The 71821-nt window shown below is 38.4% G+C and overlaps 3 protein-coding genes across 4 annotated transcripts; 1 reads left to right on the plus strand and 2 right to left on the minus strand.

The window, feature by feature from the left end:
- The first annotated feature begins 26333 nt into the window (after nt 1–26333).
- LOC107822467 (DNA polymerase alpha catalytic subunit-like) lies at nt 26334–38086 on the plus strand. The gene is made up of 31 exons (XM_075234509.1): nt 26334–27586; nt 27807–27977; nt 28072–28155; nt 28277–28351; nt 28537–28601; nt 28978–29068; nt 29160–29348; nt 30095–30258; nt 30351–30465; nt 30745–30924; nt 31016–31129; nt 31664–31783; nt 31871–32194; nt 32440–32532; nt 32960–33078; nt 33194–33266; nt 33354–33410; nt 33499–33591; nt 34249–34371; nt 34464–34561; nt 34660–34705; nt 35142–35255; nt 35403–35486; nt 35579–35692; nt 35805–35894; nt 35977–36053; nt 36485–36701; nt 37210–37263; nt 37349–37468; nt 37569–37643; nt 37751–38086. The coding sequence occupies exons 1-31, from the start codon at nt 26474–26476 to the stop codon at nt 37895–37897; spliced, it is 4599 nt and encodes a 1532-aa protein (XP_075090610.1). The 5' UTR covers nt 26334–26473; the 3' UTR covers nt 37898–38086.
- A 62-nt stretch (nt 38087–38148) lies between these two features.
- LOC107822466 (nicotinate phosphoribosyltransferase 2) lies at nt 38149–47347 on the minus strand. The gene is made up of 15 exons (XM_075234510.1): nt 46591–47347; nt 46246–46393; nt 46004–46123; nt 45741–45875; nt 45595–45656; nt 44222–44297; nt 42746–42847; nt 41608–41724; nt 41248–41306; nt 40157–40331; nt 39475–39609; nt 39304–39402; nt 39062–39170; nt 38595–38707; nt 38149–38478 (listed from the first exon to the last, which is right to left on the minus strand). Exons 1-15 carry the CDS (start codon nt 46743–46745, stop codon nt 38401–38403), a joined length of 1683 nt encoding a protein of 560 aa, XP_075090611.1. The 5' UTR covers nt 46746–47347; the 3' UTR covers nt 38149–38400.
- A 675-nt stretch (nt 47348–48022) lies between these two features.
- LOC107807290 (uncharacterized) lies at nt 48023–51778 on the minus strand. 2 transcript variants are annotated; one of them, XM_016631649.2, is made up of 8 exons: nt 51199–51778; nt 50996–51103; nt 50757–50822; nt 50576–50641; nt 49267–49584; nt 49114–49183; nt 48880–49024; nt 48023–48145 (listed from the first exon to the last, which is right to left on the minus strand). In XM_016631649.2, exons 1-8 carry the CDS (start codon nt 51523–51525, stop codon nt 48112–48114), a joined length of 1134 nt encoding a protein of 377 aa, XP_016487135.1. In that variant the 5' UTR covers nt 51526–51778; the 3' UTR covers nt 48023–48111. The 2 variants fall into 2 exon arrangements, with proteins under 2 accessions (XP_016487135.1, XP_075090612.1); XM_075234511.1 differs by lacking the exon at nt 48023–48145 and adding an exon at nt 48547–48749.
- Nucleotides 51779–71821: the final 20043 nt, after the last annotated feature.

Here is a 71821-nt window from a genome sequence, read left to right on the forward strand (position 1 = left end):
ATGCAGATTTTAATAACATGACATGCTTGCGGACTTCATGCTCATATCCTAAAACGTCGTCAGACCTCGAAATAATGAATCAAGAAGCAGAATGTGTTGAAGATAAGGCTTGTGAGAAAATAAGCAAAGAAGTAGAACAGTAGGCCTAAGCCAAGATCCAAATGAAATCGGAAGAAGTTGAAATTCCCTCTCTTTGGATCATTGTCGAAGCGGAGATTGAGGATAAAGATTGGGTTAAGAATCGGTTTGGAACAATTGACTATGATTGATGAAAAACGTATGGCCTCAGTTTGCGACGGACAGTTATACCAACAAAGAATGGCCCGTGCCTACAACAAGAAAGTGCGGCCTATAAAGTTCGAAGGAAATGTCTCCGAGACAAATGTCTATACATATTGGAAAGATCCATACATTGTAGCAAGATTACTGCCAAAAGGGGCATTGTATTTGGGAGATATAGAAGGAAATGTCTCTAAGACAACTGTCTATACAGACACGGTCAAAAGGTATTATGTTTGACCCTTTTACGCATATTTAATGTTCTCTGATTGGGATGACAAAGGCTTTCATTCTTGCTACCCAAACATTATCAACCCTTTGCAAACCCTTTTGAGCCGGTTACTTTTCTTTGATTACCCTATTTGGATCATGGAAGTTTTATGAAGAAAAAAAAGAGAAAAGAAAATGAAAAATAAATGAAAAAAAGAAAAATAAATCAAAACAAAGTGAATCAAACTACGTTTGACTTGATTCCGAAAGGATACGTAGGCAGCCTCTCTCTGGGATTCAGTCATACCAAAATAAAAATCTACATTCCCCCAAAATTTGAAACTGGGCAGGTGTTACAATGGTTCGGCGATGGTTTCGCCTAAGAGGTTCCAAATTTGTAATTCAATCCAAATCTTTTTTACCCAAATCCTTTTCAAGTCCTTCCGATCAATCAACGAGAATGTTCAAGAATTGGAGGATACAGTCAATAAAATGAGAGAAATAAAATGAGAGAGTCTTATTGGTGAAAACCCTCACGGCCACCATAGGGTGATAACGAGCAAAGAAAATGAAAATGAGAGAGTATTGTTAGTGAAAACCTGCAAAGGGCACTATAAGGCGATGGTGAGAAGAGAAATGAGAGAGATTAGCTAGTGAAAACCCACAAAGGGCACTACTGATCAAAAAGAGGATCTTTACAGCCATTGGTATTGACAGTCCTAGGCAAGGTTTCTAGGTTTTGAGGCAAAAGTTCTGATGCATTTCTAAAGAGTCGAACGGTTTACACAGATCAGGCATCAAGTCCAAAAGGCATGTCATTTTCGATAAGGGGATCCAACACACAGATCCGGGTAGAAGTACTCTTCGCTCAGGTTGTTTTTCGTAGCTTAACCCAGGTAGAACCTTTTTTCCTAGGGGGATCCAGCTCATAGGTCCGGGTAGAAGTACTCTTCGCTCAGGATGTTTTACGTAGCTTAACCCAGGTAGAACCTTTTCGCCTAGGGGGATCTAGCTCATAGTTCCGGGTAGAAGTACTCTTCGCTCAGGATATTTTACGTAGCTTAACCCAGGTAGAACCTTTTCACCTAGAGGGATCCAGCTCATATTTCCAGGTAGAAGTACTCTTCGCCCAGGCTTGCTTTTCATAGCTTAACCCAGGTAGAACCTTTTCGCCTAGGGGGATTCGGCTCATAGTTCCGGGTAGAAGTACTCTTCGCTCAAATGTTTTATAGTAGCTTAACTCAGGTAGAACCATTTCGCCTAGGGGGTCCAGTTCATATTTTCGGGTAGAAGTAATTTTTGCTTAGGCTGTTATACGTAGCTTAACCCAGGTAGAACATTTTCACTTAGGGGGTTCCAGCTCATGTTTCCGGGTAGAAGTACTTTTCGCCCAGGTTTGCTTTTCGTAGTTTTACCTAGGTAGAACTTTTTTGCCCAAGGGATTCAACATCATTTCAGTAATAAAGGGTGCCAGCCCCCGGTTACACTCATTTCTGTAATATAGGGTACCAACCCCTATTTACGCTCCTTTCAGTAATACAGGGTGCCAGCCCCTGGTTACACTCCTTTCAGTAATATAGGGTACCAACCCCTGGTTACACACCTTTCAGTAATACAGGGTGTCAACCCCTGGTTACACTCATTTATGTAATACAGGGTACCAACCCCTGGTTACACTCATTTCGGTAATACAGGGTACCAACCCGTGGTTACATTCCTTCTCAGTAATACAGAGTGCCAACCCCTGGTTACACTTCTTTCAGTAATACAGAGTACCAACCCCGGGTTACATTCCTTCTCAGTAATACAGGGTGTCAATCCCTGATTACACTTCTTTCAGTAATACAGGGTGCCAGCCCATGGTTACACTCCTTTCAGTAATATAGGGTGCCAACCCCTGGTTACACTCAGTTCTGTAATACAGGGTACCAACCCCTTGTTACACTCCTTTCGGTAATACACGGTACCAACCTCTGGTTACACTCATTTCGGTAATATAGGGTACCAACCCCTGGTTATATTTCCTTTCGGTAATACAGGGTACCAACCCCTGGTTACACACCTTTCAGTAATACAGGGTGCCAACCCCTGGCTACACTCCTTTATGTAATACAGGGTACCAATCCCTGGTTACACTCCTTTCGGTAATACAGGGTACCAACCTCTGGTTACATTCCTTCTCAGTAATACAGGGTGCCAACCCGCAGTTACATTTCTTTCAGTAATACAGGGTACCAACCCCTGGTTACATCCCTTCTCAGTAATATAGGATGTCAATCCCTGGTTACATTTCTTTCAGTAATACAGGGTGCCAGCCCCTGGTTACACTCCTTTCAGTAATACAGGGTACCAACCCTTCGTTACGCTTCTTTCAGTAATACAGGTTTCCAGCCTCTGTTACACTCTTTTCGGTAACACAGGGTACCAACCCCTAGTTACACTCATTTCGGTAATATAGGGTACCAACCCCTGGTTGTATTTCCTTTCGGTAATACAGGGTACCAACCCCCGGTTACATTCCCTTTCAGTAATACAGGGTACCAACCCCTGGTTACATTCCTTTTCAGTAATATAAGGTGCCAACCCCTCGTTATACTTTTTTTAGTAATACGGGGTACCAACCCCTGGTTACATAACTTCTCAGTAATACAGGGTGTCAACCCCTCGTTACACTTCTTTCAGTAGTACAGGTTTCCAGCCTCGGTTACACTCCTTTAAGTAATAAGGGTACCAACCCCTGGTTACACTCCTTTCAGTAATACAGGGTGCCAACCCCTAGTTACACTCTTTTATATAATACAAGGTACCAACCCATGGTTACACTCCTTTCGGTAATACAGGGTACCAATCCCTGGTTACATTCCTTCTCAGTAATACAGGGTGCCAACCCCTGGTTACACTTCTTTTAGTAATACAGGGTGCCAACCCCTAGTTACACTCATTTCAGTAATACATGGTGCCAACCCCTGGTTACACTCCTTTCTGTAATACAGGGTACCAACCCCTGATTACACTCCTTTCGGTAATATAGGGTACCAACCCCTCGTTATATTTCCTTTCGGTAATACAGGGTACTAACCCCCGGTTACATTCCCTTTCAGTAATACAGGTTACCAACCCCTAGTTACATTCCTTCTCAGTAATACAAGGTACCAACCCCTGGTTATACGTTTATTAGTAATACGGGGTACCAACCCCTGGTTACATAACTTCTCGGTAATACATGGTACCAACCCCTGGTTACACACCTTTCAGTAATACATACGTAGCTTAACCCAGGTAAAACTATTTCTCCTAGGGGGTTCCAGCTCATGTTTCTGGGTAGAAGTACTCTTCGCCCAAGTTTGCTTTTCGTAGTTTAAACTAGGTAGAACCTTTTCTCCCGGAGGATTCATCATCTTTCTATAATACATGGTACCAATCCCTGGCTACACTCCTTTCTGTAATACATGGTGCCAGCCCCTGGTTACGCTCCTTTCAATAATACAGGGAACCAACCCCTGGTTACACTCTTTTAATTAATACAGGGTGTCAACCCCTAGTTACACTCCTTTCTATAATACAGGGTACCAACCCCTGGTTACACTCCTTTCGGTAATACAGGGTACCAACCCCTGGTTACATTCCTTTCAGTAATACAGGGTACCAACCCCTGGTTACACTCATTTCGATAATATAGGGTACCACCCCTGGTTACATTTCCTTTAGGTAATACAGGGTACCAACTCCCGGTTACATTCCCTTTTAGTAATACATGGTACCATCCTCTAATTTCATTTCCTTTGGTAACATAAGTTACTTCCCCTCGTGGTTGCATATCCTCACATAGTTAGTTTATACTACTCCCGTTGTCTTCATTTCAACAAATTAGATACTTTAGCTTTCTCTAACTCACAAAAATTTCCTAGTGCCAAACTGGGGCATAAAAAATTTGTTCATTTTATTCGTCTTTGATGGCTTTGCAGGCCCCACCGCATAGCAAAAGTGACGATTAAAGCTTGCAGTTTCAGCTTTCTCATCAGAATAAAGAAGTTTTTTGGTCACAAGATAGTTAGAGTTAGCATGGATAATGTGTCAGCAGCGCAACTTCTCGAGTTTCATTTTCTTGAATTCTGATCCGGAAAGCAAGCAATCGAGAATGAGCCGTGATATTTTCCTCAAAAAGCATCAAGATCCAATCTAAGGTCAACACAAGCGAGCAGGTCAAGAATCAAGATATGACTCCACAGGACATCAAGATTTATATTGTTTTAACACCTCCTAAAGTCATTAGTGTTTTATTGCTTTAATTATTTTTCCCTATTTTTGTGTCTCTGATTGCATATTTCCTATCACAAAAATACTAAAAAATAATTCTTTCTTTATTTGTGTATTTTAGGAATTAACTAACTATTCAATTGGTGAATTAATCTAGTTAATTAATCATTTGAATAAGTTACTTAATTAATTTATTTATTTGTGTAAAATTAGTTTAATAAGTAGGATTAAGAAAGAAATTGGGCCAAATTTGAAAGAGAAAGTGGCCAGAAGTGCAAGATAAGGGGCTGCCCTTGAAAGGGTCTGAAACGACGTAGTTTTGCCTCAAAACTACGTCGTTTCATTAAGTGACCCAAGATCAAATCTCACCCATTGATCACCCCTTGATCTAATGGTCCATATTTGATCTCTCAAGAGGTATTTAAAGCCTCAAAAATCTGAAAAATTCCCTCATTTCCCCCATAACTCTTTCTCTCCTCTCTCTCTCTCCTCTCTTTTCTCTCTTCTCTCTCTTTTCTCTCTTCTCTCCGCCGCCGCCGCCGCCGAAAATCACCCACCGGCGGCGGACCACCTCCAAACACCTCCAAATTAACACTATGTAATCTCCACAACCTCGTCTTCCCACATCTCCAAACCCATTCCTTCAAAAAAAAAACCTCAAACTCCTTGAATTTTAGATCTAGGAAACTTTAGCCGTCACTTTTTGGTCCAAATTCTTGAAGCTCCGGCCAACACCACCCTACAACACATACATGAATGGATAGAGCTCCATGAGACCTATCGTTTACTACCTATTTCACCCCTAAAATACCCGTCGCCATCGGCCCGCTCCTCACTGCCGCCGCGGCTCTACTGCCTCACCATCGCCAAAATGCTCTAAACCCCCATCTTAGCTATTTTTCGACTCAAAGACACTTGTTTCTTTTGGCGAGATGCTGAAACTCATTTCGTTCTAGCATCTACCCGAAAGAAACGTGCGTTTTAGAGTCAGGCAGTCGCCTTTTAGCATCTCCGGCGTCTTCTCGTGGCTCGAACAGTTACAAGCATACTTGTTAGGTATAATCGTCATCTCTTTAATAAATTTCTGGCTTTTTATATTAGTAGATTAGTTTCTGATTTTTTATTTTTCTATTTTGGTTGTTTGTTGTTAATAAGAGTTTCCAGTTAGGTTTATTTAATTAGTTATCTCCATTTAGTTTAGTGGTTTGTTAGATTTGTTATTGATTTAAACATGATCTTTAGTGTATTAGTTAAATCGTTCACGTAGTTAATCGATTATTTTGTTGTTGTTAGTCGTTGTTCGATTGTTAACGATGCTCGTTCTGTTTTGAGCATTAGTTTGTGAATTTAGTTGTTTGTTTAGTAATTAGTTTACACAAATCGAATTCATTCCAATCAAGTTGGTTTGAATAGTTAGTTCAATTACGTTTTTAGTTTCGTTTATGCTTTGTCAGTTCATAGTTGTTGAAGTTTGATTTGTGTTGAACAAGTAGTTTGTTGTTGATGGTTAAAATCTGAAGTTTAGTTTATTTTATCACAAAATAGGGTAATAGTAGCCTACTTTTACTAGTAGAGTGGCTGAAATGATATTTTTTCTCCTTGCTTCTAACACAGTAGATTTTCAGGCTGTCCTTTCATTTTTGGGACGGATCTTGAACAGTGTTTAGCACACAAAGTCAGTCTTTTGGACAGATTTTTTGGTAAACCAAAATCAGTCCCAGAAAGGAAATTTATTTGCCTATTTAAGGGGCTGCTATTTCCTCACTTGAGACGGGGATCACACATTTGTTAGGCAGTCTTTACACCCTTAAAATAGAACTTGGATAGTAAAAAATCAGCAACTAAAGCACCCTTTAGTAAGCTGAAATGGTGAGCTTTGTGAGTAAATTTTAGAGTGTAAACTTTTAGAAAAGTATAAGTCTTCTTTAGAGCTGGTTTTGGGTTTATTTTAAGGTTTTCGGGCTGTTTAAAAACTAAACTATTGTTGTTTTCTGCTTGTGTTTGCTGCTATTTTTTTTTTCTGCTGAGCTCTATTTCTTCACTGCTGTATTTATTTTCTCCAATTCAGGTATTTTCTTAAATTTGCAATGCATATTTTTATATTCAATGGATGAGGATATGACTCTTTTTCAGCTCTATGGATACGCTTGATGTGCTTTACTGGAATAAATGAATGTTTAGCATGTTATTTATATAGTCATATTTCAGCATGTACATCTGTAATATTTGGTTGATCTTTTATTTTTTTTTACATGTGTAGCTCAAATAACATTATGTTAAGTGTATCTAGTTAAGGAAATGAAATATCTTTTAGAATTATTATGTAGAGTTTAGTTTCCTTTTGCCTTGGTTTTATGTATTTGTGGTTTTGTTATTTTAATTTTTCTCTTAGTGCTAAAAATAACTGATAGTAATACTTCTCTTCTTGGTTAAGTTGAAATGAAGTTGGGGAATAGTATGTGATGAGTGTGCGGGAGAGAGGAGAGAACCAGTGAAAGAATTTTCTTAAATGTGTTATTGTTATTTTGAACTTATGTTTGGTTGAGCTTGATGCATATATTTGTTTCTCAGTTATATGTCTAGAAGTCCATGTTCAGTAATGCATTATTTTTAGCTACATGTCCTAGTTGGGTTTACATTAATTTTAAGAATATTTTAGGCCACTATCACCTTTGGTTTAAATTTGCTGGTCATTTCTTTTAACATCAAGGCTACTGGAAAATTTGAATTTGTCAAGTTTAAAGTAGTAAACAAGTTTTGACTCAGTCTTTTAAACACTAGGTTTCTTTATTAAATAAATAATTTTAACAAATAAATTAATTTAAATGCTAGGCAATTAGTAGGCGTGTTTTTAACTTCACGGAATCGCTTGCGTAGCGTGAAGTTTAACATTCAATAAATTAGTTCAATAACCTCACACCATAACCATTAGTTTTAGTTAATTCTTTGCTAAAATCACTAATTCGCTTGCGTAGCGCGATAGTTAACTTTTAATAATCTTTTTAAAAAAAAACTCAAATGTAATAATTTTCCCAAAAGTCATAGTGTGTTAATAATCCTTGTCATGACTACGCATTCGCTTGCGTAGTGTGGTTGCGATATCTTGTTATTATTTATCAATTCTAATAAAGCAAGTATTAAAAGCGGATAGGTAAAACATAAAAATCATATAAATCACAGTTTGTCCAAAATTAATTCAAGCCAAGTTTTAAGTCAATTAAGCGACCGTGCTAGAACCACGGGACTCGGGGAATGCCTTACAACTTCTTTCCGGTCAACTGAATTCCTTACCTGAAATTTATTTTTGCAGACCAATAATAATAGAGTCGCACCTTCCTTTAACTGGGGATTCAAATAAAAGGTAACTTGGAACACCCAAAAAAAAATTAATTCCAAGTGGCGACTCTGAACAATAAAATAATCTCTACTCAAGTTTGTCACTTTAATTGAAAAAACTCTTTAACCCACAATCAACACATATTATCTTTTTGGGGTAGAAAAGGGGTGTGACAGCCTGTTTTATCAAACTTGGATTTTCGATATTATGTTATATTTGTTGATGATTTTTCTCGATTTACATTGCTTTATCCTATGATGAGAAAATCATAAGTTTTTTAACACTTTTGTGCATTTCAAAAACTCGTGGAGAACACTTTTAACACTAAAATTAAAACTTTTCAAATTGATGGAGGTGGTGCATTAGATAACAAGGCTATGCTTCAATACTTTTCTAATTCGGATATTTCTTTTCGTAAATCATGCCCAGATACTCCTCAACAAAATGGGGTGGCTGAACGAAAACATCGCCGCATAATTGAAATTGTGTGTTCCATCCTTACGGATACTCATTTGCTGTCTCAATTTTGGGCTGATGTTGCTTTTTACGCTGTTTATACTATTAATAGATTGCCTACTCCCATTTTGAAAGGACTTTCTCCATTTGAAAATGTTTTTCATACACCTCCTGACTACAATTTTCTTCGAATTTTTTGTTGTGAATGTTTTCCAAATATATCTGCTCAAGTTTCTCATAAGCTTCAACCACGTTCTGTCTAACGTATTTTCCTAGGTTATGCTTCTAATTATAAAGGATATTGTTGCCTAGATCCTACATCTGGTCGTGCTTATGTCAGTCGATATGCTATCTTTCATGAATTAGTTTTTCCATATCCTAAATTGTCCCGTCCCTCCACTGTTCCTTCATCCAATGGCTCTTCTGAGATTCTTCTAGTTACTGCTCCTTTATCCCTTTGCAGCCCGATACCCAATCTAAGTCAAGTATGTCTCCTTCCAAGTCGTCTTCTCCACCTTCCTCAAGAGTTTCTTCCCTGTGCTCTACATCCAACTCTACGGATCACGTGTCCATCACTGGTTCTTCTACTGAGTGTTGCTCTAATGTTCTCTCTTCTTCTGCACCTATCGTTCTTTCTTCGTTTGCACCTACCTCACTGCCAACTAGCACTGTTTCTCCTCCTACTTCCATGCCTCTTGCTCATTCAATACACACTCGCTCAAAGTCTGGTATTTCGAAACCAAAACAAATATTTTCTTTGAACACTATTATTCAAGAAATTGAACCCTCATATTTTTCTCAGGCAGTAAAAAGTCCGAAGTGGCAGCAGGCCATGGCATATTCGTTTAATGCACTTTTACTTGGGTTCTTGTTCCTTTTAACCTCACATGAACTTAGTTGGTTGTAAATGGGTTTATCATATTAAATATAATTCGGATGGGTCAGTTGAGCGATACAAGGCACGATTTGTAGCCCAAGGATTTCATCAGCAGCCTGGCATTGATTATCATGAAACTTTTAGTCATGTTGTTCGTGCTACCACTATTCATATTCCTATATCTTGTTGTTTCTTTTTCTTGGCCTCTTCATCAACTTAATGTTAAAAATGCTTTTCTGCATGGTATTCTTAATGAGGAAGTCTTTATGAAATAACCTCCAGGTTTTACTCATCCTGATTATCCTCGTCATGTTTTGTACGCTGACCAAAGCGCTATATGGTTTGAAGCAGGCACCACGTGCTTGGTTTCATTGCTTTAGTTCATTTCTCCTTGCGCATGATTTTATTTGCAGCAAATCAGATATGTCTATGTTTATTCATCGTTCATCATCTGGTATTCTTATTTTATTACTTTATATTGATGACATTATTCTTACCGGTAGTCATTCTTCTCTTCTTGATCACTTCATTAGTCGTTTCTCTAGACAATTTGTCATGAAAGACTTAGGTGATCTTCATTACTTTCTTGGTGTTCAGGCAGTTCGTTCTTTTAATGGTCTTCATATTCCACAACAAAAGTATATTTCTGATTTGCTTCTTAAATTTCACATGCATATATGCAAACCGGTTCGCACCCTTATTACTTCTTTCACTTCTCTTTCTATTATGGATGGTAAGTTACTTTCAGATCCTAATGAATATAAGAGTATGGTTGGCACTCTTAAATACTTAACTATGACTCGTCAAGATATTGCCTATGCTATTAATATTTTTTCACTATTTATGTATGCTCCACATACTACTCATCTGCATTGTGTGAAGCGAATTTTCAAGTATTTACACGGTACCATCACATATGGATTATTCTTACGTGCCTCCTCATCCACCTCTTTTATTTTAGCCTATTCGGATGTTGATTGGGCTGGTTGTCTTGATAGTCGACGCTCTACCATGGGGTTTGCGATATTTTTGAGCTCTAATCTTATCTCATGGCGTGCAAAGAAGCAACCAACAATCTCTAAATCTTCTGGAGAGGTTGAGTACAGAGCTATCGCCTATACTGTGGCTGAGACATCTTGGATCCGTAATATTCTTCGTGACATCGCGCCCTATCTTCGTAACCCGGTTCATGTTCTTTGTGATAATGTGAGCTCTACATATATGTATCGTAACCCTGTGTTTCATGTCCGCTCCAAACACATTAATGTTGATTTTCATTATGTTCGTGAAAAAGTTGCTCAAGGGGATCTTGTTGTTCGATATGTGCCAACTCGGTTACAATTTGCTAATATTTTCACAAAGGGTTTACCATCATCTCAGTTCAGCTTCTTACGTGACAATCCGTCTGTCATGTCTGCCAGTCCAGATTGAGGGGGCGTATTAGGACTCTAATATTTTATCCAATATTTGTAATTATCCCATGTATGTGATGGACTCTTAATACTTACTCCCTCTGTTTACTTTTACTTGACACGTTTTGACTTTTCACGCTCCTTAAGAAATAATAAATGAAGTATATAATTTACCATGATACCCATATTAATTGATGTATATTTTATTGGATTTGAGAAAATGATTTGAAATGAGTAATAAATATTATGGGTATAACAGGAAAAAAATTATCTTCTCTTGATACGCGTAAAGTGACAAGTAAAAATGAATTTTTTTTAGTATACATGCTAAGTAAAAGTGAACGGAGGGAGTATCTTCGTAGGTGATATACTTATTGTTTACCCAAAAAATAGATGGAGTTGAATTTGTACGTGGTTCTAAGGATATATGGTATAGCTTAATATAAATCGTAAGGATGAATAGAAAAATCAAGTATGGATCAATAAGAATGCAAAGTAGGAAAAGTTGCAAGGAAGATGATCGCTAGGACTAAATAAGTTAAATCAATTTATGAAGCTTGAAAGAACATTTCTTCACTGTAGGGGAATATGGTGCTTGAATTACAATATAAGCAAAAGACTTGGTCTCTACAGAAATGATAATCATCCATTTTATAGTAGGGGGTCTTACTTTAGATATAACTAAAAATTACATAGTGGGAGACCCATGATAAATCAGTTTTTTCACAATTCCTGCCAAGATTCTCTCCTCTAGTGGGATTGCAACGACTCTTGTCTATGAGCTCGATATTAACTCGAGTTTTCGGTCTTGACTCGAGCTCTCGATCTTGATTTGAACTTGATTATGACTTGGACCCCTGAATTGATTCGGGGTCGATGTGGGTCGGTCTCTGAATCACAAGTTCGATAACTTTTCTTTGCATCATAATTCGATTTGGATTCGAACTTGATAATGATATCGAGCTCGACGTTGATCGGTCCCTCGGGCTCGAAGCTTGTTTGTTTCATCTTCGGAACCCATCACGGAGCCTTACTTTGATCCATTATGTTTTGACTTTGATTCATTATATGAAGGTCGAAATCTATTTCGACCGCATACAGATAGTCCCCTCGTTTCTCGGGAAGGATATGGTGAGAAACAATATGATTTTTTAACGGCTTGATCGGATTATAAGCTGACATTTACATTGGGCTCGACCATGATGCACGTGATGGTTATCCCGTCGATTTAGTCTTTCAAGACATTTAATACATGTTAGATGGTGGTCTGTCACCGCTGATACTGAACCGACATTGCTTTAACCTATAAATAACCCTTCCTTTTATCATTTACCACTTTTACATCTTCGGTCTTCCAAATTTCCCAAGTTCTTTTTCGTATTCTCTAAGCTCATTCGCGAATGTATTCTTCTTTGCAAAATTCTTCTCCTAAATTACCAAATCTTTGTCACCTTCTTTAAAATCAAAATGGTGAAGATATTAAAAACCGCCCCCCTAAAAAAAAAGCTTTTTCTTCCCAATCTGCCGCCGATAAAACACTGGTGGATCCACGTCCTCAGGAGTGTGTTCCGGCGGCATGTGTTCTTACCTCTGATTTCAAACTCGATAAAGGTTCGTCGGTTCCTGGCCGATGTGAGCCCGTATCGAGATATATTTGTTCGATAACCCGGGAGCACATCGAGCGGATAAAAAAGATTGTAATTAGGAGAACAAAGAAGTGGTAGTGCCGACTCCCGAAGAGGACATTACTACTCATGTGAGAGGGTTCTTAAGCGTGTATACTTTCCCTTTCACGTTAGGTGCCCTCGACCCTGTTATCATAGACTTTTGTCGTAAATACATAATAACGCTAAGCCACATACATCCTTCCTTTTGGCGGATCATTATTTTGATCCGATATTTTGTGAGTAAAATCGAGGGGATGCCTTTCACCCTCGATCATCTTATTCGATTATACCGTCCTCACATTTTTCGAGGAGGGTTAATAAAACTCCAACGTCGAGCTACCAAGGCTCCATTCTCGAGTATAGATAAAGATAAGGATTGAGGCTGGATGGGCAGGTTTGTTCGAGTAAGGACTTCAGACCTGATTCCGACCGAGAAGATGTCTTTTCCCGAGGAGTGGAACATGAAGCGTAAGTGTAATTCTGTTGTTATCTCCTATTATTTTGTTCTTTCATTTCTTTTCTCATCAATAATCCCCTTTTATGGTGCAGCGGTTCCATGGATGCCCGACGCAATGCCTGATCTCAAGAACTGGGTACGTGATTTGGTTTCGACCTCCTCATACGCCGAGCGCTCATGGTGCGACTTGTCAAAGGGCCAATGGGAGGTAAAAAATCACGGTGAGCGCCTTTCTCGTATCTTTTGGTAATCCGAATACCTTTCACACACTTCAATGAAATTTTTCGTATGCAGGTATGGGCAAAAATGCGGTTTTGAGGCCCTCATCTGTCGAGGCTTCGGCCTCTGTCCCAAAGCCAGTGAAAAATAATAAGAGGAAAAGAGCCCCCGTCCTCTATGATAAAAAACCGAAGAAGAAAATGGCTCATAAACCGAACAAGAATATCATTCCTTTGACCATGGAATCAGTTCTGTGTATGAGGGATGAACAAGAGGAAGAAGAAGAGAACGATGGGTCTGCACTGGCAGCCCGAACAAAGAAAACCACCGATGTTCCATAGGCGGATGGATCGATGGTGGTTCATAAGGCTCCGCCTCGAACTGAGGATATATCGGAGAGAGATTCGGGCAGAGTCCTCGAGTTGCTGGAAATTGAAGATGCTTCCCATCGAGGCCGGCGGATGGGGGATAAGCCTGAAGGGGCTCTTCCTGAATCTTTTCGAACCGAAGAGAATGCCCCAGGTGATTCATTTGGGGCAGTAACAATCGAAGACTCGCCCACCTTCCCTACTTTTTCCGCAGGGGCAATTCGGGGAGCGCAAGCTTTGGGGGGCCTCAAATTAGACAGGCCTCATGATGGAGAGGATCCTTTTCGTGACCTATTTATCAGTGTCGAAGACACTACCAGTACAAGTAATGCATCAGACCTTTTTCACAGAGTGCAACAGGCTTTGAATCAGGTAAGCCTTAAATTATATGGCGTTACCTTTAAGTTTGCTTTTCTTTCCTGACTTTGTTCCTTCTTTCTTTGAAGGCCGCGACAGTTCATCGAGAATCATGTTCTCGGTCATGAACCGAGATGCATCACTATGAGGCCGAGATTCAACGGGTTACGGATGAGAGGAACTCCCTAAAACTACTCTTAGGCCAAATATGGGAAGAAATAAAAGACCTTCGAGCTGAGTTGGCCAAGGCTCACCAAGATAAGATCGATATGTCCAAGCAGGTAATAATACTTTTAAAATCCTATGGGCTTGATACCGGAACGATGGCTAATTTTTCGGTCTCACAGCTGCAGCAAAAAATTGAGATGATCGGAAAACTGCGTGAATAAGTCGATATGATAAAGGCAAAATCTTTGGAGTGGAAAGAAGGAATGGACCGCTTTGCTGCAGAGAAAGAAGCTGCTCGAGCCCAATTGTCATCGGCCGAAAACCAACTTCAAAAAATAAATGAGAAAAGCTTGGTCCAAATGAGAAGAATAGAGGAGCTTGAGGCTTGGTTGGCCTCTGAACTTGCAAAGGCAGAATCTGATGCCGAAAAGGCAAAAGCCGATGCGGATGCACTCGTGGCCGTCTATCGGGCCGATGCTGAAGCTGCTCAGGTCCAAGCAAGAGAAGCAGCCGAGATCGCCGATACTCGAGCACATTGGGTCGCTGAACTTGCTAAGTGCCAATCTCAGAGAGATACCCTTGAGGAGATCCATGCTCGAGGTTTCGACCTCGCTGAAGAGATTAAAAGGGCCAAAGAACTCGAAGCCGAAGCTGAAGCCTTGGTTTCCAATGACGATGATGATGATAACGATGATGACAATGGGAGTAAGAATGGGTCCGAGAATGGGGGGAGCCCGATAGAGAAGAGACCGTTCCTGGGGATAACCAAGAAGTTTAGTCCTCAATTTTTATGTTGTAATCAATTATGTAAATGATTTTGTATATAATAATATCCCTTTTTTGCCGACTTGCTCCTGTTCTATTTCTTGTCTTGTGAAGATTTTATTTACGCCTTATGAATATTTTCACAAGGATTTAGGAAACTTGATCAAATTTGGACTTCGTAGCCTTTGTAACCGAGTGAGCGCTTACTCAAACTTGAAGCGATGTAGTCTTTAAGCTTGGTAGTTGAGTGAATGATCCGAACATGAAGTAATGTAGCCCATAGGCGTAATGGTCGAGTGCTTGCTCGAACTCGAAATAAAGTAGCTCGTAGGCTTAATGGTCGAGTGAACGATTCGAACTCGAAGTAATGTAGTCCATAGGCGTAATGAAGTAATGTAGCCCGTAGGCATAATGGTCGAGCGAGTGCTTGCTCGAACTCAAAATAACAGTAGCCCGTAGGCGTAATGGTCGAGTAAATGATTCGAACTCGAAGTAATATAGCCCGTAGGCATGATGGTCCAGTGAATGATTCGAACTCGAAGTATTATAGCCCATAGGTGTAATGGTCGAGTGAGTGCTTGCTCGAACTCAAAATAAAAGTAGCATGCAGGCTTATTGATCGAGTGAGTGCTTGCTCAATCTCGAAATAAAGGTAGCCCGTAGGCGTAGTGGTCGAGTGAATGATTCGAAGTCGAAATAAAAGTAGCCCGTAGGCGTAATGGCCGAGTGAGTGCTTTCTCGAACTCGAAATAAAGGTAGCCCGTAGGCGTAGTGGTCGAGTGAATGATTCGAACTCGAAATAAAAGTAGCCCGTAGGCGTAGTAGTCGAGTGAATGATTCGAACCTCGAAATAAAGGTAGCCCGTAGGCGTAGTGGTCGAGTGAATGATTCGAACTCGAAATAAAAGTAGCCCGTAGGCGTAGTAGTCGAGTGAATGATTCGAACTCGATCCTGTTTGCATAATAAACCTCGAAATATAGGAGTTTTGCTTGGGTATAAGATATCGGTATAGAAGAGAACTTTTCTTTGCAAGTCATTATACATGTGTTCATGTTTTGCGTCAGGACTCGGGCCAACTACATGAGCATGGTTCGTTTTGACCATTTGGCTCTTACAACTTTTCCTATTGGAACCCTGTTGTTACGAAATATCTTTCTTGCCTCAGAACTTGATATATTTGAGGGCTAATGCCCCCCCAGTATTCGAGGTTGATTATGAAAAAGCCTCGGATACTGTTGAATTGCCCTCAAGTATTGTTGCCTCGTTAAAAACCTCGCCGGAAAAACCTATTTGGGATAAAAGCTGATCTAAGGGGGAAAAGAGTGCAACGCGTACTTTAAAACCTGAGGTCTCGACGTCTTTGATCGAACTCCTACGATGGGTTAGCTTCGAATATGTATATATGGGCGAAAGGGAAAAGAGAATCATACCTTAACAATAATATCGTTTGAGGAGTGATATGTTCCAGTTGTTCGATAATGGCTTGCCATCCATCATTCCGAGTTTATAAGATTATTTTCCGACTATATCGAGGACTTGATAGGGTCCTTCCCAATTTGGGCCGAGCTTTCCTTCATTAGGATCTCGAGTATTAATGGTGACCTTCCTTAAGACTAAGTTCCCGATCCTGAAGTGGCGGAGGTTGGTTATTCTGTTGTAGTACCTTTCGATTCGTTATTTTTGTGCAGCCATTCGAACGAGTGCCGCTTCTCGTTTTTCATCTAGTAATTCGAGGCTAGTGTTCATTGCCTCATGGTTTGATTCCACCGATGTATGTCGAAACCTTGTGCTAGGTTCTCTGACTTCGACTGGAATTAAGGTTTCGGAGCCATACACTAAAGAAAACAGAGTTGCTCCTGTACTGGACTTCGATGTTGTTCGATATGCCCATAGGACTTCGGGCAGAATTTCTCTCTATTTCCCTTTGGCTTCGTTCAACCTTTTCTTCAAGTTTTGGATGATAGTCTTGTTTGTTGATTCGGCTTGTCCGTTCCCACTGGGGTGATACGGTGTCGATAATATCCTTTTTATTTTATGATCTTTGAGAAATTTTGTTACTTTACTGCCGATAAATTGCTTACCATTATCGCATGTTATTTTTGCGGGTATCCCGAATCGACACACGATGTGATCCCAGATGAAATCTATAACATCTTTTTCTCTTACTTTCTCGAACGCCTGTGCTTCAACCTATTTAGAGAAATAGTTAGTCATAAATCAAATAAATTTAGCTTTACTTGGGGCCGATGGTAGAAGGCCGACGATATCCATCCCCCATTTCATGAATGGCCATGGGGATAGGACTGAATGAAGTTTTTCCCCGGGTTGATGGATCATCGTTGCAAACCTTTGACATTTATTGCATCTTCGAATAAACTCTTTAGTGTCTCTTTCCATGCTATCCCAGTAATATCCTGCTCTGATGATTTTGTGAATCAGTGATTCGGCGCCGGAGTGGTTCCCACAAGTGCCTTCATGGACCTCTCGTAATACATAATCGGTGTCTCCTAGTCCCAAGCATACTGCCAATGGTCCATCGAACGTCCTTTTGTACAATGTTCCATCTTCACCCAACGTGAATCGAGCAGCTTTGGTTCGTAGGGCCCTTGACTCTTTAGGGTTCGATGGGAGTTTTTCGTTTCCCAAATATTCAATATACTTATTTCTCCAATTCCAGGTTAAGCTTGTGGAGTTTATCTCGGTGTTCCCCTCCTCGATTACGGACCTCGAGAGTTGAACGACAGTCCCTGAATCAATCTCATCTTCCTCGACCGATGATCCCAAATTTGCGAGTGCATCGGCCTCACCGTTTTGTTCTTGAGGCACATGCTGCAAGTCCATCCCTTAAAATAGTGCAAAGTTACCTGTAAATTGTCCAAATACCTCTGCATTCTGCCTTCTCGAACCTTGAAGGTTTTGTTTACTTGGTTTACTACCAGTATAGAGTCACATTTAGCTTCAATCATTTCTGCTCCGAGGCTTTTTGCCAGCTCGAGACCTGCAATCATGGCCTCGTATTCGGCCTCATTGTTAGTTAACCTAGAAGTTTTGATAGACTGCCTAATGATGCCACCCGTGGGGGGTTTCAACACGATGCCAAGCCCGGACCCCTTCACATTCGAAGCACCATCTGTGAAGAGGGTCCAAACCCCCAATGATGTACCCGATTTTAACAAGAGTTCTTTTTCAACTTCGGGTACGAGGGCTGGCGTGAAATCGGCCACGAAGTCTGCTAAAATTTGAGACTTGATGGCCGTACGGGGTTGATATTTGATATCGTACCCGCTGAGCTCGACGGCCCATTTGGCCAATCGGCCCGATAATTCGGGCTTGTGTAAAATATTATGAAGTGGGTAAGTTGTTAATACGCATATGGGGTGACATTGGAAGTACGGTCTTAACTTTCTAGAGGCGCTTATCAGTGCAAGCGCTAATTTTTTTAGGTGTGGGTATCTAGTTTCTACTTCTCCTAAGGTTCGAATTATATAATAAACGGGGAATTGTGTACCTTGATCTTCTTGAACTAGGACACCGCTTACCGTGATTTCCGATACTGCCAAGTACAAGTAAAGTTTTTCGTCCGTTTTTGGAGTATGAAGCAGTGGCGGGCTTGATAGATATCGTTTTAATTCCTCTAACGCCTGTTGGCATTCCGAGGTCCAAGCGAAATCAATCTTCTTTTTGAGTAGAGAAAAAAATTTGTGACTCCAATCTGATGACCTCGAAATGAATCGGCCTATGGCTGCAATCCATAAAAAATTTGTGACTCCAATCTGATGACCTCGAAATGAATCGGCCTATGGCTGCAATCCATCCCGTTAACCTCTGCACGACTTTTACACTGTCGACAATGGTGATGTCTTCGATGGCCTTGATTTTATCGGGGTTAATCTCCATCCCTCTATTTGATACCATGAAGCCGAGGAACTTGCCCGAACCGACCCCGAAAGCACATTTCTCGGGGTTGAGCTTCATGTTGTATTTCCTTAAAATCTCGAACATCTCCTGCAAATGGGTCAAATGGTCATCTGCGCGCAAGGACTTAACTAGCATGTCATCAATATACACTTTCATTGATTTACCTATTTGTTCCTCGAACATTTTATTTACTAGGCGTTGGTAAGTAGCTCCTACATTTTTTAGCCCGAAGGGCATCACATTATAACAATATGTTCCATACTTAGTGAAAAATGAAGTCTTTTCCTGGTCTTCTGGGTTTATTTGGATTTGATTATACCCGGAATAGGCATCGAGAAAAGTAAGGATCTCGTGATCGGCCGTGGCATCGATCATGCGATCGATGTTGGGCAGCGAAAAGGAATCTTTGGGGAATGCTTTGTTCAGATCCTTATAGTCTATACATATTCTAGGTTTGCCCTATTTTTAGGCACTACAACTACATTGGCTAACCATTCGGGATATTTCATCTCCTGAATGGACCCTATCTTAAGGAGTTTGGTTACCTCCTCTTTTATGAATGTGTGTTTTACCTCGGACTGGGGTTTTCTCTTTTGCTTTACCGGTCTGAACTTAGGGTCCAAGCTTAGCCGATGCGTCATTATATCCGGTGAGATTCCTGTTATGCCTAAATGGGACCAGGCAAAACAATCTACGTTATCGATAAGAAATTGAATAAGTTTTTTCCTGAGTTCGGGGGTCAACCCCGTTCCCAGGTATACCTTCCGTTCAGGCCTCATGTTGATTTGCTCCAACTCCTCAATCGTTTATTTGGTAGCGTCGGAATCATCAGGAACCACGAAGGATCGAGGGATCCTCTGATCATCATCTTCTTCGATCTTCTGATTATCTGGTCGGGTTAAAGCCGATGTCTGTGATTGCTATTTGGTATCTCGTTCCCCTTTCGAGACTGAACCCTTTATTAGCGAAGGCGAGGATATTGGATTCGCTTCTTCGACAACAAATATTTCTCTCGATGTTGGGAATTTAAGGACCTGGTGTAGGGTCGACGGTACAGCTCTCATTTTGTGGATCCACGGCCTTCCAAAAAGGGCATTGTACCTCATGTTGCCTTCGATCACGTGGAACTTTGTTTCTTGGATGGTTCCGGCCATGTTTATCGGTAGAATTATCTCGCCTTTGGTGGTTTCACATGCCATATTAATTCTGTTTAGAACCAGGGTTGCGGGTACGATCTGGGCCTGTAGGCCGAGTTGTTCTACGACCTTCAATCTAATGATGTTGGCCGAGCTACCTGGATCAATCAACACACGCTTAACTTTAGTTTTATTCATAAGTACGGATATTACAAGTGCATTGTTATAAGGTTGTATGACTCCTTCTGCATCTTCATCATTGGAGGACAGAGTTCCTATGGGTGTGTAATCTTGAGTTCGAGATCGTTTTTCCCTCACAATCGATGTCTTAGTGCATTTAAGCATCGGTCCCTGAAGGGTATCGCCGCCGATGATCATGTGAATGACGTGCTGCTGGTTCTTCTTGTTCGTTTTGCTTGCCGAAATCCCTGTTTTTATAATGGTTCTTCGCCTATCGCTCAAAAATTCTCAAAGGTGCCCTTTGTTGAATAACCGGGCTGCCTCCTCTCTTAGCTGCCTGCAATCTTCCGTTCTGTGGCCATGGGCGCCATGATATTCGCATATTAGGATTCCTCTGGGAAGGATCGGTCTGCATGGGTCGAGGTCATTTAGTGTCTTTGATGCATCTGATAGCTGACACGATGGCAGATTTATCGATGCTGAAGTTATATTCCGATAACCAAGGCGCTTCCTTAGATTCGACAGGCATGTCGAACCTACTTCTGTTCATCATCCCCCATGACCTTTGACCTCGATCACTTCTTTTGTTATTTTGCCCGGTATTCGATCATGTTATGCTTCAACCACCGTGAAGCCGTTTAAACCTTGAGTGAAAGCCTAAACAACCCAATCGTCTATGACCGGTGGCAGATCCATCCCTTCTATTTGAAAACGAGATACGAACTCCCTCAGCATCTCATTATTCTTTTGTCTTACCTTAAAAAGGTCTGATTTCCTTGTTGCAACTTTTATGGCGCCGGCGTGCGCTTTTACAAAAGAATCTGCTAACATGGCAAATGAGTCGATGGAATTCGGTAGTAGGTTGTGATACTAAATCATTGCTCCCTTCGAGAGGGTCTCTCCGAATTTTTTTAACAACACATATTCGATTTCATCGTCTTCTAGATCATTGCCCTTGATGGAACACGTGTAAGAAGTGACGTGTTCGTTGGGGTCAGTCGTTCTGTTATATTTGGGAATTTCGGGCATAAGGAATTTTTCGGGGATTGGTTTTGGGGCTGCGCTCGAGGGAAAAGGTTTTTTCACGAATTTTTTGGAATCCAACCCTTTTATTATTGGTGGAGCTCTCAGGATCTGATCGACCCTAGAGTTATACGTTTCTACTTTTTTATCATTGGCTTCGACTCGCTTTGTGAGTTCCTTGAGCATTTTAGCAATTTCGGAAGTAGTCCCTAATTCTTGCTCATTTGACCTTACTATGGCTGGCTCCGTTCTATGGCTGATTTCTCGAAGTGGACTGGGCTCCGGTCTGCTTGGTAGTTGGATTTGGCTCTGCAACTGAACTATTGCTGCCTGTTGAGCTTGCAACATTTCGAAAATCATGCGCAGGCTGACGCCGTTTTCCTCGACGTTATGGGTGTCTCGAACTGCAGACCGAGTGCCACCATGAATGCTATTCTCATGTTCAGGATGTAGGTTCGCCTCAATGGCCATATGCGAATTGATATCTATCGGCACTTCGATTCGAGCTTCAACGGCGTTGACAAATGGTCTTCCGGTATTGGGTGTCAAGTTGTTGTTCTCATCTTGAAGACCGGCTTCATTGTCGATAGGTAAGGCTATTTGATTGGTAGTCAGTTATTGCTAATCCGAAATGCTTTCGGAAACAAGCGCAAAATCGTGTGTTTTTGCAGATTCGTATCAAATAACCACAGTTATCCTTAGCCCCACGGTGGGCGCCAAACTGTTTACCCGAAAAACGGATGGAGTTGAATTTATACATGGTTCTAAGGATATATGGTATAACTTAATACAAATCGTAAGGATGAATAGAAAAATCAAGTATGGATCAATAAGAATGCAAAGTAGGCAAAGTTGCAAGGAAGATGATCGCTAGGACTAAATAAGTTGAATCAATTTATGAAGCTTGAAAGAATAATTCTTCACTGTAGGTGAATATGGTGCTTGAATTATAATATAAGCAAAAAAATTGGCCTTTACAGAAATGATAATCATTCCCTTTATAGTAGGGGGATCTTACTTTAGATATAATTAAAAAATACATAGTGGGAGGCCAATAATAAATTAGTTTTTCCATAATTCCTGCCAAGATTCTCTCCTCTAGTGGGATTGCAACGACTCTTGTCTATGAGCTCGATATTGACTCGAGTTTTCGGTCTTGACTCGAGCTCTCGATCTCGACTTGAGCTTGATTCTGACTCGGATCCCTGAATTGATTCGGGGTCGATGTGGGTCGGTCTCTGAATCACAAGTTCGATAACTTTTCTTTGTATCATAGTTCGATTTGGATTCGAGCTTGATAATGATATCGAGCTCGACGTTGATCGATCCCTCGGGCTCGAAACTTGTTTGTTTCATCTTCGGAACCTTATTTTGATCCATTATGTTTTGACTTCGATTCATTATACGAAGGCCGAATTCGACCGCATACACTTATCATTATGTGTGTATCCATATCATATAAATACAAGTAATACTGACTCTCTATTGGTTGAGCCATTTAATGAAATCTATCATAACTAACATGTTAGCTGTTATCAATCAATGAAACACTGACGTATAACCTCGGTAATTTGATAAGTGCAAGGACTGCTAAAGTTTTGATTATATTTTCCATTGAAAAGAAGAGAGTTGGTTTTGCTATTTATACATCACTTATATTTGTCGAAGTACTAGTGGTCTCCACTCTTCTTTTCTTAACTTTTCTCTCGACCCGTTTGGCCATAGATTTTGTCAAAATAAACTTGAGTTTTATTTGGCAAACACATGTTTAGCCATAGATTTTGCCTATATTTTGGCAAAATTCTAAATCCCAAATCCCAAAATCAGCTGTTTAGAGCCAAATCCCTAATAATACACATATTTTTTCAAAATAAATTTGGGAAATATGTTTTGAAAACGTATGTCCAAACACATTTTCATCTTCAAGCCAAACTTCACCCAAAACAAATTTTTCAAAACAAATTTAAAATCTATGGCCAAACGCTAGCTTAGTATAGTGGTTCAGATTTGAAACTCGCCATTTCAGCTTTGATATATCACATACCTTTTCAATTGCTTAAAAAAAAAAACCCTAATATCCCCTAGTTCCGTAGTAAATTAAGCTAAGTTTGAACACATATTTAAAGCAAGTTTGTATAAATTAAGACCGGTAAATTGAGAATGAAATTGAAATCCTGTGCTATTGTTTTGTGGCTATGTTATATACCGCATTCAAGTTTAGCTACTTGGCATCATTTTTTATTTTGGCACCCGATCTCAACCTTGTTATATTTTGGCCCTCCAACTTTATTTTTTATGTTTAACTTTAACACAAAAGCTGACTAGTCACATAGTGTGAGTTGCCTCACCTGGTAAGCGCGTGAGACAGATTTTTTATTTGGCAAAATTCTTTCTAATTACTATTGGCCCCATATTTAATCCCCCAACTTCCTTCCCCGCCCCATTATTTCATCTTCATTATTTCCTTCCCCATTCAGTGTTGTCCCATCGTCATTCTCAAAGTTTCAAATTAAAGCTTTCATCTACCGATTTCATACCTGGCCTTCCAGAAAGCTTCAAACTTTTACAATTTTGTTGTTCGTTTATTTAATCTGATTGTTTTTTTTGTGAGTTTATTTCATAGGACCGCTACGTAGTAAATTGCAGAAAAATAAACTTTTTAAGCTTCTGATTGACAGGCCTCAAATAATAACAAACACAAAAAGTTTCAGATTGTTAAAAAAGTCTCAAACACTAGATGCCAAAGTTTTATTCTTTACACAAAAGCAACTCTTGCCAGAATTGAATAAAATTCAAATAACGCACAAATCAGCTGCCAAACAACATAATACTTCAGATGCCAGATGCCAAAGTTTCATTCTTTACACAAAACCAACTTTCAAAATACATAACGTAAGTTTGCAACTTTATGAAGTAAACAAAGCTGTCAAAAGCCAACAACAATATGAATATGACGAAATAGTTGATGAATATGAAAAAATAGTTGATGAAATGTGATTCTCGTCTTCAAATGATGAAGAAACCACTGATAATCGATGGGTTCATCATGTGCGATTATGAATTTGGGAAGGAACTTAGGGTACTATTAGTTGGGTAAGGATTTGTGACAGAGAGAAAATAAGAAGCGACTTTAATTTTACCCAAATACGGTCGGATTCGGGTATTTTAATATTGACCCGTTTGACATGGATGGAAAAAAAAAAACAGGTGGCAACATTTAATTGGATATTTATTACACCTCAGATTTGTGTATACACACGCGCTATATTGTTTGCACTGGTTTCAGCTTTTGTGTTAAAGTGAAACATAAGAAATAGAGTTGGAGGGCCAAAATGAAACAAAGTTGAGATAGAGTATCAAAATGAAAAATAATGCCAAGTTGAATGTGATGTTTATGTATTTGGCCAATAAAAAATAAAAAGATGTGGAAGATCATCATCAAGTTCTTGTCATTTGAATCAACCAATGGGAATGATGACACTGCCGCACTAAATCCTACTATAATAAATAAACACATCAACGTGCAATTTAACAAAAAATTGAGTTGTAGAGGTTAAAACGGGAAAATTGAAAATTGTTGTTTTCTCTAAGAGTATGTTTGGAAAAGCACAACGGAATTAGATTTGTATATAATTAAATGTCATTAAACAGTTTGACTTGTTTGTTTGACTAAGTAATTACTTAGTGAGTAGGAATTTGGATGTAATTATACTTTTCAATTTTCAAGGATAGTAAAGAATTCGGTGTAATTACATGATATACAGTCAAACCTCTTTATAAAAATCTCGTTTGTTTCGAATATTTTTGGATGTTATAGCGAAGTGATGTTATAGAGACCATATATTATAACATAACATAAAAATTGATTCCGAAAAAGCTTGGCTTTTATAATGAAGTGTTGTTATAAAGATACTGTTATAGAGAGGTCTGTAATTACAAGGTAACCTTTCAATTATTTTTTTCAAATATACTTTTAATAAAAAAAATCCTTTTAATTTCTCTCTCACTCGTACCTCTTTGAGTACTCCTTCCACATTCCAAACGTTAGCAGCAGCAACTTTCGTTTCGCACCAGGTATGTACTTGTTTTTTTATATTTGTTTTATATATATTTACTATTGCATCAAGTATTTGCCTCTTATATTTATATTCTTAAAAGTTTTTTTTTTCTATATTATTCTAAGGAAGCTATTTTAAACATTTTTCGAATACACATGCAAACAAACAGAAAAGGGCTTGCTTTAATTTTTTTTTTATGTATGTTGAACATTTTTAGTTACGTCACGTTCTATGATTTATTATGTAGAATATGACTTAATCTTATTTCACTTTATTAAATCTATAAATCATATTTAGCTAAGATTAAACTTTCATATTTGTTAAATTCATCTCAAAAGAAATATATGTTGAATTTTACAAGTGATGGCAAATAAGCAAAACACTATAAAATATACATTTCACGAGGAAAAATCATGGCGTCTTCCGTGAACCATCTCAGTATTTTAGTAGTTGTTTTGTTATAATTATTAGTATAAATATTTATTATAAAAAATACTTCCTAAGCTCATATATATATATATATATATATATATATATATATATATATATATATATATATATATATATATATATATATATATATATATATATATATATATATATATATATATATATATATATATATATATATATATATATATATATATATATATATATATATATATATATATATATATATATATATATATGTGTGTGTGTGTGTGTGTGTGTGTGTGTGTGTGTGTGTGTGTGTACTAAGTAATTACACTCGTCCAACCAAACATGACATTGAGAATTACATTGTAATTACGTTTTGGCAAACAAACATGTCATTGTAATTACTATATTGTGTAATTACAAGAATGTATAATTACTACCCTAGTAATTACAATGTGTAATTGCACATGACTTTCCAAATAGACCCTAAATGGGGTTGACAAGAGAAGATATTGTGGAAATAACATAAGGTAGCCATTCTAAAAGACTGCTATTTAAGAATTAGCCAGTACATCTTGAATTTCAATTTTTCAGGACAAAAGTGTCCCGAATTATCCTGAAATTAAGACTTTTTGTTTAAAATTTCAGGACAAAATAAGTACTGGCTAATATCTAAATAATATCCGTAAGAGTGGCTATCTGTGCACTTGCTCCAAAGATATTCGTTGACAAATTGGGCTGACTTCACAGTCCGGTCCAATAATTTGAAGCTGGGAGGCCCAATAGGGCTTTCTGTATTTCGGCGCGAAAACAAAACGTTCCCGCCATTTATGTCATCATCATCTTCAACCTTATTTTCAGATCTCAAAGCGAGTCAATTTCAGCTTACAGGGCACACACACACAAAAAAAAATGTCGGAGGAGCAGCCAGCAGTCGAAGGAAGGCGCTCGAGCAGGAAAACGAGCGGTGGTAAAAGAGCAGAGGCGCTCGAGCGGATCAAAGCTCTCAGAAGCGGTGGTCGTCGGTCCACTGAAAACGGCGGTTTACAGGTCAAAATAGAAGAACCGATTTACGATGTAGTTGAGGACGACGAGTATAATGACATAGTTGCTAAGCGCCGTGAAGCGGCTCGGGGATTTATCGTTGATGATAACGGTTTAGGGTACGGAGATGAAGGCCAGGAAGAGGATTGGTCAGTTGCCGGCGTTTTATCTTCCGACGGATCAGACGGAGAGAATGAGAAGCCGAAGAATAAGAGGAAGGCATCGGAGAAGAAGCAGCAAATTACTAAAAAGCCATCGGCAGCTCTTTCAGCTGCTGCGGCATTGATGGGTAAGCAAAGAATTTCTAGTTTGTTTACCTCTTCAGTGTTTAAGAGAGACGAAAAGGCGAGGAATTTGTCATGTGATAGCATCGTAGATGATGTTATAGCTGAATTCGCTCCTGATGAGGCTGATAGAGAGCGAAGGCGAAGGGTAAATTCTAACTCTAAATCATTGCAGGCTTCGAGGAGTTCAATTGTTAATTCCAACTCCTTGAATGTCAAAATTGAGAAGCCTGTAGTAGAAAATGTCGATTTCATGGTTAAGCAGGAAGTTAAGAGTGTTACTGTTCAAAATGATGAGACTATATCAGATTTAGCTAAAGATATTCGAGATAGTGAGGTTTTAGATGGTGAATTGGAGCGGGAGAAAGTGGTAGAATCAGGTGATTTGGTTAATGAAACTGTAGTAAATTGTGCTGAAGTGAAGTCGGAGCCGTTGGTGGAAGAGAAGGTGTTTGCACTCAATGCGAAAATTAAAGAGGTAAAGGATTCAGGCTTGAGTGCTACGGCTGGATGGCAGGCTGTAAGGAATGCGGGTAGTGGAGTTTCAAACTGCAATGATTCGGGGGCAAAACTTGTGGACACAGAAGAGAAAACAGATTTTGAGTTGGATTCTGATGGATCATTGCCTTTCTTCATACTTGATGCCCACGAGGAGCTGTATGGTGCAAATGCTGGCAATCTTTATCTCTTTGGGAAGGTACTTCCAAAACCTTTTGTTTATTTACTCTTTCTTTATACTGATTTAAATATGCTTGATTCTACCTGAAGATTATACCACTATACAGCCAACTGTTGCTTAGAGGACTTTATTCAGTATTGGGACTTAGGAAGTTTGTATGATCAATCTGAAAGTGACAATTGAACAGTATAGCATATATTTTGATAGCTGACAGATGAAATCTGTTATTTGAGCTTAGGTGAAAGCTGGACGTACATACCATAGCTGCTGTATCGTTGTGAAGAACATGCAACGATGTGTTTATGCGATTCCAGATGGTTCTGTATTTTGTACTGACACAATCTCAAATCTCTCTAGAGATGTAGAAGAGTCTCGAATCTCTCCCTCTGACTTCCGCAGTCAGTTGCACGTAATATCTTGAAATGCCTTCTCCTTTCATGTACTTGTATGTTTTCTACATATTGCTCATTTACTCACCCTTCCCCTCTCATATTTGCCTCCAGGAGATGGCATCAGGATTGAAGGCTGAATGTAGAAATAAGCTACTAGAACATAACATTTCAAGTTTTAGCATGGCACCAGTGAAGGTTTGAAGCGTAATTACTTGCAAATTTGTTCTGTAAATTGTAACTGCAACTTGCAATATTCTTGTTTTTTTTCTTTCTCTTCCTTTTTGTTATTCATTGCGTTCTTCTGCTACATTTGCAGAGAAATTATGCATTTGAACGATCTGATGTACCTCGTGGGGAGAATTTTGTCCTTAAGATGAACTATCCATTCAAGGTACATTTGTCATTTCTGTATGTTTTACTTAGTAGTTAGAATATTTAATAACTTACTCTAGCCAAAACATTATGGATTCTCTAATTCCAATTCAAACAATCTTCCAGATTTCCTCTGTTAAGTTACATTTTGGTGTCATGTCTTCGAGTTACCTGTTTTGAATTTTGTCATGACATGCCTTCCAGGATCCACCACTTCCATCAGATCTCAAGGGAGAAAAATTTAGTGCTTTGCTTGGTACTAATTCCAGGTATGTTTCGGAGGACTTTCAAGTTTACAAGCAATGCATTCACGGTTTTCTAACGTGTATGATATCTGTCTTTACGAAGAGCTTCAATTGCAAAAAGTGATTACTTGTTCTATCAATTCAACTGGGTGCTGCATTCTTTAGTAGAAAGTATTAATTGAAAGAGTTTAAGACCAATATTATTTTTTACATTTTGCCTTAATTTCTCTATGGAGTGTGGTGTGGCTCCAGCTGTGCATCCATCAGTTATACATAAAGACCTCACACCCCTCTCTCTGTGGGCGTGCATCAATATTTGGATATTTCCTTGTTCACTTCTGCTTTCTTTGAATCTCTTGAGTATATGTGATGTGATCCAACCAGCATTTACTATTTGCAGTGCAATGGAGCTGTTCCTGATCAAGAGGAAAATAAAAGGACCCTCATGGCTATCAATTTTGAAGTTCTCTGGTTGTCCTATTCCTCGACGTGTAAGGCCATCAAAGCAGTTTTAAATCCCCTGATTTGTCTTCAGGTGGTTCACCTGGTCTATACTTCTGAACTTCTTTTTGATCTGCACAGGTGAGCTGGTGTAAATTTGAGGTCATTGTAGATACTCCAAAGGACATTCAAGTCTCCACGTCCTCTAAGAATGTCGCTGAGATTCCTCCAGTGGTTGTTACATCAATAAATCTGAAAACTATCATCAACGAGAAGCAAAACACAAATGAAATTGTCTCTGCATCAGTCATTTGCTGTCAGAATGCGAAGGTAAAGTCCATGAGGCTAATAACTTTTACCAATCACGGTCTGATCAAAGACATTTGCTTTTAGGATTTCAGAAGGCAAATTTTTCTTCTTTTTTATAGTAAAAGGAATTATTGGACCTTCTGATGGTATTGAACTCATGCCATGCATTTAAAAATGTAAATGGACCTCAACCATGTTTAATACCTGAGTTGCCATCTGTAATTTCTTTAGTGCATCACGTCTGGAAATTTAGTCTCTACATGAATATGAGTTATGAAGTAATTATAGTAAAACAGGTCGAGGGAAACGAGATTTAGGTTGCGGAGTATCTTTCAGCTCACATAGGGTCTTTTTCCTAGGGGTAGTTAAATCTTTGCAGTTTACTGGGGATTTTTTGGCTTGGTCAATCTTGTATGACGCATATGATGGTAAAATAGGGAGCCCTGCATCATTTACTTGTATGATGATCAGAGTGAAACTGTACTTTTATCATAATCACACACATGAGTTGCATTCTGATGTATTAGGGTGTGCTATCTTCTTTCACACCCAGATAATCAACTCGCAACACACATGAACATATTCATGAGGTAATTTTGAATTGCACTTCTGAAATTAATATCCTTGCTCGGTGATCAGTAAAATAAGAATGTTAGAGCGGGTACTAGGCCAAGGAAAAAAGACACTTTTAGTTTGCTTGATGTGGAAACTGCTTGACAAGAATTTCCTTGAAGTTTCACTAAAGAGAGCATATGTTGATTTTGCAGATTGATGCCCCCATGTTAACATCTGAATGGACAAAGCCAGGGATGCTTTCTCATTTTACTGTTGTGCGTAAGCTTGAGGGAGGCATATTTCCTATGGGATTTACAAAGGAAGCAGCAGAGAGAAATGCAAAAGCTGGATCAAATGTTATTAGTTCCGAGAGCAGGCAAGTTCATTGGGTAATCATGTTATTGTCTATACCTTTATCTGTTTCTCCCTTGAGTTACTTAAGTGTTGCTTTCTCTCTTTGAATACCAGTGAAAGAGCACTATTGAACCGGTTGATGATCGAGTTGCATAAACTGGACAGTGACGTGCTTATTGGCCATAATATATCTGGCTTTGACTTGGATGTTCTTCTTCACAGAGTTCAGGTTTGTATATATTTAATTGGCTCCACCTTTCATAGTAGTAATTTCTCAAAAATTATAGAAGACATGATTCAGCAGAATCTTCTGTTTCTATTTTGAATCTTAATAAAGGTATTGAAATTTTCAGATTAATGCTTAGCTTTAAATGCTATGAATTTGCAGTATTCTTGGAATAAGAAATTAAAGGTTTTCAGTAGTTCTTGATTATGAGAATCAAACATATAGGATATAGCTGCCTGCTTATTGTTGCTTGGCTGCTATATATTATTTGATTTTCTGCAGGCCTGCAAAGTCCCAAGCAGTATGTGGTCAAAAATAGGCCGCCTTAAGCGTTCTGTCATGCCAAAACTTACCAAGGGCAATACAATTTTTGGCTCAGGAGCAAGTCCAGGGATCATGTCTTGTATTGCTGGGCGTCTCTTATGTGATACCTATTTATCTTCTCGTGAATTATTAAAAGAGGTAGAATTCCGATTTGTTAAGCTATATTTGGGATAACTGCCTATAACTTTTTGACTCACGTAACTTTTGGTTTAACTATATCCAATTTCAGGTTAGTTATTCATTGACACAACTCGCAAAGACTCAACTGAACAAGGATAGGAAGGAGATTTCTCCACACGATGTGCCTCAAATGTTTCAGGCTGCTGATTCACTTGTGGAACTTGTAGGTTCTGATTCTGGTTTATCAACTTTTCGAATCCTATTGCTCTCATTTTTATTAGCATAGAGAGAGTTATCTGTTGTTTAGGTTTTAGTATGGGATTTTCTGTCAACAATAAGAGAAGTATTAACCCATGGCATAACAGATTGGCGTGCTGCATTGTGCCATTTATTGTCTTGCTGAACGAAGTTTAGAATCCATTGTACCACTCCATAACCAACTAAAATTACTGCTGATGGACTTTTAACTGCTAGAAACAAAATAATAATGAAGTTCACTTGTAGAAGAAATATAACATAAGCACGCCTTTATGCAGTTTACATACCTGAATAAACTAGAAGTATGATCTTTTTGGCTTTTTGCTAATAGATTGTCATGGATCAGTTGCTTTGCAACTCTGGATTTTCTAATTCATTTCTAGTTAATCTTTAAGCCTGTGCCTTGTCTCGTCCTTCTGAAATGAAGTTGTTGACCTAATAATTTTCTCTAATACAGACACAGAACTGATATCCTTTTGGGCATTTGTGATCTGCGCAGATTGAATGCGGAGAAACTGATGCATGGTTATCAATGGAACTCATGTTTCATTTAAGTGTACTTCCCTTAACTCGTCAGTTGACCAATATCAGTGGTAATCTTTGGGGGAAAACTCTACAGGTGAATTGTTAAAAAACCTACTTCATGTTTATGAGACAACTTTGTGGATGTTATTGGGGTATAGTCATTGTTATCTTTTTATTTCAGGGTGCTAGGGCCCAAAGAGTAGAGTATCTCTTGTTGCATGCATTCCATGCCAAGAAGTTCATAGTGCCAGACAAATTTTCCTCTCATGCAAGAGAAGCTAAAATTACAAAACGAAAGTTGAACCACGGTGATGAGGGAAAAGAAACTGTCCCTGTTGATGCTGATGATCCGAATATTGAAAGTGGGATTCCAGATGTCCAACATGGGAAAACAAAAAAGGGGCCTTCCTATTCAGGTGGATTAGTTTTGGAGCCAAAAAGAGGTTTATATGATAAGTACATTCTGCTACTGGACTTCAACAGTCTATACCCTTCCATTATTCAGGTTAGTTATTTTTAATACATTTTTCTCATTCCCTCACTCATATTTACCCCTCATTCCTCCCCCCCCTCCCCCCGAAGGGGGAGCATTACCTGAACTTTTGCTACAATGTGAGCTACTAGGTTGGTTGGAATGTTCAATTTTTTATTTATTTATTGCCAAGTGATATCGATTGCTCGAACAAACCCTTTTATCTGATATTGCAAGTTTTATACTTTAATTTCCTCTTTATTTCTTTTCCTCTGCAGGAATACAATATTTGTTTCACAACAGTTGAAAGGTCTCTGGACGGATCAGTTCCTCGCTTACCGTCAAGTAAAAGGACGGGACTTCTACCAGAGGTAAGCACAGTCTATTGCATGTTTTCGTAACTCCCTGAGTAGAATTTGGAAGAAAGAGCAAATTTTCCAAATTGGCTTCAGAGAAATAATTAAACTAAACGATTTTGCATCTCCTGATCTTCTTTAATCATTAAGTGAATGCCTTGGATAATTGACCCCAAAAAAGTTAAGGGCTATCTGGTGCCTTAAGTTTTACTCTGAAGCACAATTTGACATACACGTACTCTGTGTACTGTGTATGCGAAATTTTGTTGGTTTTATTCAAAATACTGTTTCAATATTCCATCGCACTTTGAGCTGGTCTTTCTTCGGTTAAATCAAGACTTCTTTTAAGTCTATGGTTACTTGCAGATGGAAGTAATTATACAATTCCAGACAAAATTTGAAGGTGATACATACTCACGACTTTTTGCGGTGAATCTTGCAGTTGCTTAAGAATTTGGTCGAGAGGAGAAGAATGGTCAAGTCATGGTTAAAAACAGCATCTGGCCTCAAGGCCCAACAGTTTGACATACAGCAACAAGCTCTGAAGCTTACAGCAAACAGGTCTTAGCCTGTTTTTGTTATATACACACGCACTATTGTATATACTCGTGCTACTTGATGCATCATTATCATATTATTGGAGATATTTTTCCTGAGGTGATATATTTCACTGCAGTATGTATGGATGCTTAGGATTCTCCAATTCCAGATTCTATGCGAAGTCGTTAGCCGAGCTTATAACCTCACAAGTAGGAAGCTCTCTTTTCCTAAACTGTTGTATGTTTTATTTAAGCAGATTATGACTGCACGTCTGACATCTCTATTTTGTTTTGTAGGGAAGGGAAATTCTACAGAGTACTGTTGACCTAGTTCAGACTTCACTAAACCTGGAGGTTTTCTTCTTGTGCAATATGCTGTATTTGCTTATCCTGCTTACATGTCAAAATTGGTCCTTGAACCCATTGTTCTTCTATGAATCAGGTTATCTATGGTGACACAGATTCAATTATGATTTATAGTGGACTTGATGACATTGGAAAAGCCAAAGCAATAGCAGCCAAAGTTATTCAAGAGGTTAGTATTGGCTGCATACTTTCTTTCTTTTGGGATTAATTTTGTATGTCGGGTGACTTCTTAAAGAAAAATAAAGAAACTTGTATTTTCTACCTCGTGTACTGTGGAAGCCTACTTCTTGTCTCACTATCCTATGATAGCACTTGCACTTTTTTACCTTTCTTTTCTTTAACATTTTTCATTGCCTTATATTAGATATTTATTACCTAAGGATTTAAGATTGTATGTACTGATATATTTGTATGGAGACCTTGTCTAGTTGCAGTCTCACCATAGGGATATAATGTAGTAGTTATACTGACACCAGAACAATGAATTCATCTATATATTTGTGTTCATAGGGAGATCTATTAAGCCTTTGTGCTTTTATTCACAGTTGTTAGACTCATTATATCACATAAATCAACATCGCAAGAAAAGGCATCCAACCAACTTGAAAGCAGAAATGGAATCTGCACATAATTTTACTGGCCACAATGGCGTAAACTTAAACATTGTTCTAATTATTTTGTGCTCTACCATGAAATGATACGATATGCAAAAATGCATCCTCTCTTGTATGTTGAGAAGATAGATTCTTGGAAATTGATCTGCTAGGTTTAATTAACTTCTAAATCAACTAGAATTCATCACGTTAAGGTGCCTCCTCTTTTATAGGTTAACAAGAAATATAGGTGCTTAGAGATTGATCTTGATGGTCTGTACAAGAGAATGCTGCTTCTCAAGAAAAAGAAATATGCAGCTGTAAAAGTGCAGTTTAAGGATGGAAGACCCTATGAGGTAGCTACTGCATGCTACTTAAAGTTGAAATCCTTTTGAACTTCTTTCAAATAATTCCTCATCTACTCCATGTTACTGACTCTTTGGTGTAGGTCATTGAGAAAAAAGGTCTTGATATGGTGCGTCGTGACTGGAGTTTGCTGTCAAAGGAATTGGGAGATTTTTGCCTGAGCCAAATACTGTCCGGCGGGTACATTTTGTTGTGAACTTATTTCTTTCTCCTATTCATATCCTCATATATGTGATTTGCTCAGTACTGAATGGTTTACGTGTCTTTAATGGTTGCAGGTCCTGTGAAGATGTTGTTGAATCAATACATAATGCACTTATGAAGGTAACATTCTCAATGATATGGAAAATCATAAACCAGGAGCTGAATGGCTCCTCAAGTTTTCATCGTGAGCACTGTTTAGTTTATATTATAGGTTATTACTTTAGAATTGATACTATTTCTAGGAACGGCTCTGAGCTTGTGGCTTCTCTTTAGGGAGTTCCACCTTTATAAAGTAGGTTCCCCCTCCCCTTTTTGCCTCAATCATTGAGCGGCTAATGCTTTCTACCATACATCCTCTGTGCATCTCAACTATTTTCTTGCTAGTGCATTGTTCCAAAATTTGATGCGCTGCCTGGAATCTTTATCTACAGCAAGTCTTCTTCATTCTAGTAGAGGGAAAATCCAACTGCTACTGTTAGCACCTGGAGAGGCAATCAACACAATCAACACAATTTAGCTACTGTGATTATCCTTGAATTTCTCTGTTCTACTGCAGGTACAAGAGGATATGAGGAATGGGCAAATTGAACTGGAAAAATACGTGATCACCAAATCGTTAACTAAACCACCTGAAGCCTATCCTGATGCTAAAAGTCAACCTCATGTTGAAGTAAGTACAAAAACTTTGATCAATTCATGTTCAGACTAAGGAACTGTATCACACTAATCATCTCATCTTTGCCTTTCTCTGATTTGTCACCATTTAGCTTAATTTCAAACTAAGATTTAACATTATCGTCCTCTACGTCTCCTGTAGGTAGCACTTAGGTTGAAGAAAAGTGGGTATGTCACTGGTTGCTCTGCTGGTGATACAGTACCATATGTCATCTGCTGTGAGCAGGTCTATTTCCTATTATTGGGGCAATGATTAAATTCTGCTTATTCTTTTCGCTTCTGTTGACTTAAAAATGCAGTTCTTTCACACATTTGCAGGGGAATGGTTCAAGTACCTCTGTGGGGATTGCTCAGCGGGCAAGACATCCAGATGAACTGAAAAGAGACAATGGAAACTGGATAGTTGACATTGATTATTACCTTGCACAACAGGTCTTTGCAGTCTACTTATATTGATCTTCAATTTTACTGGGTTAGTGTTGGTTTCTTATGCTGTGCATATTTCATCACTCCACCTAACTGTGAACCATTTTCAATGTCACAGATACATCCTGTGATATCTCGTCTATGTGCATCAATTCAGGGTACTAGCCCGACACGTCTGGCTGATTGCTTAGGACTAGATTCATCCAGGGTAGGCAACTTTTCAAAACTGATGTTATTTCAACATGGCATAGTCTTGACAAATAGCTTACTGATTTGGCTTTTTTGATCAGTTCCAAAATAAATCAAGTGAAGCCGTCAATGATGATCCCTCAAACTTGCTTTTGTATGCAGCAGATGATGAAGAGAGGTATCAATTTCTTTCAGAGAAGTGTTCTAGCAATTTAATAAACTCTGATGCATGATCATGCATTTGTTTTTTGAGAGATACATCACAAAATGCTTTTGGGGGGTGTAAGCGGCATTTTTTCTCAATCATCTAAAGTGTTTCACTAGTTATAGTAAAATGAATTTTAGGCTTCATTTTAACTGAAAGGAAAAAAACAAGTTTAGTTTTCCTTTTATCTTTAGTACAGGTTGAAGATTTTTTCCATTCATTTACTTTAATTCATACTAGTTATTGCTTTATCGTATCAGTTTCCTTTCACACTTTTTTTCCTGCTTCACCTCTCTCCCCCCCAGAGTCTCACTAAGTTGAGTGTACATTTTAAAATGCTATCTTTGTGCTATATGAACATTCAAGAAAGAAACATAATTTTCTTCGGACAATCCTAAATGCAGATATCGGGGTTGTGAGCCTTTGACTTTGACATGCCCCAGCTGCTCCGGCTCTTTTGAGTGCACACCTATATTTAGTTCTATATGTTCATCAATTAGTCAAAAGCCAGCAGACCTTCAAGTAGGAGGGGCTCCCAGCAAGTTCTGGGAAAGATTTAGCTGTCCCAAATGCCCAGAGGAGAGTGAGGGGAATATATCACGGGCGTTGATAGCAAACCAGGTACTGTCTTGAGTTTCAACTGTTCCGTACTGTCCAAATTGTTTTAAACATATAATCATGGAAAAGTCCCTTAGTGCCTTCTATTTTTCTTCCCAACTGATATGATTTCTTTCTCGCTATGAGTATAGATGGCAATGAAGTGCTAAGACGATCTCATCTCTAGATTCTCTCATTCGAAACGTTTAGTTCTGTGGTTCTCTCTTGGTGTCATGTTAACTTTCCCTTGATTCCTTACTTGGTATCAGTCTCATTTTCTTGCATTATCTACCTTTCATTTCCGTGATTTCCTCTCTTCTTTTGGCAATCAGTCATCTTTTTTAAGTTGTATCAGTGCATTGAAAAAATGTCACTTGAAGGATATTTTTGCTTTGTTTTATTTGCTTGTTCTTTTGACTGAAAAAGAAAAGAAATTCTATGTTGATTTACATATATATACGCTATATAACTAGTGACAGGCCGATTGATACATCTATGCTGTAGACTGATGTTGTAATGCCATCCTTGACAGGTTAAAAGGCAAGTAGAAGGCTTTATCTCAACATACTATGAAGGAGTGATGATGGTATGTGCTTTTATATTTTACACCTATTGCTCTGACGAGCTTGCTAGACATCAATAGTCTAATTAGACCATTTTATTCTTTTCAGTGCGATGACGAAACTTGCAACTACACAACTCGTAGCCTGAACCTGCGAGCAATTGGGGACTCAGAGAGGGGAACTGTTTGTCCAAATTATCCCCGTTGTAACGGGCATTTACTAAGACAGGTTTACTTTCTGATATATAGCTTGCTTCCTCTGTTTAGTTAACCTGCAGTATTGTTTTAGCTGGTTCCTGATAAATTTTTTGTACAATGCACCCTGGCAGTATACGGAAGCAGATCTTTACAGACAGCTTGCTTATTTCTGCTACGTCTTAGACACTGTTCGCTGCATAGATAAGGTTGTCTCTAGCCCAGTATGTGAATTCATCAAAATGGTATTTCGTTTTTTGTTTTTCCCCCTCCGGTGAATAAGTTGCTAATCTCGAAATGGTCTTTTGAGTGGCAGGTAGAGAGTAACATGAGAATACAAGTAGAGAAGGAGCTTGCTAGGATACGACCCGCGGTTGAAGCAGCAGCATCAACCGTACAGAAGTTCCGGGATAGATGTGCCTTCGGGTGGGTGCAGCTTAAGGATTTGATTGTCTCATTCTAGCAAGTCTAATACTACCATTATTGTGATGTCTCGTGTAAATAATAAGAAAAATGTTTAGTTGGCATCGGAACTAGCAGAGCAATTTCAGAATGAAGCCTTATTATTTTTCATTAAGAAAATCAACTGAAACCTTTCGCAGTCACTGAATTTAGCCACACTTATCTTAATCATAACAATATTTTGTGCCCATAGATTACATATTCCGTTTTATCCCCTCGTCTTTGAGAAAGGATTTCATTGAGGCAACGAACTGGCAGAAAGAAGCAAGCGGAAGAAAAACAACCGCACTTTTATTGACTTTTACAAATTTCCAAGAAATCTTATACATTTGACTCGTAACAGCATCAGAAACAAAAAGAAGCAAAAGTACTTTCCTTCGGTTGGTTTCATTATGTAAAATTTTAGACTACATGAGAAAAAAGATACACATTGCGGAAAACCTAGAAAGACTCTTTTCAACCAACGGATGTTCCAGTTTAAGTCCTCAAACTATTCATTCATGGTCACTGCAACTCGCCTACAGGTGCTTCATTGAGCCATAGGAAATGGATGAAATCATACAACTTTGCACTTACACTGACCTGCTCAACAAATATGCAATCAAAACCAGCAAAATGAAAAACAATGCTTCAGTCAAAGATCCATTGAATCTGCAGAATCTGTTCTGTGGAAGTCGCTATTCTCATTTGGTTCTTACCTTATATGGTGTTGGGTTCAGCCTTCTCATGTGATCTGGTCGCATTTTATCCAGTTGTTCAATACATCTTTCCCTGATCTCCTTCAACGGAGGAAGATCTTCTCTTGTTTTATCTTCAGAAATGACAAACCAACATCAGTTAGTCAACATTGTGTATGAACTATAGGGGCAGCTGATGTAGAGGTTTCCCTATGGTAATCATTAAATCCTCCTTAAAAGTAAATGGTTTGGTTGTTTTGAAGCTTAAACTAAGGTGATCAAACAGGATAATGTTGTAAAAAGTATGTTCAAGCAGTTCTAAGCAGAAGTAGTCACTTTTTCCATATCTCGCAGGAACTTAATAATATCGCCAACATAGGCTTCCAACACATAATTTGGAATATACAGCAAATTACGGTCAAGCTTTTGCAGAAAATAAATAATTCAAACTAAAAAGTTAATACATTTGGAGAGATAACAACTCCTACCTGAATTTCCAGACCAAAAGCACTTTAAAAGCTCCTCAACACGCTGGGGCACCACATATGCCCTTTTAGATTCACTAAACGGGTGGCGGCACAAAATTCGTTCACCTACCTGTCAAATTGCCGGAAAACAATTGCCCATTTGTTGTACCCACAAAATTTATCTAATTTCTAAATAAATATTGATAAAGGAAGACATCAGGAAGAGCTACTAGTGGCTCAATAAGGCAAGCCTCATAAATCACCTTAGGCTGTGGCTCATTTTCGCCAGTCATTATGTCTACAAGGGCGTATCCTTCCTTCCCATACAATCTATAACACCGCTTTTTGCATGGAATAGAGACCTAGAAACAAAAAAATTATGAACTTCTGCACTGAATCTGAATGCCAAATGAATATCCATAGCTTCAGCAGACCTTTGATACATCTTCAGAAAGTTTGATTCTAGGCTGATTGTTTATTTCAACTAACTTGAAAACAACACCAAGAGCAGCTTGAGCATAGCAGGTAACCAAATGAGTTCCAATACCAAATGCATCAACCTCATGACCCTGTTTAGAAAATAAGTTAGTTGACACAGCTTTCCTGATGATAAAAATGAAAGTCAACAGGTATGAAAACCAACATTAAAACTATAAACTCAAATTAATTTGAGGGTTCTATGATGAAAAGACATCAAGTTAGGTAGAGTATTCACGCCTCCATAACCCAATGTAGGCAGATTTGGTGTTTTACAATTCCATTAACTACGAGTAAGTGAGGATGTGCTTTTATCTATCAGTAAGGAGGTTATTGATTTATTTCTAGAAGAATTGTTTGTGTCCACAAAATCATGAGGGGGCTATTTAAGCCAACTTCATACATTCAAGCTAGAGATATTTTCCTGTTCATACTTAATTCTCAGCTGATAAAAATATATGCATTGAAGAAATACATTTACGAGCACTTCGAGTGTATGTATACCCTTAATCCAGATAATGGCACCAAATTAACAACAAAGTGAAGCATAAAGGTGTCAACTAGACTACAAATCATTCAGAGACTAGACCATTAAAAAATAGAATAACATAGCACAAGTAGCAATCCTCATGATCTTACTTGTTTATTTAGTGCATCCAGAGTTTCCTCATTAAGGTCATTGCTAGCTGTGATATTCATCTTTCCAAAACCAGGCAATCCAAATTCTTTCTCAATAGCACGAAAGAATTTCCTAGCTTCACATGATTGATAAGCAAGATCACCAGAGTCTAGTCGAATGCCCACAGCTTTATACCTGCATAATAGTACAATAATGCTAAACAGCCTGAAAACAAAATATAGAAGGCATGAAGCAAAAGAGCAAACAAATACACTATAAAATTATCAACGGAAGGTAGAAACAGAAAAGTTTAGACAAAGTAACATTTCAGGCTTAAAGAAATACATTGCCCAAAAAACAAATCTATTGATCAGAAGCAAGGGGAGATATATCGAGCTCTGATTCAAAAGACTGTAAAGTTCTGGAGAAATTATGAAATAGAACGGTCTGCACTACCAATTGTAAATAAGTAAATAGCTTTCATTAATAGCACACGAAGATGGTCTGAGAAACCTTCTTTTAAATATAGACAATACCTCCCCTCTCCTAGAAATCCCTTCTACCCAGGAGTCAATGATGGCCCATTCCTACTTTGCTCTCTTGGTAACTTGAACTCGAACCTCATGGTTGAAAGTCGAGGGTCCTTTCGACTAGGTTATCCCTCCCTTTCAGGTCCACATATATACACTTAACATAAATACATATCATCTTGAAAGTACGAAGAGGAAGGGCACATGTTTCTCAACCTAAGTACTCATGGGCAAAAGGCCGTAGTACCTTTAATGACCAGGCCAACGTTGCCTGTTTGTGCTTTTTGCTTTATAAGAACTTTTTTTTTTGGGGGGGAAGGGTTGAAGGAATACACATTTTCTGTTTTCTTTCTAGGCTAGTTATTCTCACTTTCATGGAAGTATAATATCACAAGCTTAAATATATCAGATTAACGAAATTGCAAAATTTGGAATTCCAGTTGGCATATCCTTTTATAATCCATGAGAATATTATGACACTACATCATCGAACAAATTAAGCATCACACAAGAAGCAGAGACATGCAGTAAAGAAAGGCCTGTTTACAATCGAAATAGAATTCATCATGCAAAGAGCTTACCCCAAATCATTAAGTGCAAGGGCAACTGCACAAAAATTTGGAATACCACTTCTCATGACCTGTTAAAGTACATGAAAACGTCATCAAAGGTCAAGATCAACCAAAACGTTTGATCACCGTCGAAGAACATTGTAACCAAATAACAAAAACCTAGCCTGATATTTTAATATCATGAGACAGGTAGTGTTCTCTTTAAGGATATATTTTGCTGTCTATGATACTAACTGAAATTAATGCAATTGTTGGCTATGGTTTTTCGCTCTACCATCTACATGTGCATAGTTCTAGATGGCAAGGCCAAATGTGTCAGAAGCAGAGGAGCAGCACAAGGAATTGCATAAGTCGACAAGTTGTACTTACATCATAAGTGTCTACAAGTGCCAAAAAGTTTCCAGGAAATGCGAGTGCATATGAGGTGAAAGCTGCTAACTCACTTTGGTTTGTCTCACTGAAAATTCCACCTAATAAGTGTGACCACTGAAAAGATCAAAGAGTCATCACATCAATGATATACATGCTCAAAATGGTAGAGAAGCAGTTTCCAGCGTAAAGCCCTGTACTGATAGTGTACCAATTGCTTTGATATATCAAAAAACGGAAATACTCTAATGATGCTAGAAAGATTTTTAAAATTTGTATAAGAATTAAGGAAGGCCTACATGAGATTCGTGATAGTTTTATCTTCCAGCATCAAAGTAAGAGTACTAAGAGAAGGCTCTCACAATTAATGAAATTACTTCATCATAATCAACCATAAAAAACATATACAGTAGATTTTATTTTGTAATGGTATGCAACCTCTAAGTAGCATTATCTATTCGTTTTGGGGTGGAAGGGAGGGCCATGGGGGCATTATTAGCTACATCTGAGCACACATCACCTGAAAGGACACAGTTTGTCTCAGTGGAATCAAACCCTAGGGATCACGCATTAGGAACATATCCACTGAACTGGCTATGAATTCAGCTATCCCTAGGGGTTAAGCAGAATTAAACGTAAGAATATAGAAGTCCTACTACCTTTTGGCAATTAAATGGTACATAGGGAACATAGAGTCCATCAGGTTTTCTATATTAGGCCTACTTTATTGAAGACTGACAAGCATTCACACTCTGACATCAATTGAATTGGATCAAACTCCATCCCTCTTGATGGTTTGAAGTTTGAGCAAGTTTTGCAGGGAAGATTAGGAGCATCGATATTGTATTGAAATGGAAAGGTGAAAATTGAAGTGAACCCTAAATGATATTTTTAAATGAAAGAGGTAATAACAAATTTTCTTTTTGATGAATGAAAGAGGTAATAACAATATAAGAGAACCAATTTGATTTATCATAAAGAAACAAATCGAAATGGTCAAAATCCAAGAATAGACCAGATGAAAAACTTTTACTGATCGAATTTAAAAAGACCAAAAGGAAAACTTCAATAAAGTTTGATGATCCAACTGGTATATCAAAAGAATTAGATAAACAGCTGAATTTAAGTGAGGTAATACCTTTAATTTATTAAGCCATGTCTGTGCCAGGCTAACGAAATCTTCACAAACAATAGAACCATCACGATGTTGAAGTGATTTCTCTATGATCTCATCTGGGCTCTGCATTATAAGGATTAAGTTAGATAACAAATGACTTCAAGCAAGTAGACGATGTTGAGTGCACAATCCAGTGCAAAAAAAAGTTCTAGGCATAAAGAGAAGCAACACGACAAAACAATTGATAGTAAAAAAAACTTGAAATGAATATCCACAAAGAAAACATGACTTGATGAGCTTACAAATTACAGCTCACTCATCTACTAAGGGTTCTGACTGAAGTCGGGAGGAAAAATTGTTGTTTTTGTGTTTTTGACAAGACAAGATGGAAGATCATTTGACCGTATGCATACCAATAATCAGCTCTATGCGGCAATTCCAATGCACAAAACTGAATGAGCTCGTAATCGAGCTATGTGTAATTATGCATCGACTAACATAGTCAACTGATGCCACTCGATGACATTTGAAGAAGAAACTACAATTGTCACTTAACCAATTGAGTATACAAGCATTTATGTACTCTATCAATACATATGGAGCTATAAGAAGGAAAAAGAACACTTGCGTTCCACTCCCAACAGCGAACAATTCTATTGGAGAGTTTAAGTAATTTGTTTAACAACCAAAATCATCTTTACAGTATCTAATTCACAATATTGTCATCAGATATGTGTTACAGATGAAATGATTATGTCCTCATCAAAATTGGCCAGAAAGCGAATAGATGTGGCAACTATACCTTCAAAACGACTGTAATAATGACAAATGGTAATAATAATAGATTGGTAACTGAAGCAACAACAACAACAACAAACCCAATGTAATCCCACAAGTGGGGTCTGGGGAGGGTAGTGCGTACGCAAACCTTACCCCTACCTTCAAAAAGGCAAAGAAGTTGTTTCCGGAAGACCCTCGGCTTAGGATAGGTAAAAGAAAGGGCAACAACAACAAGCATACCAATTAGAAAACCGGCGCAAAAATACAAAACTAAATACACTAGGTATTGCAACCAGAAAGCCGACACGAAAGCAATAACAGGTAATCACAGAAGTCAAGGGATACGAGAATACACAAATAGATTGGTAACTGAAGACAAACTAATTAACTAACATTTGTTGAAAGGACTAAAATGGGGATTGAACGGAGCACTTTACTAGCTTAAGACATGTTTCTTGCTATGCTCTGATTAAAGACCAGATTGGTAACTGAAGACAAACTAATTAACTAACATTTGTTGAAAGGACTAAAATGGGGATTGAACGGAGCACTTTACTAGCTTAAGACATGTTTCTTGCTATGCTCTGATTAAAGACCAGGTCTTTAAGTAATTATCATCTTGAATATAGAGGGCCAGACAAACTGTCAGAGCAGTTTGACAGTACAGGTCTCACTTATTTCAAGGGCAGGCAAAGTTGTTCAGAAGGTTGCACCTACCAGAAATGAGCTAACAAAGGCATGGGAATGTGTTCCACGGAGTGGGATTCCAAACAGCTTTCCAGCTGCCACATTGCTGTCAAAACACAAAAAGACAGTGATCCTCCTGAATTGTTTATGATAAAAGAAATAGAACATCAAAAGGAAATGAAGAAGCTGTATTTCCGTATCAATAAAATGACAACTGACAAACATATCAAGTAAATGTCAGGTTGCTGATATGCAGCATTTAAATGTAGACATGCACCACAGTTGTTTATCAAGTGGATGCATCCATCTTAAGGATCAAATTTGTCCTTGAACAATTGATTTTCTAGTTCTATCATAGGAAAAAAGCAAAAGAAATAATGTTAAAAGTTTATCTGACGTCCGTACCGGCATGCAAATGTGCAATTTAATAATCTTCATTGATGTTAAAACACTCATATCAAGCAGGGGTGAAGGTACATAGATCGAAGCAGTGTCATCCGACACCGCTTCATCAAAAGATTTTTATTGAATATACATATATAAGTATGTAATATGCAAAAATATATTGTTATAAATATTAGAAAATGACACCACTTGTCAACAAACTTTGTTGGCTCGGTGGTGAAGCGCCTCAATTTTCTCAGGGAAGTCAAGGGTTTGAATCTCACTATGTTAGCATTTGTTTCAAAAAATTTGAGCCTTGTTATGGTTAAACATACCAGGGATTGAACTGCCGACTTCTAACCTAAAAAGGAGTAACTAAACCAACTGAGCTGCAATCAATTTCTTTATCACTATTGACAAGAAATAACTTGCAGTCCGGCATTATTCAACCAAACTTAAAACCCAAATTTTGAAAGTATTATCATTAAACTAGCGGCTTGCGGCTTGCTGCCTGCTCCTTCCAAAGTTAAGTTTACATATAATATTTTTAATATGATGTTGTTATAGTGATTTATTCATTTGTTTAATTCTTCAAATGTAGACACCGCTTATGAAAAATCCTGCATATGCCGTTGCTATCAAAACCCCACTCTTTTCTCACTCTTGCAATCTTGCTCTTGAATAAGAATCAACAACATGTGACTTACAATTGCAGCGATCCTTTCTAATACGTCCTGCTTCATTTTTGGAAGAAGCTTACAGAATATTCTTTACGTGTTGAAAGAAATTGAATCTAAAGGAATTTGCATTTCAAAAGAAAGAAGTTAGTGGACCCAAGAGTTCTTCAAATTCTAAATTAAACGAATCATAGCAGTAGATATTTTGCGGGTACTAGCTCACGAATCTCTAAATTTTATAGTAATAAAATATAACGAATTTAGAAATCCACATCTCATTTAATAAGATAAATAGATAATGTCAATATTTCATGGAAACAGAGTGAAATAAACACGAATCACCTTGTCGCGTCAAATCCACCCATGTAGCAATATTTTGATGCTGATATACCACCATCAGGACCCTGTTCACGAAGGTTCAAATAGTCTGTTCACAGTTTGTAAGTCATATAGACCTTCCTATTTAACAATATCACAAGGTAAACAACCTGTGCTCTCCGAAGCCCAAATTCAAGCAGTATCTTGGACCTTCCAGCTACGAAACGGTGTCTTGCAGCGTTAGTTGTAACTAGTGATGCATAGTTTATGAGGTTTACAAATGGAGTTTCCAGTAGTTGAACCACCTTTGAGACATAAGTAATCATCAAGCATATAAAAAATGAACATAAAACTAAGAAGATGCAACAAACATCCCTGTTGAGAAGCTTCAAACAACAAGCACGAATAAAAGGATAGTGTTAATGGAACTCACAGCAATTGGTCCTTCAATCCTCATCAGCGGTACCTTGGGAAAGACTACTGATCCTTCAGTAACAGCATATATCTCAATATCTGAACAGTCAAGTTCCCGAAGGTACTCAAAGAAGCCATCCTACATAATCCATTTAAATATGCTTATGATCGAGCACTGACAATCAATATATATATCAAGCATAACGAATTAACTTAATCACACATTATGGTTCCATATTTACTTGTCCATAACAACTTTACCTCACATGACGGGGGCAATGATGACCTGATAAAAGCTATCTCATCCTCAGTAAATTTGAAATTAGCAATAAACTTAATGCACTCTTCTAAACCAGCAAATATGGTATATTCACCACCAAATGGATTCCTCCGAAAATACAAATCGAACCTGAAAATATTAACCAAATAATTAAATAATCAACGTAATCCGCCAACTCAGCAAACAAAATGCTTTGCCCTACGGCTAAAGTGTTAGAAATTGTTGATCAATAACAATAGCGTCCAGAAATAATTACATAAAAGAAATAAATTTAGCGAAACATAGAGAGAAAACGAAGAGGAATTAGAGAGAAAATGAATAATTACACGGCTCGTTCATTGTGTTTTCCAGCTTTCCAGTAAGCATAGGCCATAGTAAACTGATAGAGATCTGTTAAAATAGGAGTGACCATAGGATTGGTCGGTCCATCAATATTATTGGCAAACTGATCAGGCCGGCCATTAGCTATAGTTTCAGCCATAACTGTCCTCAATCTCCACACAAATCCTAGGGTTAGCGCAGTTGAAATTGGGTTAATTCGCAAACAGAAACTGCAAGGAGGTTTTATAGAGAGAAGGGTAGAGGAACCGAGAGGATTTGTTGAGACCGTTACAAACTAAATTGCGAAAAAAGAAGAATATATAAAGAGGAGAGCGCCAAAGATTGATCGGGTTGTTCTTGCTTTTTGCCTGTCTTTCACGTTAAGAGTATTCAAAAAAACGCCCACTTCTTGGGTTGGGTTACTTGGACTGGGAAAGTAGGAAGTCTTTTTTCTTGCTTTTTGTCAAAAGACTTGGGACTGAGAATTCCACAAAACTAGTTTATTTTATTTTTTGGATAAAACACAAAATTAATCCAAACTAATTGCATTCTTAGCTAAAAAAATAATAATATTATCTGCTATTACTTTTTGGAAATGATTAAAATATAGATTTTTTTAATTTTTTGGGGTGGGAAGAGCTGGCAAATATTTGGAAAGGAAAGTAAAAGAGAGAAATTTATATTATCAAGCCTTCTTATAGTTTAGTGGCGAGAATCTTCCACGTAATAGATGAGTTTTCAATTTTCATTGTTTTCTTTCGCGTCTTGTTCTCTTGTTGCGATGTTGGAATTTATTTTTCAAAAAGGGAAGTTACTTTCTTTGAAGAATGTAGACCAGTAACTGTCCTATTTTTTCCATTTGTCATAAAAGAAAATATAGGACTAGTGGGTATTATTCTTCCAATTGCAAACTTAGGATATGTCGATCAACACCACTACTTTTTTGCCTTTCTTTTCTTCTCTTGTCTGTTCTTTGGTTAGTGTCAACATTGAGCCAACAAGGGTTTATCCGTCCACAAATAATCTATTAAAGAAACTTGAATTAAATTGTCTTTAGACATTTTCTGAAAATCCCTTTTAGGAACAAAACATAGCTTCTAAAAATCAAATTATTCATTTACTTACCTTTTTTTTGTTGTTGTTTTTCAACCAACTTTTCTCTAGAAAAAACTTCTCAAAAGACTAATCAGGGCCTTATTATCTTGTCAACAACACCCAAAACGCAAGGCAATGAATCATATTGCAGTGGAATGACAAGAAAATGAGAATATCCGCACATTTCACTAAAGATGAATAAATTAAACGAGTTTAACTTCTATGCATTAAATACTTATTAATAAATCTACTTCGATAATCTTGAGAATAAAGTAAATAACTTTTTATAATCAGGTAAAATATGCTAATAGTGTAACAATTATATATAGTATCAAGCATTTAACTTAAATCCTTTGCTACCTTGTAGTTATTACTGCTAATAAGTCAATCAACCACAGTTTCGTTCCAATTCCAACATTGCAATCCGTTCCCTATAGAATGAGATGTGAGCCACTTTTCTGCAATCTACAGGAAAAGAATGTTCTAAGTTTGAATCAGTTGACTTCTAGTTCTTAAAACTTTTTTTTATTGACGTCAATACGTTATTACATGAGAATATTTGAACCAAACAAGAACTTATGAATAAACTTCTCTGTCAAATTCTTTGAGAAGATATTTCTTATAAGGTGAAAAAAAGGTATTTCTTACATGCCTCGTTCCTCAACAAGAAAAGAAAACCTTTGATCTTATGTGTATATATATAAAACTGCAGTGATTCTTCTTGTTTCTCTTGATTAGCTGTTTTCAGTTCATGCATTAACTAAACTTCGTGCATGAAGCGTATCAAATCAGCTTTAGATTAATCGGACAAATCTGAGTATTAAAGAAGTATATGCCTAGTAGTACTCGTCTTAACAGTCTTAACAAGAGAGAATATAGTCTCGTCTTTACATTTATATGCCAAATTTTACACTAAACAACAGTACAAGCAATGCAGACATGATTCGCTCCACAGAATAACGTTTGAACCCATAAATTAGCTACATTAAACATTATCCTAAGCAGCAAGATACATGTCATTTCTTCGACAAATTCCAGTAGGATGATGCAGCCAAAATTTCAGAAGTTGCTGCATTCGGTTTTGATAGTGTCAACAGATGTACTTCTTCCAACGTGGATGACAATAGAACTACGAAAATTAGTAATACAAATTCTATTTCAAAATCTGTGGAAAAGTACTTGTGCCTGTTACTAATTACCTATACAATTGTGGGGCAAGAAGTTGGTCGCAATCCATATTGGTTTCACCCATAGCTCCAAATTGATATCGGAGAAAGCATGCTTCTAGAGTATTTCTCTTCAAGCCAGATGCATCAAAGGGAACTGTGGGTGCCACATTTTCTCCTATTATACAATGAAAAAACGATGGTAAATAGAACAGGATGCAAGGCAAAAGCTGTCAAACAAGTAAGGATGTTAAGCAAACTACTTACCAATTGAAACAGTTTTGGACTGTCGCTCGCTCATTTCATGTAAAGGTAACCAATCCTCCCTCAAAATTCCCTATGCAACAAACAGAATGTGAATGTCAAATGGTTACATATTGATTCCTTAATCGGTATTCCATTAGGTCGCATTCAACTAACCTTACAAGTAGATCTTGAGAGCTGAAAGGGATCAAGGTGAACATTGATCGACGACTCTGACTCAAAAGCATTGTTTGAATGGTTTACATTTGACATAGTTGCCACTGGTGTTAGCTTTGTCTCTGTACGATTTTCAGATGGACTAAAAATGGCATTTAACGAAGTGTCTTGGTTTACGTGGAGAGCCCCAGCCGCTTTAGCATTTGTGTATCCATTCCCCTCGCATAAATCCATACTTAGCTGGGAGACTTGATTTTGCTGTAACACTCGTGGTAGGCCCATAGGATACATGCTTAACCCATTTCTCATTGTCAACATCTGAAATTTGAAGCACATTATCATGCTACAAATCATAACAACTTAATCAAACAAACTAGTGTTAGCTAATAACAGAATTTCCAAATCTAGCACCAATAGATATCCTGAGTTATAGATTAGCCAAAAGAATTTTCGATGACAAAAGGAGGTAGAGAACACGTTAATAACAATCCAAAGCATCTTGAATCAAATATTGATGTATCCAGTTTCATTTCTCTCTAATCTTTCCATTATAAGTTACCAATGTGAAAACAAACTTTCCAGGTATGGAACAGGAAATTATGAGTTTTTTAATTCAAAAAATTCCACATAAACATTTTCAAGCCAATGTGTCACTTATGACGCCAATGTCATTCCACACTTACCCAGTTCGTACAACTGATTATCCATAGGAGAAAGAAGTCCCCAACCTACTGAATGATAAGAATAACATAGTATAACACTAGCTCCTATTCATCATTACAGAAAAAGAAAGCCAACATTATTCAGATGACATGAAAGGTGAATATAGATATTTGATCAGGTTCTGCACTTCTGGTTGAGCTATTAGAATAGTGAATTTTCAAAACTATTAAATATTGCTTCTGTTACTGTTGATTTGCTAGAATAATAAGTTATTTAGTAGCAGGAGGAATCTACTTTGTTTAAATTTAAATTTCTATTAGATAAGTTTAGTTGAGATATTTTAGGCTTTTGAATTTTGTTCCGCAGATTTTGTGTAGATTTTCAGTTTCCAACAACAACAAAAAAAAACGGTGCACCGGTAGAGGAAATTTTATCCCAAACAAAAACAGTAAGAGTTCAATACTTTAGAACCAGAATACATAAACTAGGAAAGGAACGGTCATCAAACACAGGAATAAAAAGCAAATCCATCTAATGTTTTTAGCTATCATCAAACACAGAAATAACCAAAACATGCAGCAAATTTAAAATAAAATCCCCTGGGAAAAAGCCAGAACCAGCAAATTTAAAATAAAAAGCAGCAGACCTGTACTTGGAGCTGAAGCTGCTTGAGGTACTCAATAGCTTCATCAAGCATTGACGCCTTGTCAGTCTGTTCAAAAATCCATTAGAAATAATTGACTCACTATCAATCTTTAACTAGGCTGATAAATCAAATTTTCTAGTTTCAAAACTAATTCAAAATTGCTAAACATGCGATTCCTCACCTTGTTAGAATTTGGAATAAGATTTTGCAATGCTTTCATCTTCTCATTTATTCTGCTTCTCCTCCTCTGCCAAGTATATAGCAACAACATCAGTGGTAAGCAGAGTCATATTCAAGATTTAAGCTTAGTGGGTAATTCGATCTTTAAGACTTTTGGTACGAATTTATTATACTTTTGCAATTGTGGGTTAAAATAACACAAATAACTATAACATTAGATGAACTTAACCCAAAAAAAACCTTTTCAGACAAATTGTGCACTTCAGCTGCTCTACTTCTCTTGGAATTAGTGTTACGAGGTGGTGGTTGTTGTGCTGAACCTTCCACCCCTAAGTCCTCCGTACCACCCTGTCGCATAAAGAATCAATGTTATCACGTATGCCAGGGCATTCGGAACTTAAATTGATAAACTAATGAAAAAAGTAGGAAGTGGGTAGAAATACCTCACTTTCACATTCATACTCATCTGGGTCGTTGTCCATAGTCCCAACAGATGAAGAAGAAACATTTGCTGGGACATTATAAGCTCCGTAAGAAGACGAGAAAATGCCGCCAGCCGACGAATTCAATACGGAAGATAACTCGCCATGCTGATTTTTAGGCAGAAGATGAGGTAGCGATGAGGAATATTGCGTTTCATGGGTCATAAAATTAGATGAATGATTGAGAATATGACGAAGAAAAACAGAAATATCGTCAGGTTCAGCGTCAGGTTCAGTCAAAGAAAAAGAAGTTCTAGCATTGTGATGATAAATATTGTTGTTGGCCATTAGTATAGAGATACAGAAGAAACAAGACGGTTTTTTTATCACAGCATTAAAAAGTGAGAAAGATCAAGTTCAGCTTGAGGCAGTCGAAGTAGAGATAAAGCCAATTCCCAAAGATGTGCAACTTTTTTCTTGGGCAGAGACTTGTCTTGTTAATTTCCATTATCTGTAAAACCCACTAGCACACTCTTTTTATGTACGAGTCTAGGAGTAAGTGACATTTTGGGTAATTGCCCCGAACGAGCGGAGGAGCGTGTATTTATTACCCAACCGTGCTGAAGTAACTTAACAGGAGAGACAGACATAGGCCTGAAAGGGATTGTGGGCGGATTTGCATTAAAGTGAATAAACCAATGGAATTAACGTCTTAGAGGTGAATATACTTTGTCATATACACAAATTTCATTATATTTTGTCACATTTTTTTCTTCACGAAAGTATGTTCGAATATAGGTGTATATACTTATTTACCCGAAAAACGGTTAGAGTTGAATTTGTACATAGTTCTAAGGATATGTGGTGTATTTTAATACAAATCATAAGGATAAATAGAAATATCAAGTATGAATTGTATAGAATGCAAAATAGACAAGGTTTTAAAGAAGATGAATTTTAAGACTAAACAAGTGGAATCCAATTAAGAAGTTTGAAAGAACAACTCTTCACTATAGGGGAATATGGTACTTGAATTACAATGTTAGCCAAAACTTTCGCCTACGGAAATGATAACCATCCTCTTTATAGTAGGGGGATCTTACTTTAGATATAATTAAAAATACACAGTGGGAGACCCATGATAAATCAGTTTTTCCACAATTCCTGCCAAGATTCTCTCCTCTAGTGGGATTGCAACGGCTCTTGTCTATGAGCTCGATATTGATTCGAGTTTTCGGTCTTGACTCGAGCTCTCGATCTTGGCTTGAGCTCGAGTCTGACTCGAACCCTTGAATTGATTCGGAGTCAATGTTGGTCGGTCTCTGGATCATAAGCTCGATAACTTTACCTTGCAACATAGTTCGATTTGGATTCGAGCTTGATAATGATATCGAGCTCGACATTAATCGGCCCCTCGGGCTCGAAGCTTGTTTGTACCATCTTCGGAACCCATCTCGAAATCTCACTTCGATCGATTACGTTTCGAACTCGATCAATCGTACGAAGGCCGAAATCTACTTCGACCGTATACAGATAGTCCCCTCGTTTCTCCGAAAGAATGTGGTGAGAAACGATATGATTTTTCAACAGCTCGATCGGACTATAGGCTGATATTTTCATTGGGCTCGACCATGACGCACGTGATAGTTGTCCCGTCGATTTGATCTTTCAAGGTATTTAATGCATGTCAGACGGTGGTCGGCCACTACTGATACTGAAACGCCATTGCTTTAAACATATAAATAACCCTTCCTTTTATCATTTATCACTTTTACATCTTCAATCTTTCAAATTTCCCAAGTTGTTTTTTGTATTCTCTGAGTTTATTCGCAAATCTGTGGTTCCTCTTTGCAAAATTCTTCTTCCAAATTACCAAATCTTCGTCACCTTCTTTAAATCCAACATGGTGAAAACATCTAAAACCGTCCCCCAAAATGAAAAAGCTTCTTCTTCCCAATCCGCCGCCGGTAAAACACCGGTGGATCCTCGTCCTAAGGAGTACGTTCCGGCGGCGTGTGTCCTTACCTCCGATTTCAAACTCGATAAAGGTTCGCCAGTTCCTGGCCGATGTGAGCCCGTATCGAGATATATTTGTTTGATAATCCGGGAGCATATCGAGCGGATAAAAAAGGATTGTAACTGGGAGAACAAAGAGGTGGTAGTGCCGTCTCCCGAAGAGGATATTACTACTCACGTGAGAGGGTTTTTAAGCGTGTATACTTACCCTTTCACGTTAGGTCCCCTCGACCCTGTTATCATAGATTTTTGTCATAAATACTTAATAACCTTAGGCCAGATACATCCTTCCTTTTGGCAGATCGTTATTTTGATCCGATATTTTATGAGTAAAATCGAGGGGATGCCTTTCACCCTCGATCATCTTATCCGATTATACCATCCTCGCCTTTTTCGAGGAGGGTTAATAAAACTCCAACGTCGAGCTACCAAGGCTTTGTTCTCGAGTATAGACGAGGATAAGGATCGAGGCTGGATGGGCCGATTCGTTCGAGTGAGGACTTCGGACCTGATCCCAACCGAAAAGATGCCTTTTTACCGAAGAGTGAAACATGAAGCGTAAGTGTAGTTCTATTGTTATCTCCTATTGTGTTATTCTTTCATTTCTTTTCTTACCAATATTCCTCTTTTGTGATGCAGCGATTCCCTGGATGCCCGACGCAATGCCTGATCTCAAGAACTGGGTACGATATCTGGTTTCGACCTCCTCATATGCCGAGCACTCATGGCGCGACTTGTCAAAGGGCCGATGGGAGGCCAAAATTCACGGTGAGCACTTCTCTCGTATCTTTTGGTAATTCGAATAAGATGTTTTTCACATACTTCAGTAAAAAAATTTGTATGCAGGTGTGGGCAAAGATGCGGTTTTGAGGCCCTCGTCTGCCGAGGAAGAGACTTCGGCCTCTGTCCCAAAGCCGGTGAAAGATAATAAGAGGAAAAGAGCCCCCGTCCTCGAAGATAAAAAAATTGAAGAAGAGGACGGCTCGTAAGCCGAATAAGAATGCCATTCCTTTAACCGTAAAATCAGTTCTGCGTCTGAGGGATGAAGAAGAAGAAGAGAACGATGGGTCTGCTCTGGCAGCCCGAACAAAGAAGACCACCGATGTTCCACAGGCAGCTGGATCGATGGTGGTTCATAAGGCTCCGCCTCGAACTGAGGATATATCGGAGAGAGATTCGGGCGGAGTCCCCAAGTTGCTGGAGATCGAAGATGTTTCTCATCGAAGCCGACGGATGGGGGATATGTCTGAAGGGGCTCTTCCCGATTCTTTTCGGACCGAAGAGAATGCCCCAGATGACTCATTTGGGGTAGTAGCAATCGAAGGCTCGCCTACCTTCCCCGCTTTTTCCGCAGGGGCGATTCGGGAAGCCCAAGCTTTGGGGGCCCTCAAATTAGATATGCCTCATGATAGAGAGGATCCTTTTCGTGACCTGTTCATCGGCGTCAAAGACACTGCCGGTACAAGTGACGCATCAGATCTTTTTCACGGAGTGCAGCAGGCTTTGAATCAGGCAGGCCTTAAATCATATAGCGTTACCTTTAAGTTTGCATTTCTTTTCTGACTTCATTTCTTCTTTCTTTGCAGGCCGCGGTAGTTCATTGAGAATCATGTTCTCAGTCCCGAACTGAGCTGCGTCGATACGAGGCCGAGCTTCAACGGGTTACGGATGAGAGGAACTCCTTAAAGCTCCTTTTGGGTCAAAGGGGAGAGGAAATAAAAGACCTCCAAACTGAGTTGGCCAGGTCTCACCAAGATCAGATCGATCTATCCAAGCAGGTAATAATGCTTTTAAAAGCCTATGGGCTTGTTACCGGAACGATGGGTAATCTTTCGGTCTCACAGCTGCAGCAGAAAAATCGAGATGATCGGAAAGCTCCGTGAAAAAGTCGATGTGATAAGAGCGGAGTCTTTGAAGTGGAAAGAAGGAATGGACCGCTTTGCTGCAGAGAAAGAAACTGCTCGAGCCCAATTGTCATCGGCCAAAAATCAACTTCAAAAAATAAAGGAGAAAAGCTCGGTCCAAGCAAGAAGAATAGAGGAGCTCGAGGCTCGGTTGGCCTCTGTACTTGCCAAGGCCGAATCTGATGCCGAAAAGGCAAAAGCCGATATGGATGCACTCGTGGCCGTCTATCAGGCAGATGCTGAAGCTGCCCAGGTCCAAGCAAGAGAGGCAGCCGAGACCGCCGATACTTGAGCACATTGGGTCGTTGAACTTGCTAAGTGCCGATCCCGGAGGGAGACCCTCGAGGAGATCTATGCTCGAGGTTTCTACCTCGCTGAAGAGATAAAAAGGGCCAAAGAACTCGAAGCCGATGTTGAAGCCTTGGTTTCCGATGATAATGACAATGATGATGGCGATGGGAGTAAGAGCGGATCCAAGAATAGGGGGAACCCGATAGATAAGAGACCGCTCCTGGGGATGACCAGGAAGCTTAGTCCTTAATTTTTACGTTGTAATCAATCATGTAAACAATTTTGTATATAAAAATATCCCTTTTTTTGCCAACTTGCTTATGTTTTGTTTCCTGTCTTGTGAAGACTTTATTCACACCTTATGAATATTTTCACAAGGATTTAAACAACTCAATCAAATTTAGACTTCATATCCTCTGTAACCGAGCGAGCGCTTACTCAAACTTAAAGTGATGTAACCTTTAGGCTTATTAGTCGAGTCAGTGATTCGAGCTTGAAGAAATATAGCCCGTAGGCATAATGGTTGAGTGAGTCCTTGATCGAACTCGAAATAAAAATAGCCCATAGGCTTAGTAGTTGAGTGAATGATTCGAACTCGAAATAATGTAGCCCATAGGCGTAATGGTCGAGTGAGTGCTTGCTCGAACTCGAAATAAAAGTAGCCCGTAGGATTAGTAGTCGAGTGAATGATTCAAACTCAAAATAATGTAGCCCGTTGATGTAATGGTCGAGTGAGTGCTTGCTCAAACTCGAAATAAAAGTAGCCCATAGGCTTAGTAGTCGAGTGAATGATTCGAACTCGAAGTAATGTAGCCCATAGGCATAATGGTCGAGTGAGTGCTTTCGAACTCAAAGTAATGTAGCCCGTGGGCGTAGTAGTCGAGTGAATGATTTCGAACTCGAAGTAATGTAGCCCGTAGGCTTAATAGTCGAGTGAATGATTTCGAACTCGAAGTAATGTAGCCCGTAGGCTTAATTATCGAGTGAGTGATTTCGAACTCGAAGTAATGTAGCTCGTGGGCGTAGTAGTCGAGTGAGTGCTTGCTTGAACTCGATATAGAAGTAGCTCGTAGGCTTAGTAGTCGAGTGAGTGATTTCGAACTCGAAGTGATGTAGCCCGCAGGCTTAATAGTCGAGTGAATGATTTCGAACTCGAAGTGATGTAGCCCGCAGGCTTAATAGTCGAGTGAATAATTTCGAACTCGAAGTAATGTAGCCCGTAGGCTTAATAGTCCAGTGAATGATTTCGAACTCGAAGTAATGTAGCCCGTAGGCTGAATTGTCGAGTGAGTGATTTCGAACTCGAAGTAATGTAGCACGTGGGTGTAGTAGTCGAGTGAATGATTTCGAACTCGAAGTAATGTAGCCCGTGGGCGTAGTTGTCGAGTGAATGATTTCGAACTCGAAGTAATGTAGCCCGTAGGCTTAATTGTCAAGTGAATGATTTCGAACTCGAAGTAATATAGCTCGTAGGCTTAATTGTCGAGTGAGTGATTTCGAACTCTAAGTAATGTAGCCCGTGGGCGTAGTAGTCGAGTGAGTGCTTGCTCGAACTTGAAATAGAAGTAGCCCGTAGGCTTAGTAGTCGAGTCAGTGATTTCGAACTCGAAGTGATGTAGCACGTAGGCTTAATAGTCGAGTGAATGATTTCGAACTCGAAGTAATGTAGCCCGTAGGCTTAATATTCGAGTGAATGATTTCGAACTCAAAGTAATGTAACCCATAGGCTTAATTGTCGAGTGAGTGATTTCAAACTCGAAGTAATATAGCCCATGGGCGTAGTAGTCGAGTGAATAATTTCGAACTCGAAGTAATGTAGCCCGTGGGCATAGTAGTCGAGTGAGTGCTTGCTCGAACTCCAAATAGAAGTAGCCCGTAGGCTTAGTAGTCGAGTGAGTAATTTCGAACTCAAAGTGATGTAGCCCGTAGGCTTAATAGTCGAGTGAATGATTTTGAACTCGAAATAAAGTAGCCCGTGGGCTTCGTAGATAGTCCCCGAGTGAAAATAGTTGCTTGAACTCGAGTCGGTGCAGTGTTGCTCGAACTTGTTGATTTTTTGGTTTGCAATCCCCGATTTATGGGGTAATGGTTGGCCCTTAAGCTTGTTTGCATAATAGATCTCTAAATAGAGGAATATTTCTTGGATATAAGATATCGGTAAAGAAGAAATATTTCTCTGTAAGTCATTATACGTGTTCATATTTTGTGTCAGGGCTCGGGCCAACTACATGAGCATGGTTCGTTTTGACCATTTGGCTCTTACAACTTTTCCTATTGGAACTCTGTTGTTATGAAATAACGAAGTAACTTCCTTTGCATCGTACTTGATAATCATCGTTGATATGTTCGATGACGATAGTATGCCCCCCCAGTATTCGAGGTTGATTGTAGGGAGGCCTCGAATACTGTTGAATTGTTCCGAGTTAGCACGATCAATGGTTGCCTCATTAAAAAACCTTGCCGAAAAACCCATTTGGGACAAAACCGATCTAAGGGAAAAAGAGTACAACGTGTGCTTTCAGACCTAAGGCTTCGTGCTGAATAATCCATCTTTGTTCCTGATTGAATTCATTAATCCTCGTCTTTGGTCGAAGACCTGCAAGGGTTAGTTTTGAAATATAATTGAACAGAGGGGGGAGGGGGAAATCGTACCTTAGCGGTAGTATCATTTTAGCCGTTTATCACACCGAGCTCGTATAATTTCCATTATAGGGCCGGTATCGATCTTTGATCGATCTCTATTCTCGGTTGGCAGCCCTTTTAATAACGGACCCAGAACCCAACTGGTCGTCTTCGATTCTTATTTTGGATTGATACCGATTATGCGCATCGGCCCAAGCAATAGCTGAGTACTCGATCAGGTTATGCTTCAGCCGCCGTGAAGCCATCGAGCTTCGTTCGTTTAGACCTTGAGTGAAAGCTTGAACAGCACAATCGTCTGTGACTAGTGGTAGATCCATTCGTTCTATTTGGAAACGAGATACGAATTCTCTTAGTGTCTCGCTATCCTTTTGTCTTACCTTAAATAGGTCTGATTTCCTGGTCTCGACCTTTATGGCCCCAGTATGTGATTTTACGAAAGAATCTGCAAGCAAAGCAAAAGAATCGATAGAGTTAGACGGTAAATTATGATACCATATCATTGCTCCCTTTGTTAGGGTTTCACCGAATTTTTTCAATAATACATATTCTATCTCATCGTCCTCTAGATCGTTCCCTTTGACGGCACATGTGTAAGAGGTGACATGTTCGTTGGGATCGGTCGTTCCATTATATTTAGGAATATTCGGCATGCGAAACTTCTTTGGGATCAGTTTAGGAGCCGCGCTGGGGGGAAAGGCTTTTGTATAAATTTTTTGGAATCTAAGCCCTTCAGTATAGGTAGTGCCCCCGGGATCTGATCAACCCTGGAGTTATATGTTTCTACTTTTTTATCGTTGGCTTCGACTCGCTTCGTGAGCTCCTCGAGTATTTTAGCAATTTCGGGAGTAGTCCTCGACTCTTGCTCATTTGACCTCACTATGGATGGCTTCGTTCTGCGTGCAATTTCTCAAGGTGGACTGGGCTCCGGCCTGTTCGGTAGCTGGGTTTGGCTCTAAAACTGAGTTATTGTTGCATGTTGAGCTTGCAACATTTCAAAAATCATACGCAAGCTGACGCCGTTTTCCTTGACGTGATGGTATCTCGAGCTGCAGACCGAGTGATACCGTGAATGCTATTTTCAGGTTCAGAATGTAGGTTTGCCTTAATGGCCGCATGCGAATTGATATCAATCGGCACTTTGATTCGAGCTCCAACGACTTTGACAAGTGGTTTTTCGGTACTGGGTGTCAAGTTGTTGTTCTCATTTTGAAGACCAGCTTCGTTGTCGATAGGTGAGGCCATTTGATTGGTAGTTAGTCGTTGCTAGTCCGAAATCTAAGATACTTTCAGAAACAAGCACAAAATGGTGTGTTTTTGCAGATTCGTATCAAATAACCACTGTTATCCTTAGCCCCACGGTGGACGCCAAACTGTTTACCCGAAAAACGGATAGAGTTGAATTTGTACGTAGTTCTAAGGATATGTGGTGTAACTTAATACAAATCGTAAGGATAAATAGAAATATCAATTATAGATTGCAAATAATGCAAAATAGACAAGGTTGTAAAGAAGATGAATTTTAGGACTAAACAAGTGGAATTAAATTAAGAAGCTTGAAAGAATAACTCTTCACTATAGGAGAATATAGTGCTTGAATTACAATGTTAGCAAAAACTTGTCTTCTACAGAAATGATAACCATCCCCTTATAGTAGAGGGATCTTACTTTAGATATAATTAAAAATATACAGTGAGAGACCCATGATAAATCAACTTTTCCACAATTCCTGCCAAGATTCTCTCATCTAGTGGGATTGCAACGACTCTTGTCTATGAGCTCGATATTGATTCGAGTTTTCGGTCTTGACTCGAGCTCTCGATCTTGGCTTGAGCTCGAGTCTGACTCGAACCCTTGAATTGATTCGGAGTCAATGTTGGTCGGTCTTTGGATCTTAAGCTCGATAACTTTACCTTGCAACATAGTTCGATTTGGATTCGAGCTTGATAATGATATCGAGCTCGACATTGATCGGCCCCTCGGGCTCGATGCTTGTTTGTACCATCTTCGGAACCTATCTCAAAATCTCACTTCGATCGATTACGTTTCGAACTCGATCAATCGTACGAAGGTCGAAATCTATTTCGACCGTATACAATACTTTGTCATACGCACCTATTATAATTATATACACCTATTTAACTATAGAAAGAAAACTAATTGTAAGTCATATTGTTTCAGTGTAAGTGATTATATTTTTTTTACTAAAAGAATGACCTTTTCCAAAATTTGAAAATAACTTCACTTAGTTTTCATTTTATTCCTAATGAACTAATTTTTATAGCGATACAGACGTTATATTTTATTTAAGATCACAAATTTAAAAAATTTATAATCATACAAACATAATGACATATATAAGACCATCAACTTCAATTTTTTTTCCTTACAACCTTATCTAGTTAAACAAGATCACATAAACGGAAATGTTGGTGATATTAAGATTAGATTAGTAGGAGTAGCTAGCAACTCGTAAAGACTTTGACCATCAAAAATTATGGTGGAGTGATAAGTACTCTATCATTTTTAACTAGAAGTCTCGACTTCGAACTCTGAGTATGAAGTCTCCTTTATTAGAAAACGCTTTATTCCCAATGTGTGATTCCATACACGAATTCGAATGTAGTCAGACTTCAATTTTGGGACAAAGTTTTGACATGTTAAAAAGACTTTTTTTTTCTTTTTTCCGGCTAAAATGTCCCAAATGGTTATGATTTGGCCCAAAAAGAGATCTTAAAAGCAATATTTGGGATTTGAAATTTTAATTTTTAAAATCTCCCAAAAACTAAATTAATTCTATAAATAAACACTTATCTAATTTTTTATTTTTAAAAAGCTTCCAAAACTTATGCCAAACACCAGACCTTGACCGGTCTTCTTTTGGTTATGAAAACTGAAGCATGGGGGGGGGGGGGGGGGGTTGGTAAATTGTAACACCAAAAAATAGAAATTGAGAGAGGGCAGCTGGTTGGAGAAGACGGGGTGAGAGGATAATTCTACTTCTATCTCTAAACAGTGTCAGGTGAGGCCAACTTTCTGGCGCACGAGAGGCACAATACTGGACATGCTCTTCACCTAGCTCAGTTTCAGAGACAGTATATACACTCCACTTTTATCGAACTCTGCCCCATTTCAGTATCCATTTTTTCTTTGTGCTTTGTTTTTGACTTCACTCACTATTTGCAAAAGTATTTTTACTTTAGGATGTCAATATTTAGAAAAGTGAATAAATGTGTAAGTTACTGTAATGATAATTATAACTGGTGTCAAATTTTATATATGTATTCAATATTTTTATTTTACTTATTATATATGTATTCTGCTCCACTTTTATCGAATTCTGCTCCATTTCAGTATCCATTTTCTTTCTCTTTGTGCTTTCATTTTGAGTATTTGCAAAAGTAGTACTACTCCAGGATCGCTACTTACAGATTCCAATCCCAAATGTTTGTTGTTTAAAGTTTTAAAATAGATATTAAAAGAGTCATTTATTAGCATTAATTATATAACAATTATTTAATTAAATTGTTAAGATTATTTTTTAGAGCAATTAATAAAAATTTTAAAAATAATTAATCCTTTTTAAATTTCAAAAACGACCTAATTTTGATCAAGTTGATTTGGCTAGAAGGAGGGAATATTCGTTGCTCTTTTTAATTGAAAGGAAGAAGCAGGAGAAATTAAAGGCAACAGTGTAACTCCATAGTTTTCAGCAAGGCCTGCATCCAACCAACTTCACTTCCTTCTTTCAATTGATGATAGCCTATTGTAGTCGCAGGCTAAGGCCTATGTGTGTAGGGAGTTAATTTATCAAGAAAACAAGTTGGCGTGCTTTTTCATACTTTACCAATTCAATGAAATGTGAAAACTGGCAGAAGTAAGACATTTGATTCCTCAATTATATTGACTAGTCGCTTTCCAAAATTGAGTTAGCAAATCAAATACTTAAGCGAGTTCTTCAACTTCTTTTCACCTTTTGCCCTGAAAATTGACCAAGATAAATGAATAGAATGAATTTTACTGATATAAGAATGTTATTTATGTTGAGTAAATAGTTGTAATCATTATCACGTATTTACACTTTTTGGGACTTTACGGGGAATTTAGATTTTCATGAAAAACATATGGATTAATACACGATGGTCCAGGGGGTGGAAAAATTGCGTTTGAGACTAGCTACAATGCAAGAATTGCATTTTGTTTTCAAATAGTAAAGGATTATAACTTCAAAGTTTTAATCTATCGACCATTATACCTCACTCTTGATCACTTTAATTAGTTCTAATAGTTTTGTTACTCCTTCCTTCTTAATCATATTTGCAAACTTTCATATTTGTGTCATTTTCTCATTTCCTTGTGTTTTACTTCATACTCTTGTTTAAATATGATAGCTACTTAAGAAAATGAAAAAAATGCCGAGTCGTTTTAGTATATGTCGGGAAAGCATGCAAAACGCATTTTGACTTATGTTAAATAAGAAATAATAATAATAATAATAATATCGCTTATGGTAAAGTACAACTTTGTGCTATTATAATCGTGCTCATTTAAGAAGGAACTTAACTTATATAATAGTGTAAATTTTCGTTTTACAATATTAGGGTGATTAACCTGTTAATTGTAGCTAGTTGCGTGCTACATTTTTCAAGTTAATGATTTTACTTATTCATGAGTAATTAAACACTTTAAAAAGAGTTCAATACAGGAAAATAGTAGTTATCGATCAGAGCATTAGTTATCAGTGGCTGAACGTCACCTTAATCTACAAAGAGGAGAAATTAGTACCTGTCTGTCTCTTCACGTATATAAGAATAGCTTTCAACTACCTTTTCGTCCAATAGAAAACGTGGCTATAGCTAATTGGATTAGAAGTTCACGAATCCGAAACTAGATGTCTAGTCTACATGCAGGACCACTGGAAGTATCAAAAGTAGGCATCATCAACCGTCACTCTTCCAATTTCCGCACACGGCAAGCAAATAGCCTTTTGGTGATTTCCTAAGCTTCACCAGAGGTTTTTCGGATAGCGGACTTGTCGAAGGGTTAACTAAAGTTATGTGTGAATTGAGATGCGTGCCAAAAGGGACCACGCTATCAGACTGCTGTTCCTGTACTTATTTATTCACAAAAAGTCAATAATGATCTCAACTCTTGCTCACTCTGTCATTGACTCTTATCTCTTGTCCCAGATTCTAAAAGGCGAGGAAAGTGGGAGCTCATATTTGAAAAAGTACAGAAAATATAAAGAAAATTCAGCATTCTGGCATTGGCTATTTTAAAATGGGAATCAACTTTGAAACACATTTGGTTGTACAGCTCTGCTCTCTGAGTTCGTTTCCATAAAATACTGGAGGAAATTAGTGGCAAGTGTTTGGGTCATTTGCTAAAATTTTTAGGTTCATTAAGTTAAATCATAGGTAATGTTAGAACTAATGTGTACAGCCCCAACGGAGCAAGATGTACTTCTTTGTAACCCCCACATTAAGATAAAACTACTCTTCAATAAAGTTGGAGTTAAAGTATGGATCTCTTTAAGGTAGTAGGAGCAAAAGGTCACATAGTTCTACTTTAAAACGGAATGACTTAGGTCATACCACACACTATAAAAAATCGTGATTATTGCGGCGGTTAAATAACGGCCGTTGAAAGAAACCGCCGCAAAAGAAAACATAATGGCGGCGTTTCAGACGCCATTAGTGAAGTTAAAGGCATGTCTGTTTACCCGTAAAATGGTACAGTTGAATTTATATGTGGTTTATAGACAAGTGAATCGATTTGATCCTAAAATGATAAATGAATTAGACAAAAAATATAAGATTTAGCGTCAAAATCGAGATAGGACAATAGAGATCTTGAGCCCGGGAACAAAGCTTCTGGGGGCAGTAAGAGCAATGTAAATAAGCAAGAAAGTAAAATGTTATTGAACTTTTAACGGAGTATAGTGTAGGCTTGCCAGAAAATTCGTATCCTTTACAATGATGGTAGAGCTCACTATTTATAGTTGCACCTAGGGAATAAAGTCCTAGAGCTCACCATTGAAGAATGTGTAACGGTAGGCAGTGAATGTCATATCATCTGTAACGGACCTTGCACTTAATGCTATAGAATATTCTTCATTAAATGCTACCGGGTGGCAGGCATTTATTTTGCCTTTATGAATATCATTCTCTCCGATAACAAGCGAGATTATTGCCTTCGGGCCCGACTGTCTTTTGTCTTCGGCTCCACGTGTCGCTTTCTCATGCGATCATTAAATATCCCTATACAGATAGTCCCCCTGCTTTCCGGTGGCATAACTTTGTGTCACCGGGAAGTTGGTAAAGATACCTTTTTTGGCGGAAAATTCTCTGACCCCCTCTGAAAAGTTTATGACAGTTGATTAGACGCACGTCTCTCCGCATTTAATACCCCGAACACGATTCAGCACCACTTTTGCCGGTTATCGAGGTAATTAGGGCCATGCTTTTAGCCGTCTATTCCTTTACTTCTATGCTTCAAACTTCTTCATTTACATTTCATAATTTTCCAAATTTCTCAAACTCTCTCAATTCTTATTTGCCTTCAACTTTTTCTAGCCTTCTTCTTCAGAGAAAACGTCTTCCTCCCTTCTGATAAAAATGGCTTCTTCTTCCAAGAACTCTAGTTCATCAAAGAACAAAGGTAAATTTGATAATTCTCCTCCTCCAACGGTGAGCACCATCATTCTAAGGAGCCTTGTCATAACTAAGGACTTCGAAGAGAAGTACTCATCCGCTAATCCCCGTACGTGGACTGTTGGCGTGTATCCTTCTTCTATCCATCCTTCCAGCATTCCTGTTGTGAAGGAAGACTGCCATTGCCATGACTTAAACATCATCGCTCCTGACCTGGCGGAGCGGATAACCTTACCCAAGAAGGGTTTCACGTATTTTTATATGTATCCCTTCACTTTGGGGCTGTTTTCTTTGAGCGGGGAGCTTGACTCAGTTATCGTGGAGTTTTGCGTTCGTTATCAGGAATGCCTGACACAAGTAAGTCCTTATGTGTAGAGGACTGTTGCTTGTCTTCGGTGTCTACGCTAGGAGACGAGAGAAGAGCTGACCCTAACTCAATTAATGAGCCTTTATTCCCCCAAGATTTTCCATGGGAAAATGATAAATTTCAGTAAACGTGGCCACCATGCTCTGCTAACCAGCATGGATGATGACAATGACCGTAGGTGGATGGAACGGTTCATTGCAGTTGCCACCAGGGACATCATTCCTACCACAGCTGCATCCTTTCCGGAATTGTGGAACCGTACTCGTAAGTCCATTGTTTGTCTTTTCTTCTAGTTAAAGATCACCCCATGCTGTTACTAATTCCTCTTCTTTCACTTATTTCAGCAACTCGATGGACTCCACCGAGGGTTGAAGGCTTGGACCAGTGGGTCCAAATAATTTTGGATGTCACTACGTCCGAGACCCGTACATGGAAAGAACTAGCCCTTAAATATGGTGGAAGGCCAAAAATCATGGTAGGTTGAACTCATCTTGTTTTTCTTTTCGTATAAGAAAGCTGATTAATCTTTTTCCCTTGTTGGATTTAGGTATACCCCAGGGCTCAATTGTCGTCCCCGAGGAGGATGTTTTGGCTAATCCTGCTGATGCGGCGCGACTGCTGTAGTAGGCTTTTACCCGAACATGTGTCTCCGGGCCTGCTTCTGGTGCAAGTGCTTCTTCTCGGAGTCCCCGGCCGGAGAATAAGCAACAAAAAGGAGACGTTTCTCTGCGGCCAGGGAAAAAAAATAAAAAGGCAAAAAGTGCCACTCCCAAGCCATCTTTGGATGCTGTGGTGATGAGTGCCGCACCCGAGCCGGCCATAGATATTGTGGTGATTAACGATGATGGATGATCTAGCGATGAGGGGGCTTCTCTACATAGAAGACGACGACCTTCATCAACTCAACAGAATGCTCAATCTATTGAGCTAGTTACACCAATCGAGGACGACGCCTCGACACTCTGGGAGGAATATAATGTTGTGGAAGATGGTAACTCCCACTTCCTAGTCTTAGTCGCGATACTCGGTACCGCGAGGCTGAGTACCAGGTCTCTTTTGTCTTTTGTTGATGAGCAACTAACAACTAGCACCGCGTTCGCCGCAGTTGCTTCTCAGCCTACAATGCCATCAACTTCATCTCCTTCTTCCCCCACTCTGCCTTCGCCACCAGCAACTGCTACATCATCTCCACTGGATGTAGTTGTCTGAGGGGAGGGTGTCCCTCTTCCCCAGTCCCCAGTTCATGGGAGTTTGGGACAATTTTATGTTTCCCCCTCCGAAGATCCCTAAAGAAGGAGGAGCATCACCCTCTAGGTCTCTACCGGATGCCATCTATTATCCCGGCCGGTGAATCTTGCTAATTATCTGAAGCCTTTAGCTTCAGAAAAAGATAGGGATAAAATACAAACTCTCTTGGGAGAGTGTTTCTTGAACAATGCCATGCACAACGCAACGACGGTATGACCTTTGTTTTCTTTATTGTTTCTTCTATCTTTGTTATGGCAGGGTTTTTAGTTTGCATTTTTGTTTTGCAGGCCAACTTCCTCACTTCTGAGGGCCTTCAAAGGCTGATTCGTGATAAGGAGGAACTTACCTCCATACGGGATTATCTTTTTTCTGAGTGAGACTAGACTGCTACTCACCTCTCAGAACTGGAGCACGAGCTACTGCGGCCGTTGAGTTGGAGGCTCGGTTGCAGCAAAGCGAGTAAGTGGTAATGAGCGTTAGCCAGGAGGTCGCCCCATTAAGGGCGCAATTTGAAGAAGCTAGGGCCAAATGGGTTGAAGTCCATAATGTCATTCTTGCTGCATCCGATGGTGAGGCTGCCTCTATAACAAGATTGCATAATTTGGAGGCATACTTAAACTCCAAAACCGAAGAAGTTACTGTTGCCGAGGCGAAGTATTCCCGATTGGTGGAGAAGCATAAGAAGACCATCGAGCACAATATAGTTTTCAGCTCCACAATCTGCGACCTTGATATGAGCCTCCGGGCCACCAGATCAACGCATGATAACCTTTTTGTCGAGGTTAACCGATTTAAAGAAGAACTCTAGTGCTGAGCGGCTTCCTTCATTGTCGAAAAAACATATGCTATGTATAGCATGGGGAGAAAAACTTTGGAACAGGCCAAAGTGGGTGTCATTGACTTTGATGCCGAAATCGCTAAGGCCCGTGAGTTGGAGTCAACTACCAAAAGGGGTCTCCCGGCTAGGCCCGTTCTCGGGAACTGAAGAAGAAGAGGAAGGTGATGACGTTGAAGTCCAAAATGGTGAAGGCCAAAATATTGAGCCGACGGCGGATCCACCCACTTCTCCTGGGGGAGCAGATGCTTCTCTTCCCCCGAGTTCAAGAGATGCAGTAGCTTAGTTTTTACTTTCTTTTCTTTCTCATACTTTAGTACTTGTGCCGTATGGCACGTTTATTGTGAATGGAAGCATCTTTTCGTTCAAGTATCGTACAAATTTTTCTTTTGCGTATTTTCTGATTAGCTATTGCACAAGTTTATCTGTTTGCGCCTTTTTTGTTAAATATTCTCGCAAGTTTTCCGCACCGAGATATGCGAGGTTTCAGTTGTATTTTTCCCCAGCATTATTTGAATTTCGGGCATAAGTTATTCCGCAACGAACCCTTTAACGTGAGGGTTTCATAAGAGAAGGCCCTCTTATATTTACGGGGCTCTTGAAGAGGACGTCTCTTGTTCATTACAACACTAATATTTGAAGTACTTGTTTAACTTTCAAATGATAAAATCAATTCATCGTTCAAACAAGAAACAATATAGAAAAAAAGAACTTTACTTTATTCTTTCCATTTTCAAAAGTACATAATCATTAGTTGACTTGTACAAAAGTACAAAAGAAATTGCCATTTTTTGTGGCTAACTTGTACAACTTATTTCTACGGGGCTGGCCGCGCAGTCCACGGTCCCAATGATACAACTATGTTTTCGGATTTTGTATTCCTGTCTATGTGATAGTCATTGTTGCCGTATCCTCATATTATTCCCCTAGTGTTTGAATGCGAAGAATGCGAATTTGAACACTGGAAGTTTTTTCACCTTTGAGGATTCCACTAGTGAAATGCTAGATAATCTTCAGTTCGATAACAAACTTCACTTCCCCTTAGGAATTTATGCTATCGAGCCAAAGATTATCTAACAATCCCCCAATGGCTTGCACTTGTGAATGGTCGGGTAATCTTTACTCGACAACAAACTTTGCTTCCCGGTAGGAACTTTGCTACCGAGCAAAAGATTATCTAACCGCTCCGTAGTGGTTCTTTGCTTGTGTGCTTTGTCATTTAAAGGTCTTATTTCTGCTGTTGAAGCTTCCTTCGTAGTATGTTTTGTTGATACCTAATTTTGCCCTCATATTTTTCTCAAATAGTATATATACTTTCAAAACATCATTTGGCATAATTATTTAGTTACAAATCTATACAAGCATTTTTCTATAATTTTTCATAATTTTCAGAGCTTTAAAATTGATTTTCCTGCATTTAAATTACTGAATATTTTTAATTACCCCTTTCAATTATTTTGTGATGACTTAATTACCTAAAATTATTATTTTGCATCTATAATACTTTCTTCAGATATTTTACTCTATTTTTTATAATTACATTAGTATTTTTAGGCCATTTGCACAATCTTGCAATAATAGTCTGTATTTTATACTTTTATTGCATTTGTCATTTTATTTAAGGTCAAAATAATATCTTACATTTTTTTATAATCTTCTACTATTATTTTAAAATATTACTTTGCATAAATAGCATTTTTTATTATTTATTTAATTATTTTATTAAATTATTTTCCCTTAATTTCTTATTTTTCAAATCTAGCACAAAATTAGGATTAATTTCGGACCAATAGACCCTTGGCCCAGTAACCCCAGCAGCCCAAGCAACCTAATGAACCTACCCAGTCCAAAATCTGACCCAACTTGTTTAAATCTCAGTCGTTGATCAAAATTGATCAATGGCTCACAACACTCCCCTCATTTTCCTTATACTCCCAATACCCCAAACCCTAGAGACAAATCCCACTACCCGCCGCCTCTAAAATTTATCTGTCTCGCCTCTCTCTGAAGAACCCTAATCGCCGCCCTTCACATATCCCTCTTCTAATCCTGTTAGCCATGAGATTCACCTATTATTTACTTACCATATCCGTGTTCCTTCTCCACTGGTTACATCTTTATGGTATTACATAAAACTTGCTCTATTTTTGGAAATGTACAAATCTTCAAATCAAAGGGAATAAGTTCTAATCATTGGGATTCAGACAATATTTCATCTAGATACATTTATATCAAGGCTATATGGGTTCGATTAGCCAAGATCTCTGGCCCATTTTTGATTTCTGTCAACTAGGGTTTACCTAATTTTTCTCTTATCTGACTTTTACTGATTTTGCATGTTATTATTTCCTTATTTATGTTGATTTTACAGTATTTCCTTGATTTGTTTGTTTGATTTCTACTACTATATAAACCCCTCCCCTTTCCCCTTTGAAACAGACTTTTTAATTACCCGGATTCACTAAAAAAGATCAAAGCTATTACTCTATTGTTCTCTTATTCTCCTGCATATTCATGCCTCTGAATTTCATGACCTAATATGTTCTTAGACCATCCGTGTGTGTAACTTTGCTAGCATTAAACTTGTCTTATGATCTGAACCTCTTTAGCATTTGATTTTTACCTAAAATTTTCAGTTTTGAGAGATGTTATTTGAATATGCTTCCCTTGAATAATTTAGACCCTCTTAAGTTCATTTAGCCTAATGTTTTGGCACCTGAAAGTTTACATTTATTATTTGACATGAGTTTTCTTTCCTACTCTATTCTGAATTCCTGTAATGGCTGACTTGCATCTGTAATGCATTCTAATCTATGTTAAGACCCCTTCACTATCAACTATGACTTGCTTCCCCTGCTAATGTGTCCCTCAGCATGTCTTTGGTTTGCATGATCCTGTAGCATTAGTGATTATTTGGGACCTTTGGAATGGCTATCTTAATTTGTGTTTCCCTACCATGTTTGACACTGTTTTGCTTCACGATGTAAGTTAACATGTATGTCTTTTGATTTGGGATGGATACTTAGCATAATTTGGACCCTTAAGCTTTAAACTTTCTAAGTTAATACCCTACTTAGACCTGTTTGGTATTATGCACATTTGTATGTTAATCTTGTAATCTCAGGAAACTTGATTCTACTCTAACTCTCTCAATGTGTTTTCTGCCAATATGTTATGTCTTGCTAAGTGTTAAACCTGTAATAGAAATCTCCCTCTAAGTCTTGTTGACCCTCTTAACTAGCATGTTCTGTGTTTTAAGCAACTTTGCTATGTCTGCTTTCTAAAATACAAGTGCATCTCTCCACATTCTGTCCCTTAATCACTGTTCTTTCACTCTTATTGGTTACCTACACTATTTTGAATCTATCACTCTTGGCCGGCTGAAAGCCAAGGCCACTAAGACTCTCTCTATTGACCTCCCTAGTGTGAGCACTACTCGAGGTCAATTTGAGACCCTTGTGAACTCTGACACACTAGGATTTGGGGTTCGTTGGCCACTCTCTTTACTACTGAGACCTTAGTTGTCTCTGACACTCAGTTCTTTCCTCATTCTATCTACTGAATATGCAAACTGGGTTGTTTAAGTGGTTTCTGTGAGATTCAATGTTTGGGTCGTATGATCAATCTTTGGCTGTTTGGTTTGGTTTGGTTTGAGTTCCTCTATAGTTTTTGGGTTGTGCTGATGAATATAGTCCCCTGTTGGGATCTGGGTATGCTATTTGTGAAGAAAGCGTTTGTTGGAGGCCCAGGCAATAATGGGTATCTTCCTTTAGGGCCTGCTATAGGCCTACTATTATTGCTTGTATAATATTTTGTAATTACATTCATCATTGGGTCTGTAATAATTTTATAATAAATAATTGGGGTGTTAGTGAAATCAGGGAAATGAGCATACTCTAATATTTGCATGAAAGGGTAGAAAACATGCCTATAGGGTTCGTATGATCTACTTGTTATTTTATCCAACCTGTCATATATGCTATTCAATTTCCACATACACTGGTAGAAATCATGCCATTAGGAAAATCGCACACTCACACAACTTGTCTACTACCAAGGCATAAGTGCTTTATTTATTCCTATGTCTAATGCCATGTGTTACTAGACAACATGCCTATAGGAAACAAATGTCAATAACCATTCCTTCAATAACTGCAGCATATTCATTAGATACCATGCCTATAGGATTATACTAGCTTATGTTCTATTGATCTTCATCTAGAAATCATGCCTATAGGACTTTAATTGGTTAATTTGCTATTGTTATCATATTGCTCACCTAGAAAACATGCCTATAGGGGCTAAGTATAAAAAATCAGTTTCAATCGTTAATCGTTAGAAATCTTGCCTATGGGGTATTACCACTCGCTTTAAAGTGTCAATACTGAACTTTCAAACACTATTTCATTGCTTAGCCATGCCACTATTAGAGAGCATGACCATAGGATCAAACACAAGTAATTCTGAATATTTCTGATGGTTCCCACTGCCCCCTACTGCGTAAATCACCTAGCGATCATTTCTATAAGCTTAAAGTGGTGTCTTGCATCTGAAACTACCTGCACGTTTGATTCCAAGGTCATATAGAAACCATGTCTATAGGGCTTAAATGGCTTTAATTTGTCTCAGTTCTGAAACTGTCTAACGCCTAATGTGAGAACCTATTTTGCGTGTATTTATTGTTTAAGTG

This window comes from Nicotiana tabacum, chromosome 17, assembly GCF_000715075.1.
Source record: "Nicotiana tabacum cultivar K326 chromosome 17, ASM71507v2, whole genome shotgun sequence".
In the NCBI taxonomy this organism is placed as follows: domain Eukaryota; kingdom Viridiplantae; phylum Streptophyta; class Magnoliopsida; order Solanales; family Solanaceae; genus Nicotiana; species Nicotiana tabacum.

Bases quoted from the DNA above. Each gene is read 5' to 3' on its own strand.
- LOC107822467 (XM_075234509.1), top strand. From the start codon at position 26,474: ATGTCGGAGGAGCAGCCAGCAGTCGAAGGAAGGCGCTCGAGCAGGAAA. The intron at 35,487-35,578 runs GTCTATTTCCTA...ACACATTTGCAG, and splicing joins ATGTCATCTGCTGTGAGCAG to GGGAATGGTTCAAGTACCTC. The intron at 37,469-37,568 runs GTTTACTTTCTG...GCACCCTGGCAG, and splicing joins ACGGGCATTTACTAAGACAG to TATACGGAAGCAGATCTTTA.
- LOC107822466 (XM_075234510.1), bottom strand. From the start codon at position 46,745: ATGGCTGAAACTATAGCTAATGGCCGGCCTGATCAGTTTGCCAATAAT. The intron at 40,332-41,247 runs GTAAGCTCTTTG...ACTATTATGCAG, and splicing joins CTTGCACTTAATGATTTGGG to GTATAAAGCTGTGGGCATTC. The intron at 38,708-39,061 runs GTAGGAGTTGTT...TCATTTCTGAAG, and splicing joins CTTTTGGTCTGGAAATTCAG to ATAAAACAAGAGAAGATCTT.
- LOC107807290 (XM_016631649.2), bottom strand. From the start codon at position 51,525: ATGGCCAACAACAATATTTATCATCACAATGCTAGAACTTCTTTTTCT. The intron at 49,184-49,266 runs GTTAGTTGAATG...TTTGTTGCATAG, and splicing joins TCTCAAGATCTACTTGTAAG to GGAATTTTGAGGGAGGATTG. The intron at 49,025-49,113 runs GTAAGTAGTTTG...ATTGTATAATAG, and splicing joins GTCCAAAACTGTTTCAATTG to GAGAAAATGTGGCACCCACA.